A 61,156-nucleotide genomic window follows, 5' to 3' on the forward strand; every position below is an offset into this window, starting at 1 on the left:
TAAGCAGAGGCTTTAATAGTAATCAATCAACTAAGTGTTCTTTTTATTCTTCCAGTATCCTAGACTTTCCTTATCCTCGGTTAATGTTGTACCTGGTGGTCTAAATTGATCATTCTGTGGGGGACACATTTCCTCAGCCTTGAAGGAACTGTGCTCTTGGTACCCTGCCCTCATCCTACTACAGCTGCTGTATTTACTCATTCACTTTTATCAGCAGGTGGAGAAACGTCAAGATGTATCCAAATGATCTTCCCGGGTCCATAGTTGATACTCTATTATATAAAAGCTATCCTGGGTAAACTTTTTAGAGCAGCCTACATTGACCAAGTATGAGTGGCAATTTCAGGTTCCTTTTCTGGAAAAAACAGGATGTCTAATGGAGCAAAAGCTAAAATTGTGAGGACAGAAATCAGGTGTTCTGCAAATGGTTTCCTGGCAATGAAGGCTTAGGGCCAGAGAAGACACCATGGGTGCTCTTCCCTCTGATGGCTCTTTCACTACATTCATAGCTGCCTCAGTGTGCTCTCAGTCCCATGAGACAGCACCCTGTGATTATCAGTGGCTGCTGTATTAGTTTGCTAGGGGTGTCTTTAAGACTGGGTGTCTTAAACAATAAACATTTATTTTCTCAAGGTCCAGAAGCCAGAAATGTAAGATTAAAGCATCAGCAGGTTTGGTTTTTCTGAGAAAACTCTCTCACGTGGTATGGCAAGGAGAGAGGCCATTTCTCTTTAAAGGCCCTATCTCCAAAACAAGTCACATTCTGATGTACTGTGGGTTAGGACCTTAACTTATGAATCTGGGTGAGGGACCTGCAATTCAGGCTGTCACAACCACTTTATCTGCACAAAAGGGAACTAAATATGCCTGGAAATTTACATTCCCTCAGTCATAGCTCTAAATCAATGACTGGTAGGTGCACAGGTAAGACTTTACCTCTATTGACCAATTCAGAGTTGAGATCTATACTGTGCCCAGAAATGCATGGCAGGCTTGAACAAAAGATGTACTTCATTGGAAATTGCTTGATAATGCATCCTTTATTGGTCTTCTTCTGTTATTATTCCCATTTCTCTGTAATTTCTTGGGAATATACTCTAATACATAAGTTACACACAAATTTTCATCATAAGATTTGTCTTTCGAATGCTGTTATGGGTTGAATTGTGTCCTTTAAAAATATATCTTAAGGTCCTAACCTGTAAATATGACCTTATTTGGAAATGCAATCATTGTAGATGTAATTAAGGTAGGGTGAGATAATGACACTATGTTAGAGTGGGCCCTAAATCCAATATGAATGGTGCCATTATAAGAAGAGGGAAACTTGGACACAGAGATAGAGACACTCAGGGAGAATGTTATCTGACCACAAGGACACAAAAAGGAGAGTGCCATGTGAAACCAGATGTAAATATTGGAATGGTGCATCTATAAGCCAAGCAATGGCAAAGATTGCCAGCAAACCACCAGAAGGCAGGAGAGAAGCACAGGACATAATTTCGTTTGGAGCACCCAGAGGAAATCAACCCTACCGAGACCTTAATTTGGAACTTCTATCCTCCAGAAGTGTGAGAGACTAAATTTCTGTTGTTATATGCCAGCAAGTTTGTGGTACTTTCTTATAGCAACCCTAGGAAACTAATGAAGAAACGCAACTTGAAAATAGGTTATTTCAGAAGTGGTCCTAGGAAGCATACACTTAGGAAGGGATTCTGAGTTAGATCACTTGCCATCTGGATAACAACTGGATCACACTGTTGGAGATTAAACTGTTAAAAACTGAAAACTCTAGCACTGTCATTGCATAACTTTTGCCAGTGGTGAGTTGGCATGGGATACAGATGAAAGGAGACTACACATGCATTTCAGAGCTATGGGGGGATTTATTAATTATAAGATTTGGAAATTGGTTGGTTGTTGCTAAGTGTCATTGTGCCGAAGAAGAAAATTGACAAGCTCAGGTTTGTCCGTTACTAACCAGGGGCATGGTATGAAAGATTGGAGGACTCCAGGGCAGCATTTAAAGAAACCCATGCTTTCTATAGCTAGAAGACAGATTGAAAGGAAGACTGGATGATAAACTTTACTATAAAAGTAGTAGAAATACAACAAAAGATGAGTTAATAGCCTTGGCAAGGTTTTATGCTAAGTCAGAACCCTGATAGAGATGGTGCAGAGAATTGTAGGTGGATGTGCTCAAAATTATAGAACTCGCAGATTCCTTTGAACCCCTGGGCATATAAGAGTGGCTTATTTAGTTTTGCTGGAACATAGCAGCTTTCTCTTGCTTGAAGGCCACACCAAAACCTCAACCGAGATGGATGCCTTTGACGATGATATTTGTCCTTATCAAGATCTGACTTCACTTTCTCTCCTGTCTTCTAGTTCTGTATCTAAGTCTCAGCATGGGCCAACCAGGGAAGGGAAAAAATTACTCTCCAAAAGAACATCAAGACGTGATTAATTTGCAGCAAAAGGAATCAGGACAGCATGCCAGGAAGTATATCTTGATAGCGCTGGATTGGGGTGAGAGCTGGGGATAGTGAGAGAGAAGCTTGATAAAGGAACATTTGTCAACAAGGGAACATTCTTCCATGACTGAAAACTCCCTAACAAGAGCACCTGGGAATGGTTCTAATACGCTGCTTGGATGGTTACTAAAAGTTCTGTAGGGGGAAGAAAAAGGCTCACATTAAATTAAGCAGAGATGACAGAACTGCTTTAGCAGAGTTTTGAGGAAGGGCTCAAAAGGCTCAGAGAAGTGAGCATGCTAGAATGATTCTATTGTGTAACACCAGAGAGACTACCAGCTGATTATGTTCATTGAAGGGCCAGAGAACATTCTCATCACAAAGCTGATAAGGAATGTGCTATTGATGGAGGGATTGGCATATTTGAGAAGCTTAGTGATAGCTGGACCGAAGTTGACAGTAGGCAATACTGTTAGAGAACTGGGCTCCCTAGTGTCAATGGAAATGATTATATTCCAGAATATCAGGGGTCAAGTGCAATATAGTCAACCACTAGAGATCTATGGTGATGGCTGATATCCCAAGGTGTTTATCGAGAAAAAATAGATGGATAGACAACAAGAGCGTGGTTGGCTATACATAATCAAGGATGATTAAAACTGGATGAGCAATTGGAAGCCTCATGTCATCAATGCCCACGGAATATTACTTCTTGACCCAGTTTAAAAACCTGCACCAATTCTCAGACCCACAGAAGGAAGCTGCAATGCCACAAGCATACACAGCAGAGATTTCTGTGCATACAGTTGTATACATTTTAAAAATAATCCACTTATAATTTGAATTACAACCAGGGAGTCCACTATGCATATTCTAGTCTCTTTATCTTGGGTAATGATGCTTCTCGTCTCTGGAATACCCTTTGGCACCTTCTCTATGTGAGTGCTATTTCATGTTTTAAGGCTTACAGTAACCTTTCTCGATGACCTCTATCTCTTAGTAGAAATCACGTTCTCCAAACAGCTATCTTGTTCATTTAACATTTACTATATTCAGTTTTGAATGGTTGTTAAAATTTTTATGTAAATAAAAGTTTTTTGGAATTGTCCATTTGATATATTTAATTTATTCCATTTATTAAACTTGAAGTAGACCTTCGAGAATCAATTATTATTGATTCTCAAAATGCAAATATTATTATAGTTATCCCTTTATCCTAGATTGTTAATTGGTTGAATTATTTGAAATCCTTGAGATAAACTAAAATAGACAGGAATACTTAATACAGAATGATTAACTTGGGTAGATAGACAGATTAAACTTAGCTTTTGTTTAAAAGCTGGAATTCTAAGTAGTCAACATCAGATGAGTCAAATGAAAATTGATACCCATTGTAGAACTAATGAATGGTCTTGCAGTTTAAGTCCTTTCTTAACTCTGTCATCTTTTACTTTGTAATGACTAAAAAGCTACAATTACTATCACAGGAGTCTTCAGTATGTTACCATGCCAAAACTGGGAAATGTGGCTGGCTGTTTCCTAATGGAAAATTGTTAGCTTCTTGGCGACATGAAGAAAAGGATGTTGGGATTGCCCTTTCAGACATCAAAATTCATTACAAAACTTTAGAAATTAAGATACTGTGGTACCGGGAACGAGAAAGATCAAAAAATAGACGGAAGAGAACAGAGAAAATTGAAAGACATATCTATATGTCTATATCTGCACATACAAATATGCATATGCAATCACACATAGTTGATAAATCTCACAAGAAATAAAATTTAAAAGAAAGAATCAAAGTGAATATGGTGTTAGTAAAAAAAAAAGGCTATGAATTTTTGAATACTTTTTCCCAAGGTGGTGACATTCCAGCATATACTACAAACAAAAGAGGCCATTCACCGGATGATATCATCCCTTCAAAAATAAACTTATCCTCAATTTCCTGATTAAAATCAGACATTCTTCTGCTTGACAGAGGTCCTTACTTCCTGTTTTCTCTAGCATTTGCCAAGTGGCTCTGAGGACTTCGGTGTAAGAACACTCACTTAACTGTTCTGTAGTGCTGACTTTGAATACTTGAACAATAACCCACATTTCTAAATTTTCAATTTAAATAATGGTGCTTTTTGTTTTTAATTTTGCCTCATTTTCGAATCCTAAGGCTATTAGAACAACACCAAGATGACAGTGTTTCTGCTGTAACTTCCGTCTGCTTCTGCTTCTCAAAGTTGTGTAGTATAATTATTTCTATAGCAACCAGCCGAGGAAATGCCTTGCCAGCACACAGACTCAAAAGAGAAACATGCTGAGACAGGCTCAGCCGTGGGGCTTCGGAGCGCCTGGAGTTTCCAGCATTAAACGCTACAGCTGCAGAAGCCCATGCTGTTACCTTCTCTCCTCATCCGTTTTTAGTATTTGTAATATTTCTGGCCCTCCCACATCTTTGGCAATGTTTTCTAACGTCCCTCTTCTCTTTCTTCAGTGTTTTTCATAAGAACGGTCCTTTCATTTCTGTTTTATGACGTATAGTCTTCTGATAATAACACGATAAGCATTGTGGTGGTTCTGAACATACAACGAAATTAGAAAAAGTGGAATAATAAATAATTCACTTGTTTTCCTTCAGCTTCATAAGGTTTCTACTAATCTGTTTTCCTTATGGGCCAAACTCTTAGAGAAATTTGATCAGGTGCCTTTAAAAATATAGAAACACGTTCAGAGAACTTCAAAGAATACAAAAAATAATGTATTTCTTTTCCAAAATAACTTCACTTTCATCATAAAACATGAAAAATGGTGAAAGAATCATTTCCAAAAGAAAACCTAAACTTGTCTGATTTCAGGACACACTTTTATCTTTAAAAAATTTTTCCTTACTGTTGTGAAAGGAAAAGAAAAGCTCAGGACCCCAAATTCACTATGCCAAAAGGGAAGAGTTAAACTTGGAAGCTGAGTCATAAAAATAAATAAATAAATAAATAAATAAATAAAACAACCCAAATCTGCCTCTCCTTTTGTTCCTAAATTGACAGCTAATGTCTTCAGAGGGGGCATCCCTCACCCTGACAGTGTAAATTAACAGTTTATCTTCACTTCAAGGGTACAGAAGTGTAGGAAAATGACACGGTGAAATAGATGGGTACTCACTGGCAGCAGTTTCATCAATTCTAGCTTCAAATTGTCACCTAATGCCATTGTTTTATTCTGTAACCTATAGATTTACTTTGTAATGATTGATTCTGTAAAATTGAATTATAAGGTTTATTTTTGTTAAAGTTTTTTTTTTGTTTTTTTTTACTACTTTTAGTTTTTTTTGGGTTTTTTTTGGTTTTTTTTTTTTTTTTTTTTTTTTTTTTGTGACAGAGCCTTGTTCTGTCGCCCAGGCTCTGGAGTGCATTGGTGCGGTCTCAACTCATAGCAACCTCCACCTCCTGGGTTCAAGTGATTCTTCTGCCTCAGCCTTCTGAGTAGCTGGTATTACAGGCACCTGCCACCACGCCCAGCTAATTTTTGTACTTTTAGTAGAGACAGGGTTTCACCATGTTGCCAGGCTAGTCTCAAACTTGTGACCTTGGCCTCCCTAAATGCTGGGATTACAGGTGTGAGCCACTGCGCCTGGCCTTAATTTTCATTTTCAATGAAAGTTTTGTTAAGTTTAATTTTAAAAAAACTTGATGATTCAAGGTTTCATTACACAAACTCAGGTAAAGTTACTGGATGAATGAATTCTTTTGTATACCTAATCCTGTAAACAAACCAGTAAAGGAATAGAGTAGCCTCTATATTTAAAATTCTGTCCCCAATATATGAAACTGACATAGTGCCAATGCAAATTAGCTCCCTTGCTGAACATTTTCATTCACACTGTACACACCACAGTGAGCCAGGACATTTCTTTCTCAGTAAGATGTTCAGAACTCTGGCCAACAACTGGCTTGATGTTTGCATTTTCCATGTGACGTAGTGTTTTCCTTGGTTGACTATTATGGCCCCACCCTGATGAGCCAGTTGTAGCAAGCCAAGCCCCAGCTTCTGTACCCAGAAGATATTCCACCTCTTGCTCAACAAAGCAGCCTTGGGTGTTTATGACACCTGAGGTAATGGTTCACAATCGGGATTCTTTCAAAAAGTACTCTCAGATTGATACTCTCTGTGTTTCCACATATGTCCCCTCCATGCTTTCAGAGAGGAGTCATGCATCCTAGAATCAGCCATGTATTGTGTCAAATGGCAAGAGGTATTTCCTGGAACATTTCTTAATTGTGTTGCTCTTTTTATTGAAATTGTGCTAAAATATAAATTCAGCACACAGGAAAAGAAACCTGTCCGTGGCCCATTAGAAGTTTCCAAATCGCCTCTTATTTGAAAGTGATGAACTATTTTTGTTAGATTTGTTGTTTTTTAATTTCTCAAATTTATTTCCTGAAGAAGAAATACAGTGTTTCCTAGGGTTTTGTTGTCGTTGTTATTTTTAAAAATAATTTATTTCATTTTTTAAGTCCAGATCTGTAGAAAATATAAAGTTTCTTTTTTCTCTGGGAGCTCTCATCTTGAAGAATTATTTGAAATGTATGATTATTAGCCTAAGAAAGCTGAAAATCAAATAAATTATGTTTTGATCTTCACAATTAGCAGTGTTTTTACAATATAATTTTTCATATTTTCTCTAAATTGTACATTCATATCATTGATGTAAGCAAAGTATTTTATGTTATAAAATTTTTTAAATTTCTAGAAAGATAAATAAGACGTGAATTTCAACCAATAGTGTCAACAATTATTTAAATACATTTTAGACACAGAATGGCAGAGTATTTAGAAGTGTATTGAATTTGATTACTTTCTAAAACGTGTGAGATCAGAGTAAGTCTTAATATCTATCCAGTTGACTTAATTCATGCTTTAATATTTTTCTGCTTGGTTTGTTTTGAAGATAGAAAAAAGCATTTTGTATTACATTTTCTGTAATCAATATAACTTACATCTGGCAATTTTCTAAGGAGTGTAAATTTGTTTGAAATACAAAATAAGTTGCCTAGAGAATCAGCTTATTTATTTTTCCAAAGTACTTTTAAAAAATTGGAATCTAAGCATTTATTTATAGTCAATGACTTCTAGTGAATAGAGGCTAAGAAATAATGAAAAAAAGGTTTAAACATAAGAACTGAAGGATAAAAGCTAATTCAAGAACTGAAAGAATTTCAGAGACTATATTAAAGAAAATTATGAAAAAGAGTTCAAGAATAATCAACCCTGAGAAAAGATCATAAATGGACAAAAACCAGGCACACACAATGCCTTTGCATTGCATTCATTTCATTATAAAGACAATGAGTAAGTTGAACTGTCTCATTATTTCATCACTTAGCTTTGTCTCAACTGTCAGGTATGAAAAATTACTGAGAAGAATAAAAGTTTTGAAAAGGAAAAAAATTTGAAAAGTATGAACACACTATGAGTGCTAACTCCAGAATAGCTGGTTTTTCAAGAATTATACAGGAAACTGAGTAATGATGTAGTAGTTAGAAGCAAAAGTGTAGTTCTGAGGTTCTCACACACTCCCAAAATGGAGAAACAAAGGGGATACTTGTAGTTCTATGGGATTATACATATAGGAGTTCATGGGTGATTTTTCAGCACTAAAATGTAGCTGTATATGGGTTCATAGACACTGAAGTCCTCATATTTTGGCCTCTATTTGATTTTATTATAAATCCAAAATTTTGCCTTCCAGGTAGAATTTTGGATAATTTTATGCCTCCAAATGTCAAAGGCAAGCTGGGCATCATGATCTGGCATAAAGAACCCTTCACTCAAAGAAGGTAAAAGATCTAGATTCAAGTGGCAACGTCTTTATTTAGCAATCACTGGCTTTAGCTAAATCCAAAATTCACTGGGCTTCAGTTTGAAATATGTACAATGGGCCAAGTGTGGTGGCTCACACTTGGAATCCCAGTACTTTGGGAGGACAAGGGGGAAGGATCATCTGAGCCTAGGAGTTCAAGACCCACGTGAGCCACATAACAAGATCTCTTCTCTATAAAAAACTAAACATATGCCTGGTGTGGGTAACATGTGCTTGTGGTGAACTATGATCACACCACTGCACTACAGCCTGGGCAACAGAGTGAGACACACAGTGTGTGTTTGTGTGTGTGTGTGTGTGTAATGATCATGTCACCTTCCCACAATACAATTATGAAGATGAAATAAATATACATGGAAGAGTTTTATAAGCACTAAAGTGTTAAACCAATGGGAAGTTTCACTCTTGACTGTTGTAGCAGATAGGATTTCACTTCTTTCTCTTTTATTTAAAATACTTTGTAATTACATATTTGAGAGGAAAATGCTAGGCACTTATCAATGTCTTTGGCCTCAGAGTGGTTTTGTACCAGATCAAGAATCAAGCAGTCAGAAGACAAAGTTCCATGTGGTCAGTTACATACTTTAGTGGCACCATGACCTAAATGTCGGCATGAAGACAAATTTATCTATCTATACTCAAAGATAAACACACACCTATAAATACATGTATTTTATTCAACTAAGAAAGTAGGTTGAAACCCTCCATTTGATATGTCTTATATAGTGAATTATTACTAAATTTTTACTAGTTCTAATTAGTACATTTTTGGCACTGCATTTTCAATATAAAATGGCCTTAAATTGAATAGTGATTGTAATTAGATTTATCTTTCTGAATCAAAATTTGCTTTATTATTGTTAGAAAAATCTCTACAGTAATGCTCAGCAAAGTGCCAATGAGGCTTCTATGCAAGAATCAGAGTAGAAGGAACATATTGTCATAACTGTTGTCTCCTTGATTCAGGTCCAGTAGCAGAGTCTATTACTTCCATGTGTTTAAACATTTTTTTCCAAATTTAATACTGCAAATTATCACTTGGCCAAAAATATTGAGAAAACATAATTTACTTCTTCCACGAACCTTGACATTGAATGAATGCTAAATGCACACCATGCATACACATTCACATATATTTGTCTGTACTATAGCAGAACAATACCAATTCAGTTTTGTAATTTAAATGGCCAAACCTTGTTACAGTAGGTAAAACATTTATGCTCCCGAAGAGTGTAAAAATCTTAGACAATGAGAGTTACTTAAATCCTGAAAGTTGCCAGGGATAGTCATAGGGCCGCTGGTCTTTTCAGAGAAGTTCAAGCTTGCCTGAAAGATCTCAGTATGTGGCAGAGTGTACACTAGAGGGTGGGATCTGTTGAGCTTCATTCTTAATCCACAAAGAATCAGCTAGTCAGTCAACCATAAATAAACACAATGACATCATTACCTTGCCTCTTGCCACCTGGGCGTAATGCCCTGCAAAGTTTTATGTTTCAGAGTTTCAGAGTCATGGGCACAAGAACACTGTTGATTGATTAGAAATATTAGCAATAGCCAATGCATTAAAGAAACAAAGAGTGTTAATTCAGTTTTACCAGGATGGATTGAATTCTCTCCTTACTCATTTGACTTCAAGTAGCTCTGCACTGGCCTCTCGTAAAGTATTTACTCAGGAACTTATCCAAGTCAGTGAGGTATTAACAATGCTTTTATCTTTGATTCTCTTACTTAGCTTCATCCTTAATATGTTCTTACCCCCAACAACCCTACCACCTCCAACCGGTTTTTAAAATTATACCCAAGTAATATTTATTGTTCCTTACAATGAGATCATTATAAATTCCATTTTGTTCACTTTGAATTTTGTTTGTTAAGGACATACTCGCAACATGTTATTAAACAAGAAAGCCATTCTTCATTATTGTCATCATATTATCAGCAGTGAAGGATTTCATTTTAAGATGAAGAAAGGGGGAAAAAGAATGTTAGAATGCAGATACTGAAACTAGAATTGATTTCACAGATATTAATCTTCTGTATCTGTTGCTCAATCATGGGACTTGTGTTGAAATATGGAACAGGTCAGTATCGGCTCAGCTTTATTCTGCTCAAGTTCTCCTTGCACATATCCTTTTGGGCTACTGTAAGAGAAATATTACCAACTTTCCAATGCTGAAAAGTAAAAAAGATTGCCCTCTCTATTTATTATTAAAGAACTCCTTGGACACATAAGCTCATTCTAATATAGAGGCACCTCATCACTCATTATTAATTTAACAAGCATTTGTTAAGTGCCTATTATGAGCCAGGCACTGTGCTAGGAAATGGGACCAATAAGAAACAAATGAATTTATAGTCTGTTGGGGATACACACATTAAACTCCTAATTACACGGACTTAATCACACAAATAACTATATATTCACATTAAATTCACTAAGGAAAACTTCAGTGTAATTCCTCTTAAGTCATAGTTATACGTTCATTTTTCCCCCTAATTCTGAATGGGAATGCATGAATAACAATTAATTTAAATACCTATTATATATTGAGCATGGCTCTATGTGGTAGGTAGACATGTCATTTGAAGTCATAAGCAAACTAGCCTTAGTTCAGATATGTCATTTAATTCACTTTGCCTTTAGGGAAGAAAGTCTAAAATTCTGTGAGTTTCAGTTCTTGTTTATCATCAGAAAAATGGAAATGGTAATAATTTCCAACATGATAGTTCTGAGGTTCAAAGAGGCATTAAAAACACGTCAGATGCTCTAATGAAGTTTCTAAGAATATGGAAGCATTAAATATTAATATAAATAAGAATAAGGTTACTCAAAAAACTGAATGAGAAAGTTAAGAAATATATCATGTGAGTTGCAACTGGGCTTTCATAAATGCAAAAATTTATAGAAAAATGAGAGGACCATATTTACTGGGAACAGGATGAGCAATTGTGCATAAATGAGAGTCAAGAGCATTTTGAAAATTGTAGAGAAACTGGTTTCATTAGGCTGAGGATATATGTGAAGCTGAGGGTACAGAATGGGAAGGGAAAAGACAAGTCATCACCATTTTAGCCTTAACTGCAAATTGAAAAGGAAGAAAGAAATTAAATATGCTGTCTTCCCATTTTTAGTTCTGTTTAGATACTAAGACACGTGAAGAAACTTTTATTTGTACTTTATGAATTTTGTGTTCTGTGTTCTTAGAAATGATGGAAATAGTTACTCCCTGTACCTGGAAAACATGATTTCATTTGAAAATAGGTACAGAGCTAGGAAAACAGGCTCCTAAAGAACATGGTGTTTGCTTAAACTGACAAATTAGAAGTAGGAAAGATTTTATTGTTTTGCTATACATATTTTTATGTACATTTTCAGCATTGATAGAATACATGCACACACATACATACATCCAGTTTTAGGTAGAACCATAATTCTGAAATCATAATTCCCTTTATACCAGTGCAATGGATATATGTGAAAGAGAATCATTATTTCAGGCAGCAAAAAAATAATAAGACAAGATCAACTATTAGGAGAGAAAGAAGATTTTAATATTGATTTAAATTGGAGGATATTGATTAATGTTCTCAGTAATATGTGAAAAGAAAGAAAAGCAAGGTGCCAGTCTTCATAGAAAGAATACATTATATTTTAATGGAACAATGTCTTCCTGATTTCTTAAAATGAATGTTTTTGATTTAGATTTTGTTTTTCTCTTGAAGAAAATATAAATGTAATATTGCATACCGATCTGCCAAGGCTTAGGGCAATTTCGTTCTATTGTCTAAAACCTGAATCAAACCTTCTTTTGGAGCCATCAATGACATATATATTGGTTAGAGTTATAACCAAAAAGTGATTTGAATTAATACCTTCGGTAAATACACTATTGACTTAAGTGTAGATTATAAGAACTCCGCTGAACATAAATCTCAGTTTCCAGATGAGAAATGGTCCTTTTCCTAAGCGTAAAAAAATGGACATTCCCAAGTACTCTCTGTCTCTATATACTTTATGTCTCTATGGACCTTCTAGAACTTTGAGGTAGATTGCAACCTTTAATTGGACACTCCTCATCTTCTCTGACTACAAATGGACCTCCAAACTAAGCAGTAAACTGGTAGAGACTGGAGAAATCTTCAAAACCAGTCACGAAATTTCCAACTGAACATAATTTTAATAAGTTCTCCTCTCAAATTTGCTACCTTTGGGGGGCTATCTAGTTGAATGTACATTTTATGGAAGGTCATAAAAATTCAGATCTAATCTTTATTTTGTTTCTGATTCTCAGTAGCCATAGTTATTCAAAGAAGCACACCTTATTCAAAGTCCATCAATCTAGCCCAAATGGTATTTTACATTATGTTATGATTGAGCTGGGCTTTAAAAAGTACCTGGCAGTCAACCATGACAAAATGAGAAATTTATATAATGGGACTTCATAAATAGTGAAGTGCTATACAAATGAAAAGGGCTATGTTCAGCGTTAACAAAAATGAAAGACTCACAAAAAGATCACATTCATGGTTGTACATTGTCATAAAATAAACTATGGTTGCCTAACTTCATGATATTTCATATAGAATAGGTATAAATGAAACAAAATGAGGATTTATGAGCATTATAAAAAGATAGGCCTTATTTATATTTTCAAATTTTGTCATGTTATAGTTGATTATGACAAGTAGTTACATGATTCACCACTTTTGCAAAAACATCACATGCATAAAGAATTAAGCCAATTACTTTTAGTGCTGGAATAGTCGTGAGGTGGTATTTATGCTGATAGTAAGATTTTTTTTTTAGATTAAGTCAGTACCAACAAAAGACTTTATTCTGTGTCTGTTGCTACCCAATGGAAGTAATGTACTTACTTTTTATGTTCTTTCGAAATTCCATTTTAACCATAGTTCACTGCTTAGATTACAGAATAATGTTTTTTAGGAATACCAGGAAGAAAATATAGACAATTTATTTTAGATAAAACTTTACGGATTTGAAATCTTTTCAGATAATAAAACTGGAGATTCCAAGTAAGACAGTGAGTGGATGTCATTTCTGAAAGAATGTTGTCGACTTCCATTATTTTGTCTAAGAAGTATTCCTCCCTGATGTTAAGAACAGCCTTATCTTCTTCTAGGTAAAACAAATCACGTGGTTCTATTGAGGTCTTCCCATCACAATCATCAACTCTATGTCCTCAGTGGATTGTTTTAGGTATAGACCACTGACTCAAGCTAGATCAATCAATACACATGCACAGGATTTTTACTTTAATTTTCTCAAACAGGGGAAGAAACAATGCTTGCCTCATAAAGAAGCTGCGAGATGTAAGGATAAGAATGTTGGCTGTCATGTTGCTACCATGATGAGAAAAACTAGTCTGATAAATGCAGAGATAAGAGAAAGAAAAAGAAACTTCTAGCAAGATTCAAATTCCTGGTTCCAAAAGAGTCTGAGAGCCAAGTCTAAATGTGGAGTTACAAAATATACTCCAGTAATTTTCCAGTACATTTCCCCCTTTCTGACTAAATTTGTTGCAATTCAGCTTCTATGCTAGTAACCCTGACTAATCTGGGGAATTTATATTTAAAAATACAAATCAATAATACTACTGTGAAAGGAAAATCTTGGGGCCCCCAAATTACTAAGCTAAGGGAAAAGTCAAGCTGGGAACTGCTCAGGACAAACCTTCCTCCCATTCTATTCAAGTCATCTGCTCTCTGAGATAGTTGTGTATTCTGATTGCCTCCTTTGGAAAGGCTTATCAGAAACTCGAAGAATGCAACCATTTGTTTTTCACCTACCTGTGACCTGGAAGCCCCCCTCCCTGCTTTGAGTTGTCCCCACCTTTCTGGAAGGACCCAATGCAGTTCTTACATACATTGATTGATGTCTCATGTCTCCCTAAAATGTATAAAACCAAGCTGTGCCCTGACCACCTTGGGCACATGTCATCAGGACCTCCTGAGGCTGTGTCATGGACGCACATCCTTAACTTTGGCAAATAAACCTAAAATGATTGAGACTTGTCTCCTCATTTTTCTCGATTGACACCATAGATCTTATTTATATTAAGGAACGATTAATCAGTAAAATTGAGACATGCTGGTTGTAAAGTTGCCCTTGCTTACAGGGCACTTTTCCCGGGAGAGTTGCTGAGGACCCTGCGTTGCTTACCTTGCCAAGCTCTCCGGAGCCCATTTTGAACCTATTTCTCTACCCTGTCCTTCAGTAAAGCCTACTTGCTATATAGCCCAGCCCATTGTGAGAGCTCAATAAATGTCAGTAATTATCACCATCTGCCCCCTCCCAGCCTTTTACATACATTGTGGAGTCTGGCGCCCTGTCCTCTGCTGTTGACAGCTACTACAGCTGGATTTAGTTGAATTATCTTCTGATGTCCCTGCTCTGTGCCCCTGGTTTCATTGGCCCAGGTAGGATGAGTTATTCCTCCGCAATTTGACTTTCACTCTTAAACACAACACTGATAACGGCGTTTCCAAGGCCCCCTTTTTCACAGGCCTTTGGGGCCCACAATATTAATGGATGCGTGTAATCCCATCACAACATGGCCACGAGGGGCAGATATTAAATTTGGATGCCTTCAAAGGTCTAATCATGACTGCCTTTAATGTTATCAGTCCATTCTGCTTTTTTTTTTCTTTTTTCTTTTTTTTTGAGACGGAGTCTCGCTCTGTCTCCCAGGCTGGAGTGCAGTGGCGGGATCTCAGCTCACTGCAAGCTCCGCCTCCTGGGTTCACGCCATTCTCCTGCCTCAGCCTCCCAAGTAGCTGGGACTACAGGCGCCCGCCACTACGCCCGGCTAATTTTTTGTCTTTTCAGTAGAGACGGGGTTTCACCGTGTTAGCCAGGATGGTCTCCATCTCCCGACCTCGTGATCAGCCCACCTCAGCCTCCCAAAGTGCTGGGATTACAGGCGTGAGCCACTGCGCCTGGCTTTTTTTTTTTTTTTTTTTTTAATTAAAGATATTGGCTATGCTTGTAAGAAGATGAGACACTCTTCTATTTATGATCTGTTGGCTGCAATTACCGCTTAAGGCAAAAGTACTGTTTCAAAATCTGCACTACTTATGAGTAGACTATGGAAATCCTATAAGATGAAGATTAAGCTTTTTTTTTTTTTTTTTTTTTTACATAAGCAACAACAACTTATATCACTAGAATGTAAGTTTTGTGAGGGTAGTAGACTTTTTGTCTTGTTCAGTCACAGAATCCCTAGTGCCTGGAATAGCACTTATTATGTGTGATTGCTAATATTTTTTTTTTTTTGGAGAGCTAACACATAGTTACTGGCTACGGTTGAATCACTTTGCTAAATAATTGAATAAATGTAGAGTATTTTGTGTGTGCACCTACAATGTGCAAAGCCCTGTGAAAAAGATCAGGTATGAATATGAATGAGTAGTAAAGAAACAGTCTAGGAGGGGAGGGATACAATATAAAAACAAGTACACTACAAAGTCAAGTAAAATGACTTAGTATTCAAGATCCAACCAGTGTGCAGTATGCTTTTTAGAGAAGCACCACTCCTTTTTATAAAGATTTGAAATTATACTGTGGAGGACTGGCTTTTGAGATGGGTCTTAAAAATGTGAATAGGATTTCAACAGAGAGAGCTCAAACTCAGAGAAAGCCTTGCCCCAGAAATCAGTTTGAAAGTCTTCTGAGCCTCTGTAAGACCAGTAGAAATAATGTCTCAATAGCTGAAATAACTTTAATTTATTAAGCAACGCAAGATCTTCAAGACAAGTAGTGTAAGCAATTCTAAGTGTCCCCTCCTTTGGGAAAAATGTGGTTTTTCTACCATTTTTTTTTTGAAGTGAAATGAGTAATTTGAAAACACCTCTTTTGTTTTCTTCTTTTTCTAAAGATCTCATATTTCAATTTAAAGCATCTGCCAAGTTAAAGTTGACCTGCCTGTTTAAAAATATACAGGTATTTCAAGAAAAGAAATGGTACTATCTTCCCATTACTTAGCTTCAGGGAGGATTATGCAATCCCCTGACAATCTTTCTCCCCTAATTCCCTACTTCCGGGCAAATTCTAAAGTCATGATTCATCAGACCACAGTTAGATATCCTGAACTCTTGAAACTTCTTCTGCAAAAGCAACTTTGTTTGCAAAATGGGTTCTTCATTAATTTTCCCAGAAACACTTTTTTTCTGTTAGTGACATTCACTATACAATAGTTCTCCTCAATGCAGTACTTATTTTTAACAAAACACTGTCTATAGAGTTTTAAAAACTATCTCATAGTTATATTAAATTTAGTACATTCAAGCTGCATAGAAATGTAACTTAGATGTTTCAGTTTAAAGGAAGTTTAGGAAACACTGTATTTTAAGAAGTCCATGAGGCAGTTCTGATCTGCATTTCATTTCCATATTGCAAATATCAAATACTATGAAAATATTTGCCTAACCCATCATTTCTAATCCCAGTGAGTTTTTGGTGCTCCCCCTTCACCCAACTAAGCCTTATTCTCTTTACATTTAGAACACTTTAAGCAAATTTACCTGTGTCCATAAGCAAATAAGTCTCAGCTCCAGGCAGCTGACTTCTTGTTCACCCAGATGGAAATAAAACTACAATGTGCATATTATAAGCACCTGCCACAGCCTCTTTAAAAATGCCAAACCTTAACCAGGCAACAGGATACAGTTTCAAATAGGAAAAGGAGTTTTTGATGGAGCCTAAGAATCTTTAATTCTCTGGATTGACCACTGTAAACCCATTAGCTGAATTTAAATTTCTTGGAGTTCTTCTGAATCTGGCTATTACATGTGGAATTTAGAATTGTTTCTTTTTCACATTTTGCTTATTTTTAGTCTCTCCAAAGGACTCCTGGTTATGTATCAGATTTAGGGAAAATGTTAGAATTTGCATGTTTGGCTTTGAGCTTAAAGATGATCATAGTTATGTAAAGTGTGCAGGTTATCCCCCTTCTTATGTTATATTTTTACCCTTTTTTATGGCAGTTTTGTGGCCTTCCATAATTGTATAGATATATAAAAAATACAAATACTTGAAAAGTTAAGAGGATGATTTTTGTATACTAACTAGCTACACAAGTGTCACTTCTAATATTTCTGTACAATTACGACATTGCAAGACATTTTATTTTAAATTATTTGGTTATTAAAATTTGTCTTATATCCCTTGCTATCATTATGCATGTAGAAAAAAAAAGATGTGTTGTTGCAAAATTTAAGCATTGTTACCTTTAAACTATGGTTAGTGCAAAATAGGTGTCTTTTCACTTCAACTGTAACCAATTCTGCATGTTCTTGGAGGTGCACATCAAGGGACTTTTTGGTGATCTTTAGATTTGTAGGTGCACTGCTGCTTCATGAAAGAGACATTCTGGCCCATCCATTGCCTCCCTTAAGTCTACACGAGTGTGTAGACCCAACTCTACACAGATCGGGTGGCTTAATTAACAGAAATTTATTTCCTCACAGTTCTGGAAGCTACAAGTCCATTATCAGGGAGTTAGCAGTGTTGGTTCCTTTTGAGGCCATGCGGGAAATATCTGCCCCAGGCCTCTCTCCTTGGCTGTGGATGGCTGTCTTCTCCCTATGTCTTCACATCATCTTCCCTTCGAAAATTCTTGTCAGTGCTGTTTCTTAGTCTCTGCCCCTCAGCATTACTGTATTTGTCCCACTAGAGGACTAGGGGTTCATCTCTTTCTTCCTATTAAATCTTCAACCAGGAAAGGAAGATATGAGGAGATCCTCAGTGCAAGGAATGGCCCTCATCTCAAAGGCTAGTAACTCTTTCCTTGTACTGGTTCACCTGTTCTCCCAAATATTCTGGAAGCTTATTTCATCAACTATGCTGTTTTTTGTTAGTTTGTTTGTTTCCTGTGGCTTCACTCTTCTTCTATAGCTCCTCATGGTCTACCTGAGAACACGTTCAGATTTCCCAATGCTACCTCACAATTAATATCTTGTTACTCTCTTTCGGTTTTCCACCATTTAGTGAAAGCGTGTATGTCTAAGAGTTGCCTACACTTAACTCCATATCCTCAGCTCCTATGGTCTTCTCAAACCAATTTCTCTCCACTGTGTTTCCAAAACCCCTTATCCTTAAGGCCACCACCTCTTTCTTAATTTCCAAGTACAAGAGCCATTTCTAAATGACTTCCTTTTGGAGCCTCTTTCTAAGTGACCATTTTGTATCCTTTTGCAATGTTTTTCACAGCTTTCTTCCTGACACTTTCACCTGCAGTTGCGTCATCAGGATTACATTATCTTGGCTTGCTTTCTGCCCCTCTTAATTATCTTATTCTGTGTGTTTTTTATTTTAATAGTTGCTGCCAAATGACTTTCAAACCAACAAGCAAACAAGCACCAGCAATATATGAGTGTATCCTTTTCTAATACCATTTATTGCTGGTAAAGGTGTTACAGAAAATTTGAGGTCATCACCACCCTGATGGGTATATATCCATATACTGTCATTTCTTTAAACAGTATTTCCCTCACCAGTGTAAATTTGAACAACTTTTACTGTTTGTTTGGCAATTTGGATTTGCATATCTGCTGACTCGGAGGCATTTGACTGTACTCAGGTTTCATCCATTTTTGTTGTTTGGATTGCTTGCTTTACAATTGATAAGAGCTCCTGGTACACTGTAGATAGTAACACTTTGTTAGTGCATGTAAGGAAATATGAAGTTTTTGTAAGAATCTACTGATTTTGCTTATTTTTTCCACTTGAGGATTTTTATTTGCCTATATTAAAAACACCTCTCATTTCTTTTATAATAACAGGTTTTAAGCCACAGATTAGTCTCCCACCACAGAGATTATAAATGTTATTCTCAGAATAGATTATCCTGAATAGTGATCTTTTGCAAGTTACTTTTAACAAAGTATAACCATATTTGACTTGTAAATGAGAAAATGAGATTTAGGATTTATCAAGTTTCTCTTTGAAAGAAAATTTCATTTTTCTATTGGATAATAATCTATTTATGATAAAGTTAACCAAAATCACCCCAACCAATGCAAAGCAAACATTTATTGTGGCTTGGTCTGGAAAACTTTCATTACAAATTTAGCTACAAGATATTTACAGAATATCTTGTAAAGTTTATTGTTTGTTTTATATATTTACTCCCATTTTAATTCCAGATCCATCCAGATCCATGTTTTTTTATTTTTTAAGATAGTATAAAGATCCAGTTTTTGTTTAACTATGCTAGTTTAAAGAATTGTTTTAAATCACTTTTTAAACCTATTGAGTTAAAATAGAAATTGAAAAAAAGTCATTATTAAATTTAAGGATATTAATCTTTGGTTCGTGTCATAAATCCATGGAGTTGGCAATGATTATGTGAAGACTTGCTGTATTTTTTGTGTTCTGATTACATAAGAATTTTTGAATTATTATATTAGAAATTATATGGTCCTGGTATATCTTAGAAAGTATATAATCAAATGAAGTTCCTTTTTTTCATAATAGACTCTAGTTTTTAGAGAAATTTTAGGTTTACAGAAAAATTGAGCAGAAAGTACAGAGAATTCTCATATACTCAATTTCCCGCTGCTCTTAGTTTCCCCTGTTACTAATATTTTGGATTGATGTGGTCCATTTGTTATATTGGTGAACCAATATTGATACATTATTATTAGCTAATTGCCATAGTTTACATTAGGGCCTACTCTTCATGTTATACATTTCTATGTGTTTTGCCAAATCCATAATGTATGCATACACCATTACAGTATCATACAGAATAGTTTCACTTCCCTAAAAATCTCTTTTTTTTTTTTTTTTTTTTGAGACATAGTCTCGCTCTGTTGCCTAGGCTGGAATACAATGGGGCAATCTTGGCTCACTTTAACCTCTGCTTCCCAGGTTCAAGTGATTCTCCTGCCTCAGCCTTCTGAGTAGCTGGGACCACAGGCGTGCACCACCACGCCCAGCTAATTTTTTTTTGTATTTTAGTAGATGGGGTTTCATCATGTTGGTCAGGCTGGTCTTGAACTCCTGACCTGATGATCCGCCGCCTCGGCCTCCCAAAGTGCTGGGATTACAGGTGTGAGCCACCATGCCCAGCCCACTTCCCTAAAAGTCTCTTATTTATTACTCCTCCCTGCCACCAACTCCTGGCAACCATTGATCTTTTTACTTTCTCTATAGTTTGCCTTCTCCAGAATGCATCTCATTGGAATGAAACAGACATAGCCTTTTCATACTGTCTTCCTTTACTTAGCGATACTCATTTATGATTCCTTCATTTCTTTTCCTGGTTTAAAAGCATTTCTTTTTATCATTGAGTAATAGTCCATTACATAAACGTACTATAGTCCATGTATTCACTTACCTCTTGAAAAATATCTCAGCTGCTTCCAATTTCTGGTAATTATGAATAAACTGCTATAAGCATACATGTGCAGGTTTTTGTGTAAACATGTTTCCTAACTCATTTGGGTAAATATCTAGGAGCACAATTGCTGGATTGCATTGTAAGACTCTGTTTATCTTTGTAAGAAACTGCCAGACTATTTTAAAACAGCTGGAACCTAGAAAGCAGAGTTTGACCTTTTGACCTTAACACATATCTTCATTTTCCTTCTGCAAAACTTCTTGAAAATTATTGAAGTAAAATTTGTTATTATAGCGAATGTGACAAGGTCTTATTCTCTTACTTTCGAATAATATAGAGAGGGATATGGATACTATACTCAGGGATTAAACAAAATAACTTGTGCAATACAAAATTACTAATCCTAGCATGATCCTGATGTTGGAAGTATACTAGTTGAATCACCAAGTCATTCGCTGACTTTTCCTAAGTCACACAGTAATAGATACTAAGCCACCACCAAATTTGAGTTTTTATCTTCTCTAAGATTTTCCACCCACAAAAGGAAATATAGAGAGGCAGGGAGGTAAGATCTTTTTCCCTAAGTGAAGTCCAACAAAGGTACCTCCCTTTGGCTCTAGCTACCCACATGACTACTTCATTAACCTGAAAGAGTAAAATTTGAAAAAAAATTCTGTCTTTAATTCATGTGAATAACTGAGGAATAATAATAATAATAATCTCAATAACTCAGTGTGTGTGTGATAATTATTTGCCATGTTTAGAGGCAAAGGGAAAACATTTAGAATGTTAGCCCTCAAAATGCTTTGACCTGGGGACACATGAGAAACACACACTAAAATAATGATTTTTGTTGGCTGTGGATAGGGGGTATGAGGAAGCTGTGGGGAGATTTTGGAATATCTGTGAAATGCTGTTCTTGATCATTCAGAATATACTCTTTCTTCCATATAACAAGTAATGCTTAGATAGAGTTAAATGTAAAGGATGAGGGGACAGCTTACTAAGATCAGATATTTTGCAAGAGTCTTATGCACAATGAGATGTATGTGAGAGACTCCATATTTCCTCTCCTTGTTTTGTTTTGTTTCCTCTTCACTATCAGATTCTAAACCAAATGAGTGAAAATAAACATGCTGTGAAAAACGTAACATATAGAGATTGATTTTAACTGTCTTTTTTCTTTCCTTCTCTTTCTTTATTTTCTCTGTTTGTAAAGTAAGTGGAGCCGATGAATCATCATCTTCTAGAAACAGCAAGAGTGGTGAGTCATTTCTCTGGAGTATGTGGCATTTCACCCACAGAAAGCATTTAACCCATGATTATCCCCTCACTGTTAATGATAACATATTTTACTTGTTCTTTTATTTCCATAAATCTACTCGACATTATTATTATGCGGAGAAAAAGATTCTGACAGATTATTCACAGCAATATACCTACATGATTAGTGGCTTTCTTTTTGTGTTATGTTTGGGAGTTTCACTTGCCTTTAGTGTTACAGCTGGAAGTTAATTTTGGAAAAACATTCTTTTCACTTTTTTTTTCTTAATTCTGCTACAATTATCATATTTATTGTTGCTATTTTAGGTTTGCCTATGTATTACAAATCCAAACATATAAAATAATTCCATTCAGTTTATGGCACTGGTAATAGCAGCAACAAAGCAAAATGAGACTATACATGTTTTCTAGGTTGTTATATTTTATAAAAAGTAAGTGGAATTTTTTCTTCATTTCACAAGAGCATCACTGTGCAGGAATGTTCCAATAGTTCCATTACCAGAGTTAGGAATACAAACGCAAATTAAAGAAAAAAAGAAAACCAGATTTTGTATAATCATCTTATTCCTTCTCACCTGATGACATAAATATGGTATTAGAAAGTTAGTCTACATCTGTCAAGATCAATTTGCAATAATATCAATTAACTTAACTTGTTAGCAGGTAACTAATTAATTTTCAACTTACACATATGATAGTAAAAACATATATTGACATTTTCTTAAATATTTAGATTAGATGATCATCCTACTTCAGGATATGTTGACTTCATTGATATTGGCATCGAGCACTTAGAATGTATTATAAAATACTGCCAATCTTTAGAAAGTATTTTCATTAACTTCCTAAACTTCATGTTTTTTATGTGAAATATCTATGAGGAAAAGAGGAAAAAGAACAAACCACTAAATGCAGCATAAATTGAGCCATAATGCTGTGAGATTTTACACCTGTGCACTTTAATGGAAACATCATATAATACTTTGTAGGGTTTAAAGAAGAATGAAAATGAACCACTATGGAAGTTACCAGAACCAATTTTCCTCCATTGGGTGGGAAATTTCTTATGGAATGTGTTCTGTAATAGTTGCTGCTCCATTAATCCTTTCATTTTATAGGTCTAGTTCCTTGTTTTGGTGTTCAACTAGTCTACAATGTCAAAGATGTGTATCAAAATGTATATATAACTGATCTATATTACAGTTTATATATATAGTTCTATGTAACTGACTCTATTTAAAAGAATTAATGTAGATAGGCCTTCTGATGTCAATGCTTTTATTGAATGTCATAATGATCAAATTTTTGGCATTACCTTTGTTCAAAATTTTGAGCCAATCTGGAACTTTATTACTTCTATATTTCTTATTTATAACAACAAGCTATATCTAGGAACAAAAGTCGTTTATTTTTTAAGGCAAGAAAAATATAAATAGAAAATTATTCGGCACTGTGTAATGTTAAAATTTACAAATATATGTTATTTCTCCATTGTCACAAGAATTCTAGTGGGTAGACAACTTAGATAATGCTCCTATATACAAAAGTAAAAACAGCTAGGCATGGTGGCTCACGCCTGTGATTCCAACTCTTAGGGAGACAGAGGCAGGAGGATAGCCTGAGCCCAGGAGTTTGAGACCTGCCTGGGCAATATAACGAGACCCCATTCTCCACAAAAAGCGGGGGAAAAAGACAACAAAACAAAAGTAAAAACAGGTTCAGAAAAATTAAGTATGTCCCTAAAGTCACAGAATAATAAGTGATGGAGGTGGAATTCAAATGTAATATTTTGTTTGTTGGTTTGTTTAGTTTTGAAGGTAACATACTTTTTAGTCTACAACCTATTTAACTACAAAAGTGTGCCAATCACTGGTATTAGGATTGGGGCAGATGTATACTCTGAAAATAAAAGTGCAAAATAAATATCCCATCTGGAAATAAAAGTGCAAAATAAAGAGGGAGGAAAAATCAGCCCTTCCATTTCTTTTCCTTTGTAATGCCAGTTGAATTGGTTTAGTGAGTAGTTTTGCAAGACTTGTTTCACTTTGTTTTTGGACATAGCTGAGCCATGTACTTCAAACAGAAGGCAGCCAATTACTAACTTCTGGTTGCTAGGTGTGGCTTCCTTTAAAATCCTATAAAATCAGAAGCCCAAGTCTCCACTGCCAGTGTGAAATCTTCAGAGAAGAATTTCTCTTTAGTTCTTTGCAAGAAGGTAGAGATAAAGGTAAGTCTTGGTTTTCCTTTTAGTTAGTTTTGGTTGTTTTGAAAACTTTTCTCATCACTATGTTAAATGTTACTGCTTCTACAGGATTTATGGTTAGTTGCATTTAACATGATAAGTCATTCATAAATCTTTCTGTAGAATTACATTGGATATTTATATTTTAGGAATCACAAATTACAATATTTTTGTTCTACTTAGTTAACAAATACAAGTAAAAATAAGATAAGTTTGCTTAATACTGGCTCATTGTACTCTTGGTAAGTTACCATGAGAAAGAAGGGAAGAATGTGCTTTCCCTCTGGTAGCCTTAAAAGAATGTGTTTTTCCTTTCCTTCCCCTTGAAATATTTCTTCCCAAGAGCTGTGTGTTTTACAGAGAAATCGTGATGGGGGCTGCTTTTTGGGGGCAAGAACAAAAGTGATAGGAGTGGGCTGCAGGGAACTGTTTCAAAATAGTAGGACTTTCATAATTTATTTTCTTCTTTTGTAAGGAAAACAAGATAGATTCAGACCTCAAAGTGCTAATCATGCTCTTTGTAATAAACATTTAAAAATATATGTTATATTTGCTTATGCTATTTAAAATAAGAAGGTCCGCTTATTACTTTTTTCATTTAAAGAGGGTGTGGCCACATTCCTTTTCTTGTAGGCTCTGTGTCATATACAGTCTTTTCAAGTGCTGGCTGGAAAACCTAAAAAGAAGGGAAATACTTTCTGGGTAGTGTCAGATACATTATCCTAGGGGAATGTCAGTGAGGCCCTCCAACAGCTATTCCACTTGATTGTTGCATGAGCTAATGGCCATAAAACTCCTTAGAAAAGCACAAAGCAAAACTAAAGAAGAGTATTTACTAGTGTTGGATATATTTGTAAAAGTGAGATTACAAATCATGTATCTGGCTATTTTTTTCTTAAACATGTTCCTTCAAGAATTTTTCTGTTCGTTCATTTTAAATATTTATTAAATGTTCTGATTTCTTATGTTCACTGCTAGCTAATTAACAAGGATGGAATTTTTCTTGCCTTGGTTATATCTAAAAGATTGTAAAAACTTTGAGAAAGCAATGTTGCCCTCTTTCCACAGGAGTATTTTGGTAGCTGTAAGAGAATGCACATTGCAAATGACTCAAATGTGGTAAAATGTTGGTTTCATAATTCTGAAATGGCCTCTTCCCCAAAAGTGACAGTAACACCCTAGCTCCAGGCTCAACCACATCCAGCACATAGCCAACATTTAACAGATGTTGACAAAATAGTTAATAATAATATTATTAAGGAACCAGCCAGAGTTTCATGCTTATTAAATACTTTTTCAACCAGAAGGTCTGCAAAGGTTGATTTCTGAATATGACGTTAGCTCTCTCTAGACCTATTAATTTACGACATTTCAAATCAGAGGTAAACCAGCAGACCTATTATTTTTCAATGATAAACTATAAACAGTTTTTTGAAGTCAACTATTTCCTTTTCCTTTAAAATTGGACAGAATTTCATCAGGAAGCTCAGAACAATCCAATTTATATAATGCCTTCCTTCATTATGCTAATTTTCTTCATCTTCATCTACTTGAAGTAATATTTAAGATTGGCACTTCAGAGCTGTAAATGGATCTTAGATGATAATTACTTCAACATTCTTATTTTATAAACGAAGACCCTCTGGAGAAGCTAAATGTTTTTCTTGAGGTCAGATCGCCAGATAATCAAGAACCAGTATACTTCAATTTGTATTTTATATCCTATAGTTGTGGGTAGAAAATGTTCATTAAATTAGTGTAGATATGTTTTTTAAAATATTAGCAATGATACATGATATTCATTCAATAATACTTATTAACATCCTAAATTCCAGGCATTTTGCTAGGGATTGGAAGTACATACATAATGAATATTATTATTTGTATGTTAGCACGGGCCTCATGGCCTGCTCCTGGGGAATATAAACAAGCCAATGGAAAGTGATAATACAGAAAGGTGGGGCTGGTGTAGGGGTGAAGTCAGGATGCTTTGGGAGAGCATGGAAGGTCACCGAATCCAGTGCTGAGGAACTAATGAAGGGTTTCTGAAGAACGTGATGAGATCAATGCTGATGAGTCACTTAGAAGTAGCAATTAGTTAGGCAAAGGGAAGTGAATGTGGAGGAGGAACAAGCATTCCAGGCAAGAAGAACACCCTATCGAAAAGCCTGGAAGCAAAACATTAGTGAGGCTACCTTTCATAAATTGCTTTCTGTAAGTCATGCCATTGTGTAGTCTTAATTGCTTTCTCTCACCAGGGAAGGTGTGGGAAGGACTTGTGAAATACATATTCGAGGAAAAACTATGCACAAGGCCGTGCATTTAAAAATAAACTCCCTAAGGCTGGGGTGAAACCTGCTACGGTCTGCGCAAGTTGACTGTTAATGAATTTGATTCTCAGGTGTGAGTGATTAAAAGAACACTGATCATGTCATTTTCTTTTTGGTCACTAATTCCCTCCCTCCCTTCTCTTTCTTTTCTTTTTTCTTTTCTTTTCTTTTTCTTTCTTTCTTCCCGACAGAGTCTTGTTATGTCGCCCAGGATGGAGTGTAGTGGTACAATCTCGGCTCACTGCAGCCTCCGCCTCTTCCTGGGTTCAAGTGATTCTCCTGCCTCAGCCTTCTGAGTAGATGGGACTACAGGTGCACACCACCATGCCTGGCTGATTTTTGTACTTTTGGTAGAGACGGGGTTTCGCCATGCTGGCCAGGCTGGTCTTGAACTCCTGGCCTCAAGTAATCTGCCCACCTTGGCCTCCTAAATTGCTGGGATTGCAGGTGTGAGCCACCATGCACAGCCAAAATATATAACACTTTGGAATCAAAAGGGATGGATTTATGTCTCCATTCTTGCCACTACTAGCAGGAAGACTGCTTGAAAATAGCACTCAGTTTTCCCAGATAGAAACTGAGGATAATGATTAAAGGCTATTATTCCAAGCAAGGGTTAGTCATTGCTGTTACTATCATTGCAAAACTCTGATAGTTCTAGATTGTAACCAGGAAGATACAATCAACCACAAAACTCAGCTTCCTCTGTCACAAATTCTAGATAGAGGTAGCCTTTCATGAGGCTGAGAGATGGAAAAATGAAGCGGGGGGACTCTCTTAGGACACATAAATATGCAAAAAAATTGCTACGCTTTAGAAAGCTATACATTCAAATCATAGATAAGCTGACATTAGTAGGCAGTGCATGTTCACAAAAAGACCATTAATTAGAAGAAATGTGAAATATTGTTAATTTCCTTATAGATTTGCCTATGTATAAATGGCCAATTTCACCGTCAATGAGCTCATGCTAAGTACTGAAATAAACTTAGTTTTAGAGCTTATCTTTGGTTAGTTGAAATCTGTATTGAGTTAGTTGAAATCTATAAGTTGATAGAACAGGCTCTTTAAAATCTATTGCAAGCTTTATACACTACAAACAAAAAGATAGAAAAAAGAAAACCTTTCATGAACTCATTGGCTTAGGCAGGTTTTCATGCAGAGTGTAGGTATTGAAGAGTCAGAACGGCTTAAGGATAGAATTTGGCCAATATATAAAAAAATATATATTTGGTATTTGTTAGTTGTATTATAATTATTCAGAAGTTCAGTTAATACGTGCAGTTGGCTTTGAGCCCTTAACCAGCTGTATGTGATAAAATCTGTTTCCTTTAGAGCAATTTCTTATATCCTGCCTTGATGCTCCTGTCTTTAATCTTTGCTAAGAGCTGGTGGTGAATTTGGCTGAATTCAGATTCCGTTTTTCTCTAATTGATTTCTTGAAGAAAATTCTCTATTGGTTGCTTTTCTTTCCTAGATTATGCTTTTAGTCTATCCAAATACTTCAGGCTAGAATGTAGGAACTTAGAAGATACAAATCACAAAGCTGTCTCCTCTAGGGATGCTCTCTCTTTCAAATAAGTGACTTAAACAACTTATTTTTGTTATCTTGTGTTATGTAATTAATATACCTTTTCCTGGGCTTTCTCTGGCTTTTTTTTTAAATGGACATTATTCAAGTATTTTTTAGAAGTAAAAAAAAAACAGTACAGTAAAGTTTTTATAACGTTTATTTTGAAGTTGTCAGAGACACCTTTAATATTAGACTGGACAATATCTTTAGTCTTTCTTTTGCTTTCTTTTGAAGTTTTTATTTGCTAATTGAAAAGAATGGAATAATAATAATAATAATAATAAATAAATAATAATAATAAATAATATAAATAAATAAATAAATAAATAAAATAAATAAATAATAAAAACATGTTTTTATAAGTGATGGAGTAGTACTTTGCCAAGTGATGAATTTTAACACTCATTTTGATGATTCTTCCTTATCAAAGCCTTGGATGAAATGATGAAAATGGAAATTTTGAGTGCCTGAAGCTGCTAGAATTGCTTTTAAAGTATTGGGTGTGCCAATTAAGAAGGTGGAATATGAAACTCCATGTGGCAACCGCAATTGCATGAAACTAGACTGTAATGGGAACTAAAACCTTGTGCAAAATTGCGGGTTGTTACTTTATCAGGAAGCAATTTTAAGTCTATCAATTATATTTAGGAAACAGGCTGCTTTAAATGAATGGAAAAAGTATTGGTTCTTCTCACAGATGACAGAATAGTAATAAGAGCAATCCCATGCGAATTAAGTGGGGATGATTTCTGCTTTGGATATTATTTTCTTCATGCATTCAGTGTTATTACTTGCAACTCCAGTTACTTTTTAGCAGGTGAAAATGGAAAGAGTTTGTCTGAACATGCTGTTGAGGAATCAGTTTATGGAATCAGTTTATGCCTCATGAGTCATTTATCTTCATATCAAGAATTTAAAACTGCCAAGATTGTCCTCCCAACCTCTCTCACAAACATTCATGAGAGTAGTCTCTAGAGGGGTGAAACAGAATGGTGTAGATAGACAGATCAGTGTAGACCTTGAGCAAGGCCTCTGAAAAACATCCCCAGACTAAAAGGATCTGTGATGGCATTTTGTGTGTGTGTGGCCAAAACAGAGAACACATTAATTTTCAATATACTTAAGATCTTAAAAATATATGTCTCATTAAATAAAAATATTGCCAAGTCATGATAGCAATTCAAGAAATTTCCTTTAAGATAGAGTTTGCCAAAAGAACATGCATGTTACAATTGCACCTCTAGGCTTCCTGCTACAACAAAAAAATCCAGTATAAAATAATTCTTTTCTGGGTTTTTTGTGTTGGGTGGGAAAATATGTAGGACTACTATTTAGACAGCTCAAATAGGAAGAAATGTGAAGATAGCAATTACTTCAATGCTGAGTACTTTTATATCAAGAAATAGAAAAGGAAACTAAATTATTCAGGGAGAAATATCACCTGGATATCTTTTTACAATTAAAATTTTAAATCTGAATTCACTTGTACAGATTGGCACAAGTTATTTTACCTTATAAATGTAATCATTGGCTGGGAGTGGTAGCTCACACCTGTAATTCCAGCACTTTGGGAGGCCGAGGCGGGCAGATCACTTGGGGTCATGAGTTCAAAATCAGCCTAGCCAACATGGTGAAAACCTGTCTCTACTAAAAATACAAAAATTAGCCGGGCGTGGTGGCTGGTGCCTGTAATCCCAGCTACTCAGGAGGCTGAGGCAGGAGAATTGCTTGAACCCAGGAGACGGAGGTTGCAGTGAGTCGAGATTTCACCACTGCACTCCAGCCTGGGCGACAGAGAAAGACTCCATCTCAAAAAAAAAAAAAAAAAAAAAAGCAATCATTAAGCTTTTCATCTAGCCATTACTTTTGTACAGGCTCTCATTAATTCCACATAGATGGTCTAATGGTCTACTAAATAGTATTCTAATCCTCCATCTTGTCTATCTCTTAGCCATTCTCCATGATAAAGGATGAATGGTCTTTCGGAAACATAAATGAAACCATGCTGCTTTAAAAAAACAAACAAACAAAAAGAAACCCATTAATGTTTTCCCAAAGCTTTGTGGACACATTGAAGCTTCTTGTTTCAGCTTCTGCCAACATTTCTCGCTCCAGCAAACTTTCTTCTGCTTCCCAAATATGACAAGCTTCTTCTTTAACTTTTCTGCCAGGTTAATCTTGACTCATTTCAAGAGAGGCTTGGGTCAGCCAGGGCCTACTCTAAGAAGTTTCTTTAGCCCTTATGTTTTCCTATGGAGAGCACACACTAGCTTTAAGTCCTGAGGGTACTTAAGATGATATTTCAATGTTTTTGTACTCTTAGTGCTTGGCATATGGTGGGTGGTCTACAAATTTAGAACAATGTAGTGAACCACAAACTCCTCTCTTCAGCCTGTGTGCTTACTTGTAGTAGTTGTCTGATCTCTAAAATTTAGAACTGAATATGCCAAGAAAGAGTTCAATTTCAGAGAGGAGGGTATGGTTTCATTTTAAGTATAAAAGCTTCCTTTAAAAAAAATTACGTCTTACATTTTGTTATGCTCCTAAGTGTAATTGATCCTGGAAAGTAAGCGCAAGGCTACTCTCTAATGCTAACTCTTATGTATGTAAGAGGTGAGGAAGGAGAGGTTGTGTGTGGTGCATTTGTTTTGTAAAAGCATCTAACTGTTTTCTTTCCAGACACTTTTTCAAAAATGGCAATGGTATCAGAATTCCTCAAGCAGGCCTGGTTTATTGAAAATGAAGAGCAGGAATATGTTGTAAGTAGAGTGATAATAAAATTATGATTACAATATTGAAATAAAAACGAATATAAGTAAATGGCCATTAATTTATTTCTCTCTCATTCTTAGCAAACTGTGAAGTCATCCAAAGGTGGTCCCGGATCAGCGGTGAGCCCCTATCCTACCTTCAATCCATCCTCGGATGTCGCTGCCTTGCATAAGGCCATAATGGTTAAAGGTAACGTGTTTCCTCAAAACAGTTCCCTCCTGGACATTTCAGAATGGCTATTTGAATGACTGTCAAAAAACAGACATGTGCAATGGAAAGAATCTGTTTCATTTTGAAGATAAAAACATTTCTTTGCCAAACGAAGATGTAATTATTTACTTAACACTGAGGAAATTGTGTTCACATCAGTGGAATCTCTATTGTTACAGCAGATATTACTGGCTCATTTCTAGCAGAAATTCCATGCTGAAATTAAAAGCTCTGTTCACATATAGAGTTGCAACTAGTATCAAACACTGCAACACTGAGGGCCAGGAAAAGTTAATTGTCTCTTCCTTTCTCACTCGAATGAAATGTCATTCTCCCAAGTGCTTCCTTGATATGTAGTATAGCATCGATTTTTTAGGCTGATATATAATTTATATTTCTTAATTTGTTAAGAAGTTCTTTTGGAGCATCTCAGTAATGAATTATTTTATGTCAATTGATGATGAAGAAAATTGGTGTTAAAGGCTGTTGGCCCTTTATTTCCAGGTGTGGATGAAGCAACCATCATTGACATTCTAACTAAGCGAAACAATGCACAGCGTCAACAGATCAAAGCAGCATATCTCCAGGAAACAGGAAAGGTAAGTTAGAGTGGTAAATTTAGATATTTAATTTCAGCATAGTTATACTTAACCATGGATTCGGAAGCACAGTTACCTAGTTCTTTAAGGTTCTAACCACTGTTTTCTCATTACATCTATGATTGGGATTGCAGTGTTTATCCACTTTGTTGCAATTTAATCAATTTTATCAAATTTCCTATTTTTATACATTAGTCATCTTGGTGTATATTGTTTGCAGATGTGGTGCTCTGGGGACAAATTTTTAATTTGAACGTAAACATCGAGATTGCTGCTGTCAATAAAGAATATGGTCTGATTGAAATGTACTAATATTTAAACTGAACTGTTTAATGCCTAAATTTTATATATAATTCTACTTTAAAAATAAGCCTTATGTCTTTTATACCAAATATGAGTAGTTTTCTAAAGCAATGAAATTAGAAAACTATATAATTTCAGTATCTGATTATACTGCTTGTTATTTGAGAAGTACAAACCTCAAAGATTGGAAACATGAATATATTATTTTAAAAGTAATTTTACTTCTGTTTTCTGTTAGCACACAGTCCTCTGTGTTTTGATCTTTGTGATTTCTCCCCTGTGTATAAGATTACTAACCCTATGCTTTAAGAAGTTATTGATGAATTCAGTAAATTTTATTTTAATCCCTCTAGATCTGGAAGGGTAAGATAATGTTTCAAAATATTTGGTACACTTTGTATGTGAAGGGAAGAAGCTCTAAAAGATGGTTGGGTTTAGGGATGAGTTGTACGATGACCTAAAGTCAGGTAATATCACATTTTTTAACCTAGCATGTTACTTATTGGAAGTCCTGATTCTAATCTTTTTTTTTGTAGCCCCTGGATGAAACACTGAAGAAAGCCCTTACAGGTCACCTTGAGGAGGTTGTTTTAGCTCTGCTAAAAACTCCAGCGCAATTTGATGCTGATGAACTTCGTGCTGCCATGAAGGTAAATCGCCCAATTTGAGCAAACTCCTTTCCTCAAGAGGATGTATTGGGCAAGTCACTTATGCTTATGTTATTTTCAAAATCTAGTATAGTACCTGTCAATCAGTGGGAGTTTGAAGAATAAATAAATTAATACCTCAATGAAGGAATTAATATATAAATGAAAACAGAAATGTTGGCACTAACACCTTCCATGTCATGTCACTATATGAGTCATATATTTGCATTTTTATTTTTACCCAAAATATTGATGATAAACTTGTTTTGTTTTAGGGCAATGTAATAGAGCTTATTGTAATTATTAAATGTTGTGGGTGAAATTTACTAAATGACAGAGTCAAACAAATTTTGGAACACCAAAAACTCATTGATCCTCTTGCATGAAGATTTTTTTCTACATTTATCCTTTTCTTCTCTTCAAATTTAGGGCCTTGGAACTGATGAAGATACTCTAATTGAGATTTTGGCATCAAGAACTAACAAAGAAATCAGAGACATTAACAGGGTCTACAGAGAGGGTAAGTTGTAATGTCCAACAGTCCAAACGCCTTATTTGAAAAGGAAATCTAATATACTTTCTTAAAATTGACTGTCTATGGTAATTATGGCAGCTTTGGAATCTCCACATATCAAAATGTTTCTTTATTGTTTGGCACATGTCTATTAAATGCTGTTACCAGGCAACGCTTGAGTTGCTAGGTTGCTGACAAGGGAGATGGTGTCCCAATCCGCATCAAGCTTGCGTTTTAATAGAAAATGTTCCTCTAGGATAAATGGCCACATACGATTATAATGGAAACCTCAATTCAGAGCATTGAATTTTTAAAAATTTCTGAAAAACACTTTTCTATTATTCTGGAATGTATTTTATAAAAATGTCCCAAGGTCATTTTTTTTGAAAAGAATATATAATAACAAAAAAATCTCCTAACAAAATGTTTTTCATTTGTCCTTGAAAAAGTAAAGAATTAGGTGCTTATAATTCTCTGTTGGAAACCTTAACTTTATCGTTATGAACATAAGAGACTCACTTTATCTCTAGTTAAATTCACAGAATAAAAGACTAGTCTTAGCTTATTTTATCTCTCCAGTGAAGCATCTCATTTAAATGATGTGCTCAACACTGAAAAGAGGGTAATTGCAAGTCTCTTACCATTTTCCTACTCTCATTTCCCTGAGCTGCTGGCTTTTTGGCTTTCCCAATGCAATATATGGCATATAGAAGATCTTTCTGCTTGATTCTCATACCAAGCATGGAGAATACAATAGCTTTTGCATATCATTTTCAGAGGAATTTAATAAAAGAATAAAAATAAGGAAGCTTTTAAACCTCATTTTCTGCAATTCTTATTTAATTACCAATGTTTATGTTAGATCCATGTGTCAGTGGTAATAATGATGATTATTTTTGTTTGATAAAACATAGTTTATAAAAATAAGTGTTTATATATTTTTCATATGGCCAAGATATAGGCCAGTGATAGTTTATTACATTGCCCAGTTTCAAGTTGTTTTAGTCCGTTTGTGTTGCTATAAAGAAATATCTGAGACCAAGTAATGTAAAAAGAAAGGAAATACTGTACAAGTAGTATGGGACCAGCGTCTGCTTTTGATGAGGGCCTCATACTACTTCTACTCATGGCAGAAAGCAGACAGAAGCAGATGTGTGCAGAGAGGGAGAGAGAGAAAAGGAGGTGCCAGGCTCTTTTCAACAGCCAGTTCTTAAAGAAACTATGAATGAGAACTCACTCCGAGCCATTCATGAGGGATCTGCCCCCATCATCCAAACATCTCCCAACAGGCCCCACCTTCAACAGTGGAGAATAAATTGCAACATGAGACTTGGCAGGGCCAAACAAACAATATGAAAACCATAGCACTAGTCAATTATAAATTCAATTATTTTTTCCTATTACAGTATTATTTTATGTAGTTAAGCAGAAGTGTTTACACACACATAAATCATCAAACTGCATTACTTATAAGACATTTATAGTTTTTAAACTAAATAAATAATTTGCATTCAAGCAAGTACCTCATTTTGTTCTTTTAAACAATTATTTTATTCATTCTATTGCTTAAATTCTGCCATGTTGTATTTCAGAATTAATTACTAATGTATACCTATACAATTTATTCTTAACGAAAGCTTTATGACTGTGAGTTTTCAATCACAGTATTATCTAAATTGCTCCCATTGCTTCATATGAAATAAATTCAATGATCCAAAAATTTACCTGCTTTAATTTTTCTCTTCTTATTTAAAAATGATAATATTTTGCAACATGTTCCATAAGTCATTGAACACTGTGGCACTGTGAATTTTCAACCAACTTAGAGATGTCAGATATTCTTATTATTATTCATCACTGGTTTACTATAAAATCTATTTTTCTTTTTTCTCAGAACTGAAGAGAGATCTGGCCAAAGACATAACCTCAGACACATCTGGAGATTTTCGGAACGCTTTGCTTTCTCTTGCTAAGGTACAACTCAGATACTTTAGGAAATGCCTCTTGTTTTATAAAGACTAATTTCTTAGTCCATTTTGTGTTGCTATAAGGGAATATCTGAGGCTAGGTAATTTTTAAAGATAAAAAGGTTTATTTGGCTCAGGATTCTGATGGCTAACAAATTCAAGTTTGGGTATCTATGTCTGGTGAGAGCCTCAGGCTGCTTCCACTCCTGACAGAAGAGGAAAGGGAGCTGGTGTGTGCAGAGACCACATGGCAAGAAAGGAAGCAAGAGAGAGAATGGGGAGGTGCCAGCCTCGTTAACAACCAGCTCTCGTGGTTCTCATGAGCAAGAACTCATTCCCAGTGACGGCATTAATCTCTTCATGAGAGATCAGCCCCAGGACCCAAATACCTCCCTCTAGGCCCCACCTTTAACACTGGGGATCAAATTTCAACATGAGGTTTGGAGGGGAAGAACATCTAAAACCATCGCAAGTAAAATCTTGTATCTGAGCTCCTTCTAGAAATGAGTAATAGAATACCTTTTTCTCAAAAAATATTATTTATCTGAGTTTAAGATAATTAAGTAAATCATGCAATTACATGCTAGAGAAGAGCTTACAATAGAATGGGATTTCTTTCAGGGTGACCGATCTGAGGACTTTGGTGTGAATGAAGACTTGGCTGATTCAGATGCCAGGGTAAGGAAGTGCTTACAAAATACTGCTGCAGTTCATCTTCCTACCTTAAGTGGGGCTACCACATGATCCCCTGTGAAAGCAAATCTAAGATCTTCTGAGAGACCAATGGCTTCTTAATGTTCATTTCCTGAATGAGGCATGTCTTTCTGTAGCCCCCACACACAAAAAAGTAGTCTTTGTAAGTTTTCAATATCTCTCATTATTCGTAAAACCAGAGAGAACTGAAGAAGGACAATACAAATTTGATTTGTCATTCCCAAGAATTGTTTGTTAAAAAAAACTCTGACCTTTCGTTGTACTAGGTATAAGAAGGGGAAATGTAATTTTTTTATTATGTGCAATGGAAAGAGTAAGCATATTTAACGTTATTTTTAACAGAGAACTTTGGAATGGTTTATAGATGTCAATTTATATTGTCAAAATATTACTGCAATGATATAACAAGAGTATAGGATAAATTATAATAATATATGCTTTCTAACATATTGTTTTATTTAGTTTCAGTGACATTGCTGATTATTTATATGCCAAACCACTGGCAACATAAGAAAAATCATATCATTTTAAAGCCTGGAATTTCCATTTAAAACAAACAAACAACTAATATTTGCATTATGCCTTCTCATGGAACAGTATTCTCTAGAGAATTCATTACAGTGCTTCACTAAGGATAGAGATTTCTTTGTGCACCCCCATCCACTTCTGCTATACCAGTACATTATCATGTACATAATAGGCACTCATGAACTTTTTGTTCAACAAATGCATACATATCAGATCAATTTGCTTGAAAAATGCAAAATAATTTTTACATACATTGAAGGTTTTATCATTTTAATAGAAATTGTTCAAGCATATTAAGGAACAAGAGTTAGCATTTGAATAATTGCCCATAATAAAAAATTCTTATTTGCTTTTGACATTTCTGAATTTGCTTTCCATTTTAAGACTATCAGGGTTCTTAATATATATTTATGGAGGTTACATGGATTAGTGTGACCCAAGAGAATGATGGTAGTCAACATTTCAAAGTTAATAAAGACCGCTTGTGACAATAGGGCAGGGATTATATTTTTCATATATAAAAGAAAAAAATCTGTCATTTAGTAAGGTTGATCTATTTGTCTAAGATTATGCAGCTTTGAAATTGCAGAGTCAGAATTTGAATACAGAAATTCTAACATCAAAATGCAAGGTCCAGGTTACGGTTGAATTATTGATTTATAAGTAACATTTGCTGATAATTACTTTGAACAACACAGAGTAAAAAATCTTTAGAGATCCCCTTGGAGTTGTCTTACTATAGAGCATAATCTTAAAGCAATTTAGTTCAGCAAACATTTATTCTGCAAACATATATTCAGACTCTAGTGTTTACAAGGCACCTTGAGAGAAACTGTGGAAGATATTTGACAAACAAAATAAGGTCCCTATCTTTAAAGAACTTGCAATCTTATTGTTGACTACTCTGATTGTATTGGGCACAAAGCGATTGCCTATATAATCTTTGACAAGGTCTAACATTATTGTGCAGATATCATTTCAGCAGATAGTGAAGTGTTTACTTTTGTGTTTCTTGACAGGCCTTGTATGAAGCAGGAGAAAGGAGAAAGGGGACAGACGTAAACGTGTTCAATACCATCCTTACCACCAGAAGCTATCCACAACTTCGCAGAGGTAACAATAAATTTCTTTTTCTGGAATCTGTTTATGGAAGATGCAATTTTCTTTTTTGATGACAAATAAGAGAAAGTAAAAACAGAACCCTTTTTCAATATCACTCCTGTATCAAACAGATACAGTGTTCCTGACCCATTGTTATTTGTCAATTTGTCCAATTTTGTACAGCCGCTACTTTATCATATTTAATACATTTTGTGACTTGGGCATGTGGAACATAATTTTGTTATTTTCACTGCTTTTACTCCCCTAAAAGATTTGGAATATGTGTGGGAAAAGACATGCATAACAGAACAAATGAAATTAGAATGAAGAAAAACAAAAAAAAAAAAACAAAAAACCCTCAGAGCTAAATGAAGAAAGAAATATGTAGGTGCTTTGGAAAAACAACAACAAGACAAAACTCAGAAAAAGTCCTGGCCTTTGAGTGCAAGATTTAGCTCTGGGCCTCTTGGAAGTGAAGGCGATGGAAAAGTTATGACAATTACCAAAGTTCACCATCTTATAATAGTATACTGATTTCTACTGTTAAATGTAAGAGAAATTTAGTGCACAGGTCTTTATATAAGGGAAGATCCATTTGCTGTGGCTCTTAGAACTGCTGTAGGAAGTGCTATAGTTGTCAATCACATGCCGTTTCTAATAACTGTCAACATTTGCAAACATTTCGCCAAAATATATAGGAATACCAAAATGGCCAGGTAAGTTACATTCCTAGGAGAGGATGAAGTATTCACGTTATGATTAATTGGGTATATTGCTTTAAAAGGTGTAGCCAAAGTTGTTATTCTAAAAAATTCTTTGAGTCAGTTGCCTTGATTTTGCTAAAGCTTTCTAAAGAAAAGGATGTTTTGCATGTATCTTAGTTTGAATTTAATATTCAGTGTTTCAGAAATACACCAAGTACAGTAAGCATGACATGAACAAAGTTCTGGACCTGGAGTTGAAAGGTGACATTGAGAAATGCCTCACAGCTATCGGTATGTAGTCCAGCAGTTGAAAGAGTTTTCTAACTAGAAATTGTATTTTCAAAGCTATCCTATACTTAACAAGAACAACAGCAACAAAACCAATAAAAGAAAACAAAAAACAATCAGAAGTAGTGCATCTGTTTCAATTGAAGCAACGTAAAAGATTGGCAAAGTACTATAACCTTAATAACAATAGATATTATTCCCCTTTTCAAAAATAGAGAGAGATAGACTATACTTATTGAGCACCTACTTATATCAAACAATGTACCAGGCTGGGCACACCACAGAGGCAATTCAGAATGGTCACTGAGAGCATGGGATCTGGAATAAATGTAACATCTGGATAAATGTAACTTCAAGTCCTGGTCTACTGCTTGTTAATTGTACAATCTTGGGCAGGTCCAGGAGAGTCTGATTCAGTGGGTCCGAGTTGGCCTCTAAAAATCGGTACTTTTTAAAGATCTCCCAGGTTATTCAGACAACCATCAGGGTTGGGGAACCTATGTTCTCAAGCAGTGTTTCTCATTCATGACTATGCACTTGAATCCCCTGGAAAGCTTGTTAAAATGCAGATTCTGATTCCCCAGGTCTGGGGTGGAGCTTAGATTCTGCTTTTCTAACAAGCTCCCCATTGATGCCAATGCTGTTGGTCCATAGATCTCGACAAGATGAAGAACACTATGAACTGGAATGTGCTAGTATTATTTGGGTTCTGTTTTATATTTAAGCCCATCCTATCCCAGAGTTTTTTCTTCATTTATTCATTTATTTTTACTTATTTGTTTGTGCAACTCTTACTTTAGACACAGAGGTACATGTGCACGTTTGTTCCATGGGTGTTCTGCACTCAGGCAGTGAGCATAGTACCCAATAAGTAGTTTTTTGACCAATGCCCCTTCTCTCCCTGCCCTCTCTAGTAGTCTGCAGTGTCTGTTGTTCATAGGGTGTTCTTTTTAAATGTTCTTATAGTAACATAAATAAAGTATTTACATAGGCTTGAACACCTAGTGGCTTCTCCACTCCCAAGGAGAATATATGTTGGATAGCGCAAACTACTGAAGTTGCTCTTGAGATGTATTTAAGGTAATAAAAAAATTGATCGTCAGGGAAAAGAATATTCAAAACCACCATCTAGAGAGTCACAAATACCTTCTCAGAAGTTAACTGCCCTATATTGGGAGATGAGAGGTGAAGAATGATGATGAGGGATAGAACACTGTTGGCAAAATTCTATATTTCCTGTTTCTTTCATATGGATATTTCATTTTTTTCATGGTAAATACATCAACTAAAATTTTCTTCTCTAACAGTGAAGTGCGCCACAAGCAAACCAGCTTTCTTTGCAGAGAAGCTTCATCAAGCCATGAAAGTATGTACCATTCTACTTATATGTCCTGCTTAGAGGAAGAATTATTTGTAGAAAGAACAGAAAACCTCATGTTGTTTGAAAATCTCACATTTAATATCTTCCCATTAATGAGAATCATTGTTCTATTTGATGAAAGAGGTAATACACTACCTTCTCAGAATAAACTTCTGTTAGATTCGGTGCTTTTTTTTACAGATGAGATTGTAAAGTGAGCCTGTAAGTGATTTACGGCTCACTTGTGATTTGCTTAAAACATGTGTCACCACGGGAAGGGTGATGTACTTTCTTTTTTAACGTGTAATTTTAGTGGCCTACTTCCTCTAAGGTTGTGAGTTTTATAATCTCCCACTTTATGAGTCTGATTTGTTGTTTTTATTATTCTGTCTTTTATGCCACAGATTAATAGTTGAAACTTTTGAAATGTCATTCTATGATTAAGGATGTAGAATGATGTATTTGAGATCAACTATGTCACTTTAACTTTACTGTCTGACATGCATGGTATTATACAAGGTACCTCTTCTATTCTGACATTTTGAGCCCACAAATGAATAGTTATGAAGTTATCTTCCTTTTTTCTTTGCAGCTCCAAAATAAGGAGGTTTTCAGAGAGAGAGAGAAAGAAAGATCTAACTATTTGAATAATATGAAGGAATATTTTGAATATATATGAATAATTTGAATAATATGAAATGATAGACATGCTAGGTACTGCTCTGTAGTGGTTAGCATAGTTGCTGCCCCCTTTCTGCCATAGTCTAGTGTGATATTTCGTTGGGTAATGATGAATACCTGGTGCCATGGAAGAGAAAAGTGGGACATATACTCCAGACTTTGGAAATCCAGGTAGCATTGCTGTCAGCTAAATTAACACCTGAAGTTTAAATAGAAATGAGCCAGATGAGGGCAAGAGTGGAAGAGATGGGGATAAAGCAAGGGTGGTCCAAGAGGAAGAAGTAACCCACACACAGGCTTGAAGGCAAAAGGTAACATAACCTTCTCAAGACAGTAAGTATAGAGTGATGGTGCACACTGGAAGAGATGGTAGAATTAGGCAGGATATTGTAAGCCTTGAAAAAGAATTAGGCAGGATATCGGAAGCCCTGATTAGATTCTATCCTAAGAGCAACAGAAGATCACTGACAGTGTTTTAAATAGATAGACTAGTTTATTAGATTTGCAGTTTAGAAGTTCCCTTTTTTTGTAATTATTGGACAGTGTAGAGACCGGATGGTGAGAGATGAGTTAGGAAGTTGTGACAGCTCTCTATACCTACCGCTAATGTAGAGGATTATTTATTTTCATTTCATTACCATTCGTGTAAGGTGTGTGTGTGTGTGTGTGTGTGTGTGTGTGTATAGCTAGTTTCTCTATAGAAATTATATGGAAGAGTAAGAAGGCTTCACTTTAAAATTCATGTTTTTAATGAGAGTATTTTCTGAATATGAGACACTTACCCTCATTTATTTTGGCCAGGGTGTTGGAACTCGCCATAAGGCATTGATCAGGATTATGGTTTCCCGTTCTGAAATTGACATGAATGATATCAAAGCATTCTATCAGAAGATGTATGGTATCTCCCTTTGCCAAGCCATCCTGGTATGTTTTGATTCCTCTAATGCCATCCCAACAAATGAAAGTTCTTTTTGCAAGATCTTCAAGGAGAAGAGTTGACTTATTGTATCTATAAATTTAATATGTAAGATTAATTTAATATATTATGGTGTATACTTCATGAGTAAATTGAACTTTCACTGGTAAAATCTACTAGTGAGTTCTCTACTGAAATACTGGGTACATTTTTCAACTAAAGTCATGGAAACATTTAGTTTCCCATGCATAAATTCAGCAAGCAGAATATTCTAGTGTTCCCCCTAGGGTAGATAGACATTGTGGTTTATTTTGCCATTAATATTTGTCAGAGGATTAGAAACTCCTTATTCAAAATATTTATCTTAATTCTATCACATGTAAAATGTTTAAAATTTATGTTCAAATTGTCTCATAAGAATGTTAAAAAATAAGACAAAGAACAGTCAAGGGTTTTGGACTTACTGAAAGGTAGATAACGATTCAAATTTAATTAATTAGTCATATTGGATAACTAAAATCTACCCAGAAAATGTGAGAAAATTACAGGCACTATACATTTCTCTTCTTCTGGTGAGTGAATCAGGTATCTCCTCACATAAGATATGAGATTATATTGTGTTATACTTATTTAATTTTGTGTGATATTTCATTCATAGAAAATAATGGCACTAATATAAAACATAATTAATTCAGAAAAGTTTGTAATCTCAGTCTTGAAGGCTATTGCTTTTTTATGCAATGATAAAAAATCAGTTATCTGTTGTATATATTGTTTAATTAAGTGAATGGTAATGTGTAATCTCATCTACAGCTAAGTCTAAAAATAATTCTTCTATAAGTAAAAAAAAATAGAGAATTATGGTTTCGACTAACATTAAGTATACCTTTTTTTGAATCAACAGGATGAAACCAAAGGAGATTATGAGAAAATCCTGGTGGCTCTTTGTGGAGGAAACTAAACATTCCCTTGATGGTCTCAAGCTATGATCAGAAGACTTTAATTATATATTTTCATCCTATAAGCTTAAATAGGAAAGTTTCTTCAACAGGATTACAGTGTAGCTACCTACATGCTGAAAAATATAGCCTTTAAATCATTTTTATATTATAACTCTGTATAATAGAGATAAGTCCATTTTTTAAAAATGTTTTCCCCAAACCATAAAACCCTATACAAGTTGTTCTAGTAACAATACATGAGAAAGATGTCTATGTAGCTGAAAATAAAATGACGTCACAAGACAATTGGTGTGTCATTGACTCTTCTATTTTGATTTTCTTTTCTGTGTAATTCAGTGGTTTAATTTGACATTAAGGGATACAAGCCTGAATTCTAGATTATAATTATTTAATGAAATAGAGTTCACATTCTGAATTGAAGAAAATACTTATAGCTTTTGAAAAGGGATACTACATTTTATCGTATGTGTACAGACTATTGAGATTGTGTCTCTGTATAATAAATTTATTGCACTAGCATTATAACAATTTGATATATTCTATATTTCATTAACTAGTATAAAGATGAAATGGCAATACTTGTAAAAAGTTCTCATGTTTGTTTCATGGTAATTTTAGGTTTACTTTTTCTAAGAAACTGCCAAATTGTTTTCCAGAGTGGTAATACTATTCCACTTTACCACCATAAATCTAACAGTGGTTCAGTTTCTCCACATCCTTGCCAGCATTTGAAGTTGTCACTATTTTGTATTTTTAGCATTGCTTATTATTTATTTATTTATTTAATTTATTTATTTATTTTGAGACAGAGCCTTGCTTTGTTGCCCAGGCTGGAGTGCATTGGCGTGATCTCGGCTCACTGCAACCTCCACCTCCCAGGTTCAAGTGATTCTCCTGCCTCAGCCTCCCGAGTAGCTGGGATTACAGGCACCCACCACCACACCCAGCTAATTTTTTTTTTTTTGTATTTTTAGTAGAAATGGGGTTTTGCCATGTTGGCCAGGCTGGCCTTAACTCCTGACCTCAGGCGATCCACCCGCCATGGCCTCTCAAAGTGCTGGGATTACAAGCATGAGCCACCGTGCCCAGCCGCTTATTTTTTATTTATTGTTGAATCTTGAAAATTCTTCATACATTCTAGATATTAGTCGTTCATCAGATATGTGGTTTGCAAATATTTTGTGGTAGTCTATAGCTTGTCTTTTCATCATCTTAGCAGGTTCTTTTACAAAGTAAAAATTTTCAATTTTAATGAGATCCAATTTATTATTTATTTTTCTTTTATAGTTGTACTTTTGATGTCATGTCTACAAGCTCTTTATCTAACCCTTGGCCTTAAGAATTGTTCATGTTTTTTGCTAAAAATTTTATGATTTTACATTTTACATGTAAATTTGTGATCCATTTTGAGTTGATTTTTTATAAAAGGAGAGACTTAGGTTGTGGTTCTTTTTCTGTTGGCATCGTTATCAATGTCCAATTGCACCTGCACCATTTGTTGTTGGTTGAAAAGGCTGCCCTTTGTTAACTTGCTTTTGCACTTTTGTCAAAAACAATTGGACATATTTGTGTTGGTCTTTCTTTAATTTTTGATATTTATATTTAATGAAAATATAAAACCTTGCAATTTCTCATTCTCTATGAATAGATGATAGATATCAATTTAGTTAAGCTCTTTATTTCAAGGAGAGCATCAGCCATGGTACGAGCTCTTTTTTCAAAAAGGCAATGGGAAGAGTTACTTTCCCGTGAGCGCCTTCTCACTAGGTAGAGCTGGATAAAGGTGGTAACAATTTATTCACCCTCAAAAGACTTGGGTTGTGGGAGGCAGAGCTTGCAGTGAGCCGAGATCGCGCCACTGCACTCCAGTCTAGGCAACAGAGCAAGACTCCATTTCAAAAGAAAAGAAAAAAAAAGAAGACTTGGGTTGGCCATGGGATATTCTGATCACTCTGAGCTGCATTCAGAGTTAACCCTCCTTCACCTGGTTGTAGCTTGTCTTGATCGCTGACCTTAACTTTCTTCTACACACACCTGTCCCGCGTATCATGTGTTATAGTCACGATTACTTGGTGCACAGCATATTGGCAAATGGGTTGACAGATATGCTGCCCCTTATGGCCTCTGGATTTTATTATATACCATATCGCCTTTGTATGCTTGATTTGGAAGAAGTACCTATGTGGGAAATCAGAGGGAACCTGGAGCTGTTATATCAAGGCAGGATGAAGTTATCAAGATACTTTTGTTAGCACTATTCTAATAATTGGGGCCAGGTGTTTTTTGTTTTTTGTTTTTGAGATGGAGTCTTGCTCTTGTCACCCAGGCTGGAGTGCAATGCTGTGATCTCAGCTCACTGCAACTTCCGCCTCCCAGGCTCAATTGATTCTCTTGCCCCAGCTCCAGGGTAGCTGGGATTACAGGCAAGCACCACCACGCCTGGCTAGTTTTTGTATTTTTAGTAGAGATGAGGTTTCACCATGTTGATCAGGCTGGTCTTGAACTCCTGACCTCAGGTGATCTGTCCGCCTCAGCCTCCCAAAGTGCTGGGATTACAGGCATGAGCCACCTGGCCAAAATTTTTGCCAGTCAGTAAGAGAGCTACCTTGTTCAGATTGCATCCCCACATCTTCCTACTTCCAATTAATTTTAAAGAAACTGCCTGAGCTCTTTACTCTCTCTTTGCCTTCCTTTCCCTCCCTGCCCAACATTTGCTCTTTTCTGTTCTGCTCTGATATGTGACTTCTGAAGACTTTATCATGCAGGTTCTCTTGCCTTCTGATTTCTGCCTGAATTCAGCTTATGGAAGAACCTGGCAGGAGCTGGGAGATGAGGCGGAGGTACTCCTGCTCCCTCCCTGATTCTAGAGACTTATTAACATTTGTGTTCTTCTACAGTCACAACTTCCATCAGGTGTCACCTTGTCTGAGGCTCTAGCTCTCAACTATTTCCTCTCCTTGCCCTTTGGACTTGGGATTCCTGCTGCTGCTGCTCCGTAGATACTGCAATATCTCATGTGGGTTCTCTTAACTTGCCTACACCTCTAAGGAAGTACACCTCAGTATTCCCATAATTAAAACAATCGTCAAATGTCCAGCTTGTTATACTAGCCATTTCCTTCTAGGGCCCTGTCTGACATACCTTCCGAAAGTGCTGAACTTACTTACTTTATCAAAACTACTTGGAAGGCTCCTGAATAAATTCTAGACAAGGTGACAGGTAAGTGGATACACAAATGAATAGGAGAGCCACCTCAGTAAGTAGTAGTAAAAAGCAAAATTTTAGAAAACAAAAATATATAGCTTTCCATAATCCATGGAAAAAATGGTAAGGTGAATTTCACTAAAATTAAAAACTTCTTCTTTGCAAATACACTATTATGAGACTAAAAAGATAAACTACAGACTTGGAGAAAATTTTTGCAAGACAAATATCTGTTAGAGAACTGATAAACAAAAATATAAAAAAACCTCTAAAGTCTGAACAGTAAAAGAAGTTAAAAAATTTTAAAAAATAAGCGAAAGATCTGAACAGGTACCTCACTAAAGAAGATATAAAGATGGTAAATAAGCATATGAAAATATGCTCAACATCATATATCATTAGGGAATTGCAAATTAAAACAATGAGACACCGCTACACTCCTATTAGAATAACTAAAATCCATTCCATGTCAAGCAACAGAAACTCTCTTTCATTCCTGGTGTGAATGCAAAATGGCACAGCCGCTTTGGAAAACAATTTGGCCTTTTTTTTTTTTTTTTTTTTAACAAAGCTAAACACAGTCTTACATCATTCAGCAATCATGCTCCTAGGTATTTATGCAAACAAGTTGAAAATTTATGTCCACAAGCAAGAAACCTGCACACAAATGATTATAGCAGGGTTACTTGTCATTTCCAAAACTTAGAAGCAACCAAGATGCCTTTCAAAAGGTGAGTGAATAAACAAACAGTAGAATACTATTTAATAATAAAAGGAAATGAGCTATCAAGCAAAAGACATGGAAGAATCTTAAACACATACTGCTGAGTGAAAAAAGCCAGTCTGAAAGTCTACATATTACATGATTCCAACTATATAAATACTGAAAATATTGAAAAAGACAAAACTTATGGAGACAGTAAAAAGATCAATGATTTCCAGGGGTTAGGTTGAAGGGGGGAGGGATAAATAGGTGGAGCACAGAACAGTTTTAGGGCAATGAAACTATTCTGTATGATACTATAATGGTAGATACATGGCAGTTACACATTTCCAAGAACCTGTAGAACTGTATAATACAAAGAGTGAATCTTATGTAAACTATGGATATTGGTTAATAATATATCAAGGGAAAAATAAGGGAGAGGTAGAAAGGGTGTATGGAGACTCTAATTTCCGTGCAATTTTTCTGTAAACCTAAAACTGCTCTATAAAAATAAAGTCTATTAAAATAGCTATCTAATTGTAAAGCTCATAATATAGCCAGGGAGAAAAAAGCTATGCAAAATATGATGGTATAATGTATTAAAGGTAATATATAGGCACATAGGAAGCGCTTTGGTAAATCAAGAGAGAGTAATGGATTCAGGAAAGGCTACAAAACAGCAAAAACCTGAATGGCTAGTGGCATTTCATATTCCTGAATGAATTAATTATCTTTTGTATTGAGAATTAAGACCTAACAACTATAATTAGATGCATTTTTACAAAAATATTATTCTGTTTTCAAATAAACCTGGGAGGGAGGTGTTATCTGCTTTCTACAAATGAAGAAATCAAAGTTTCCAGATTTCTCTGGACTTGTCCAAGTTCATACAGTAGGTCAATGAATAAACACAAATTTGAACACAGGCTTTCTGACTATGGATCCATTTCACTAAAGTTACAGGAAGAAAATTATGAGAAGAAAGACCATAGATATGAGGGAAAAATGAAACTAAATGAGAACCTGCTTCAGATGCCAGGTCTTGTTGCAAGATACTATTATAAAATAAGTTGGTTTTGTCATGGAGTAGTGGAAACTCTGTACAATCAGTGAGGAATCTCTTAAACACAATGGTAATAATATTTTCAAATATATAAAAATCTAGGAAGTATATATAATAATAAGTACATTTTTACCCAAAAAGTAAAAAATAGAAATATTGTCTTTTGCTTACAGATATAGTGATTTTTTTTTTTTGGCAAATCTAATAAACAAGGCCATGAAATGCAATTGTATATTTTCTACTTTTTTTGATATCATATTCCCCTTCAATGGTTAGGTTTAAAGAAAAAAATACTTGAGAGTTGTAAATGTCAAATATTAGAAAGAAATATATTTATTATCAAGATTTAGGAGAAAAGGCTGCTCTGCTTATGGAGTAGCCATTCTTTATTTCTTTACTTTCTTAATGAACTTGCTTTCACTTTACTCTATGGACTTGCCCCAGATTCTTTCTTGCGTGAGATCCAAGAACCCTCTCTTGGGGTCTGGATCAGGACCCTTTTCTGGTAACATCTTCCTGGTGACCATGAAGGGACTATACTGAAGAGACCCCTGACCTGAAGGAAATAGATTGCAGCACCAACTTTGAGAAAGTGGTGGGGTACATTTTACCCCAGTAAAGGATGATGTTGGGTTAGAGGCCCAACTTAGGAGAGTCTCTCCTAAGACAAAGAAGGTTAAAATTCCCCCCACCCCACTTTTTTTTTTTGAGACGGAGTTTCGCTCTTGTTGTCCAGGCTGTGCAACCTCTGCTTCCCAGGTTCAAGCCATTCTCATGCTTCCGCCTCCCGAGTAGCTGGGATTACAGGCATGTGCTACCACACCCAGCTAATTTTTGTATTTTTTAGTAGAGACGGGGCTTCACCAGGTTGGTCAGGCTGGTGGAACTCCTGACCTCAGGTGATCCACCCACCTCGGCCTCCAAAAGTGCTGGAATTACAGGCGTGAATAAAAGGCAAGGACGCTTGACCAAACTTGGGTTTGAGGACCAGCATAGGAAGGTTAGAGTGCTTCCTAAAATGTAGGGGGTTAGAGGCCCCTCTCAGTAAAGTCTCTCTTTGTTAAAAATGGATTTGGCACTATGGGATGTTAACCACTATTCTCTGTGGATTAATCTGCCTTGCACTGTTTGCTGATGGCTATGGGTGAAAGGATTAGGCGTGTACAGGATCATGGGACATGGGGAGCTTTTTCCTCCCCAAAGGGGGAAACTTGAGAGCTGATAGGACCCCTGGAAAAGATCCCTTCACAACTGTCAAGCGACCGCCTGAACTTTTGATTCAGTGTTGCTACAATGGGTGGGTCTTTCTCTGGCCTTCCTGAGCTACTTGCCTTCCCTACCTCATCACAGGCTATGCTTTTCTCTCTCTTTCTCTCCTTTCCCTTTCCTATCTTTTCTTTTACTCAGGGCAGCCATCTTTCCCAGAGACCACGTGTTGAAACTTCTTTAATCCACTTTGAATGGATTAAAGATGACAGAGCCTTACCAGGGGCAAGTGTGAGCCTTGCCAGTTCAATACTGGCACTAAGCTGAGTGACTAATGTCTATATTTTGTCACACGTATTTTGCTCTGCCCAGATGGCAAATGTTAATGTGGTTACCCCATGCAACCCCTTGGGTGGCACCTTACAATACTGAGAAGCTTTTGTTTGTGATTCCACAAAATGCCAGTCTCCTTAGTCACTCAGCTTAGTGCCAGTAGGGCGTGGCTTCCCCCCCAGCTCTCCATCTTCTTTGGGCGGCATACTTTTCAGCACTCTCTGTATTCCCCTGCACTGGCCTTCTACAAGCCTTACTCTGTCTATGCTTCCTCCTGTCTCAAGGGCTTTGGACTTCCTCAGCCTAAACACTATATTTTTCTCATTTCATTCTTGTTAACTTTGCTAATTCTTCAAATATCAGCTCAAATATCTCATAGACCCTTTTAACACTACATATCTCTGTACTATATTAAATGCCAGAGTTGTAATTTTATATTTAAGCGATTATTTAGTTAATATTTGTCACTTCTTCTAGAATATGAACAGGTTGTTTGCATAGACTATTTCTTTTCTTTCTTCTTTTTTTTTGCCTTTTATTGTTGTATTGCTATTGTCTGGTACAATAGCTAGCACTTAGTAAAATTATGACAAAAAATGATAGCTTGTGCTATTACAGGTTAGCTCAAAGTGCTTATTCTTTATGCTAAGGCATTTGGTGGACATCAAGAATTATACTCGAATACCAAGGATACAAGACTGGAGCACTGCTGTGTCATACGGTCTCTCTAGCTCTCTTTTCTTGGTTAGTCCAACATGTTGGGGAAAAGATCCATTCTAGAGAAGACACCAGGGCCACAACTGCAGCAGGAAAGTTGCTTTACCTCAAGGACTAGCATGCTTCTGTAAAATCTCTTAGGGATGGAGTGGTTCTACCATTTCAAAATAGCCCTAATTGACAGGGAGCATTTGTTTTCAGCATTTTGCTTTTTTGCTAATCATAAGATGAGCTGAATGAACATCATTGCTAAACTCTATTGAAGGTCTGAGCATAGACAAGATCCAGACTGATGTGAGACAGATTGAGAGCAAAATAGGACCTGAAAGATCGGGAAAGCACCATGGGAGCATCATGGACACAGCTTTCTTCTGGTCCCCTGGAATGTCCCTTTTACATTCACTTGAACACTGGGTTTAAAGAATCACTAATCTAACACTACTATTTCTAAAACTCCTTCAATAATGTATGTGTTACCTATATCTGCTGTTTGGTCTACGTTCCTTCATTCTTCCACATTCACAAACCAAAGATTAGGCTTTCTTGACTTTCTGTAAATTGAAAGTTGTATTGTTATTTATGTATTCATTGTGACACACAAAGAGCTCTGGGAATGAATGTTAACTAAGCAAAGCTGTTTCACCCTCTATTTGTTGAATGAAATTTGTCTTTTGTTTTTTTTAATCTAGTGACACCTAATTGCAACCTGTATTGTCTTTTAATTTATAGAAACATGAATACTTTTATGAAAACATTCAAAATGCTTTCTTATAGGACATCTGATAATTTGAGAAAATAATTTAGGTACTTAGCCAAAAATTTTATACAGTTCTAAAAGTGATGACTAAGTGGCACCTTAAACTAATCCTTTTACTCAGAAACAGAACTAGGTGATTATGTGAGTATGCTGATACGAATCAATAGGCCTCTAAAAGCTTAAATGTGAGGAATAGCAGTTGAGTCCTTGGTTGCAAGCAAGAGAAACTGATGAGCGGACTTATGAAAGAGGAACTTATAGAAGCATCTAAGAGTGTTGGAGTAAAGGACTCAGAGTGGGTGGAGGATTGGAAGCCCAGGTTGAGAACTAGGCAAGAAATTTAGGAGTTACGAAGTACAAGAAGCAGAGGGAAACAAACGTACAGCCATTTTCTCATTGCTCACACATCCTAATCAGGAGACCACCACTCTGCTGTCACCAAGACCTCTGCAGGGAAATATATCCAAATCTATCTCTTCCTGACAGGTGGTTCTGGCTACAGGAATCACTTGCAATTGCAGTCAAATGGTGGCTGAAGCTGAAAATGGAGGATGGAGCAGCTGAGGGCTGGCCAGGCAGCTCTTTCTTTATATAATAATCTCAGGGCCTGTCCAAGGAGACTAGATTCAGCGTTCTCCCTGCATGACAGTCTCAGGGAAGTAAGCCCACTGAGGCAGCAGCCCAGGGCTTCAATACAAGTGTTCCAGCTACCAAGGCAGATGCTACACCATCTTCTGCCACCTAGTCTCACAAATCACAAATGATTTGTGTCACATTCTTTTGGTTACAAGCAAGTTACAGGCTCAGTTTCAAAGCAACAGTAATTAGACTACCTTTCAAAGGGTGAGTAATGAGGTCTTAGATGATTTGGAGAAGAACAGAGAGATCGTTGGAACCATTTAGAGGAAACACTATTATCCCTGTATAAAGGACAATAATATATTTAATCACATTCCTTGTACTTCATTTGCAATATCTTCCATAGAGTGGCTATGAAAATTCGTAGATCATTGTTACTTTAAAAAAGAAAGCCATGGCTCTCACATTCTTATTATTTTAATACAAGAAATAACTGCCTTGGGCAATACTTTTTGGGGGATGTTGACAAGCCATGTTCAATGTATTAGCTACATTGTGCTGAAGATTATACTCAGTAAATGAAGATTGAGATTAATCATGATTATTTTCTTTTGCAAAAGCCATGAAACATTGCTAGCCAATAAGAAGGAAAAAACATTTGTATGTATTTGCTAAGGATTCATTATAGTGTGGGAGCAGAGTGGATAGTGACTTGGGAGCCAGAGAAATCTGAGTTTGAATCAAGCCTCCACCACTTATTGATTAAGTGACCTCAAAGATAGTAATTGCCTCTTTTAAGTGATAGTTTCTTATCAGTGAAATACTACTACTACTGCTACCAACTGCTGTACAGAAGACAGAATGATCTGAGAAGGAATTTTTGGACTGGAGTTTGTGTACCAGCTACAGGCTGTACCAGAAATACAGGAAGAGAAAGGGCTTTTAGTAACTGGAAACCCAAAATGCAGTCATGTGGAAATGATCCTTTTTTCTTAACTTCAATGGTAAAGATGTGGGAGGTTGACTCAATAGTCAAGTGACCCACCTGCTAAATCCTTTGACTTTGATGTGTAAACAACGTGCCTTCTTACAATTATTATCATTGCTTACTTTTTTGACCCTGAAGACTGACTCAGAGGAGTTCAGTGTCCTCACAACCCTAACTCAGAATTAGGCTATGTGATTCAAATCCCAGCCCGACTCCTCACTGGCTGTGGAGCTTGGCCAAGTTATGTAACTCAGGTTGCTCATACGTAAAATCAGGATATTGATGGTCATGATCAAAACTAAATTAGATAGTCCACATCTAGCACACAGAAAGCACTCTGTAAATATTAATACACAGTAGCTGCTGCTACTGTAAGAAGCTTATAATGCATTTCCAACCAAGAAACTTTCCTTTAACAAGATAATGCATTATGAAATATCCTATATTATTTGAAACATTAGATCATTTCCAGCTATTGGAAAGAAAAATGTAATGAGATTTTTCACATGTAGTAAACTAAGTTATGGGTTATATTTATTATATTCTTGTCTCACTGCAGATTAAAGTTTACATATGTAACAAACCTGCACGTTGTGCACATGTACCCTAGAACTTAAAGTATAATAAAAAAGTTAATCTTTTAAGTAGTAGAAAGTTTATTTATAGGCTGTTCTTTTCTGCATAACGGAACTACAAATGACTCCAATGTGGGAGTAAAGAATGTGTCTGTGAAAAAGAGCAGAGTAGAATGCAAAAAATTGATATGAGAGAAAAGAAAGGAAATGAAAATGTCATTCATATATCTGCATATTAATAATTTTACTTTTTTTTTTTAGGACCCAGCTATGGAGTCTATAAAAAACTCAGGTTTATCCCCAAGCTGAGTCATCAACCGAACAGCCCATCTGGAGAGCAGACTGGTTTTGGCTAGACTAATGGAAATACACTTTTAGTCTCTGGGGTCTAACTGGAAATGATTATTGTCATTCCATTTTCATGGAGATTGTGACTGTTGGAAACTCCATGTTGGCAGAATGCAAACCAGCTGTTGATTTCAAATGCCTCAACTTTATACTTTAACTATCTTTATCCTGTTTTATCTATCATCTATGTATCTTTCTTTTAGATTAGTCTTTCTAAATGTATTACTATAGAAGAAAAGTGTCAAAGAAGCACACACAAAATCTGTCTACATAGAGAAAACTAAATTGTATGTTAATTCTCAAGAGAAAAAGAAAGAAGAAAGGGAGGGAGAAATAATACAAGGTTTTGGCTTGTGTTTAGTGGGATAACAAGTTGAACTCACATCATAATTTGAAAAAAGCAAGAAAAATAAACAAGAAAATATAGTCAAGCATGGCTACATAACTTGTGGGGACAATGCAAAATAAAAATAAGGGGGCCCCTATCAAAAAATTACTAATTTCAAGAAGATGAGAGTAGATTATTAAATCAAATATGGGGCTGTTCTGAGCATAGGACCCTGTGAGCTTGTGCAGATTGTACATCCATGAAGATGGCCTTGAATATAGTTTCTTTTTTTGCTTAAAAATAATCTATTCTCCTTAATGAATACTCACACTCAAGGAGGGGAGACATTAACTTTTATTGCCATCTGGTATGACTTTTAGTCTGATCTGATAATGTACTACTTATTTATTTACATATTTAAGATTGGGTCTTGCTCTGTCACCCAGGCTGGACGGCAGTGGCACAATCATAACTCACTGCAGCCTCAAACTCCTGGGCTCAAGCAATCCTTCCACCTTAACCTCCTGAGTATTTGGAACTACAGGCATGCACCACCATGCCCAGCTAATTTCTAATTTTTTTGGTAGAGATGGGGACTCACTATGTTGCCCAGGCTGGTCTCAAACTCCTGGGTCCAAGTGATCTTCCCATCTCAGGCTCCTGAATAGCTGGAGTTACAGGTATGCGCCACCATGTCAGCTCTGTTAATTTACCTTTTATTATTTCTCAATTTGTTTAGTAAAACAAAGCTTAGTTTTCAATTTCATCTGTTTAGAAAAATAAAGCTTAGTTTTCAATTTCTCTTCCACCTCTTCCTTCCCTGGCTGGGAAGTGTGTACAGGGGGACGGATATCATTGTAGAGTTTAAGGGTTGACATCTCTGGCCCAGTGTCTTCTGACTCCACTGTTTGCTTGTTAACATCTCTTCTCCACTTGGGGGATCCTTGATATTGGAGGCCAAAGTCTGTATTTGGTTAACTGGGATGTGAGAGACTGCTATTATTCCAAGAAGGACAGTCATCATCAGATCTTAAATAAGGTAAGACACAAAGTTATTTTTATTTCTAGTGTATGAAAACTAGGGAGATTAGAAAGGTCAGATTAACTGAAGACAAATTAAAAGGATTGTACATTTGCTGTACATATAAGCTGTGATTCATAGTAAATGTATGTCCTAGTCATATGTGATAGTTTTTCTAAAATTATTTTAAATGTACAAAAAAAATCTTTGTTTATGCTTTCAGTGAGTTTTGTAAACGTTTTCGAGACAACAAATAAACAAAAATCTCATTTATTTTTAAAAGTTACAAATTTGACTTCCTATATAAAAGAACACTGCAACAAAACCATGTATTAAGTGAAGATTTTTAAAAAGTGAATACATTTTGCCCATTGTTTCTCTGTGACTTGTTTTGATGAGTTTAGTAGGAAAAGACATTGGTGGGGGCATATTATTGCTCCTTCATACTTTAAATCTTTCTTTACTGGTTCTCTTCAGCCTTCATTTAAAACATTTAAGAATTTTCCATCTGCAAAAAATAAAAACAAAAATAAATAGCATCTGATCTAATATATGTCCATGGCTTCTGCTGCCACCGTAAGCTAAGGACAGCATTACCCTCTTCAGTGAAATAATGGGTAAATCATCATGAGGGCTGTTTAGTGAAAAATAACATCAAAACAGAGCTGAGAGGAGGAATTTCTGATTCACTGGGTTCTTCACCAAACTATCCTACTTCTGTGGTAGGAGGTGAGTATGTCTATGTGGACGTTAAAAGTATCCTTTGAGTTTTGATTAAAGGGCCTAAATGGTGTTGTTCAGAGTGCAAAGCCTTGATAACTAAAATATCCTATCATAACTACTCATATTTGACAGTGAAGAACAGTATAACCTTTCTCCAATAAAATGGTGGCATAAAAATTAAGAACCATGAAATTATTTTAAATAGAAAAACTTGGCTAGTAAATATATTTACTATAGAATGATGACGTACTGTCTTAATAATGTTTGATATTAGCCAATTATTCTAGAAAAATGAGGAAAGTGTTGGAATAAAGAATGCTAGAATACTAAATAAAGAAATTTATCTATTGCACTTTTTGGAGAACATATTTTCTGACAGAAAGAACAGAAATGAACTATAATATTTTCAACATGATTCTCATATCCTGTAGAAAGCTTGTAAGTTTTTCTCTAGGGAGCTGTAAAAGACACAACTGTGATACAAACAGGCATAGCGTTACTAGGCTGAAATTTTTAATCTGTTGGCTTCAGTATTTCCATAGATTTCCCAAGTATGTCAGCATATTTTTTGATATGCATTAGCTATAGTATTTGGCAATATAATTTATAATTATTTTAAATGTACAATTTCAACTCTTGTACACTGTTGATGGAAATTTAAATTAATAAAGGTATTGTAAAAAACTGGTGGAGGTTCCTCAAAAACAAGAATTACCATATCATCCGAAAATTTCACTTTTGGGTATGCACCCCCAAAAATTGAAGTCAGTTTGTTAAAGAGATGTCTACACTCCTATGTTCATTGCAGCACTGTTCACAATAGCCAAGTTTTTTAATCAACCTCAGTGACCAGGCACAGGTGGGTGGATAAAGAAAATGTGGTACATATGCACAATCAAGTGCATATTCAACCTTAAAAAAGAAGGATATTTTCTCATGTGTGGCAACATAGATGAAATTGGAGAACACTATGCTAAGTGAAATAAGCCAGAAACAAAGACAAATACCACATGTTCTAACTTACATGTGGAGTCCAAAACAATTTAACTCACAGAAGCAGAGAGCAGAATGGTGGTTACAGAGACCAGTGAGTGGGAGGAATGGGAAGATGATGGTCAGATGGTACAACATCTCAGAAAAGAGAAAAAATTCTTTTGAGTTTTATGACATAGAATGAGAAATGTAGTTAATAATACAGAATTGTACATTTTAAAATTTAAATTGCAAATGTTCTCACCACAAAAAAATATTGTTTGAGGTAATGGATATATAAATTAGCTTAATTTAACTATACCACATTGTATTCATAAACCATAACATCACTTTGTACTCCATAAATTTATATAATCATAAATTGTCAATTTATAATAAAAGATAAAAATATTTATTTTAAATGATCACTCATGAAAATGTTTGCCTCTGGTTTCATCCAACTTTTGATCTTTTCTGCCATCTAGTGGTAATGTTTTAAAACTTCCTTCTAAGTGTATACAAATAATTAAAAAATGAAAAAGTACTGTATTACAAAATGTAAAAGTAAAATGTAAAAGCATGTTCTGTTGCTTCACAAGGTCTGAAATCTAACCTAGGACCCATAAGCCCTAGGCATGAAAAATATTGGGGAAAAAATTTAAAGAATATAAAATAACTAAAATTGTCAACAATGGGTAAGAAGTATATATTATATATATGTGTATATATATAGTATATATACACACACACACATATATACACTGTGGAAATATAGAATGATTTTATATAATATATTTATAATATTTATTTGAAATAAAGCACCAGAAAGATAATTTGGATTTACCTTGCATAGTATTAATGGATGGGAGGGGCTTCAATATGGCTGAATAAAGGTGCCTGGCACTCGTCCCCTCCACAAAGAACAACCAATGCAGTACATAACTGCACATCCATCGAATAGAACATCTAAAAGAGAAGACTGGAATTCATCTGGAGTCCACACAATGGCATTACTCCAAAGAGGGAATTAATGCTGAGTCACACTCACCCACTGAGACCCAAGAAGTTGGCACCATGGCATCAGTTTGAGAACTCAGATCCCACTAGACTGCATTTCTTCCCTCAGGCCCAACAGTCCCATACATCCCCACATCCCTGGAGAACCATTGACATCCCTCCGCATTCACCTAGAGGGCTGCAGCAGCACAATGCTGGTTAGACCAGGCAGTGAGACAGGGTTTCCAGCATTTTAGCCAACACAGTGTCCTACACCCCAAGGAATGTGTGGTGAGGCACACTAGGGAGGCTGCCCCAGGACAAAGAGATCAGAAGTGTGCACTCCTCAGAGCCTGAGAGATGGCTGCCACTGCCACTGACAGCAACTATCCCCTTCAGTGGCAAGAATACTTTGCAACTGCATATGCCTTCAGAGGACCTAAAGACTGGTTCTGGGGCCTGAGGAAAGACACATGATGCCCACTGCCACCATCAGCACCACCACCAGTGCCAACACACATCATTCTGGGGCCTGGGGACAGATCAACCTGCCCACTTGATATGGTTTGGCTGTGTCCTCACCCAAATCTCATCTTGAATTGTAGCTCCCATAATTCCCATGTGGCATGGGAGGGATCCAGGTGGGAGGTAATTGAGTCATGTGGAAGAGTCTTTCCCATGCTGTTCTCATGACAGTGAGTACGTCTCACAAGATCTGATGGTTTTATAAAGGGAAGTTCCCCACACATGCTCTTTTTGCCTGCTGCCATGTAAGACGTGACTTTGTTCCTCCTTCACCTTCCACCATGATTGTGAGACCTCTCCAGCCACGTGGAATTGTGAGTCAATTAAGCCTCTTTATTATAAATTACCCAGTCTTGGGTATGTCTTTATTAGCAGCATGAGAACAGACTAATACACTGCCATTGCCAGCACCCATGTACACCTTAAGGATCCTGAGGAAAGACCCTTTCTGCCCACTGCCAACCCCACACACACTACCTGAGGACCCAGGGACCTACCCACCTGCCCAGCCCACCGCCACTACTAAGAAAACTGCCTGGAAGCCTGAGGACTGGCCCTCCTCGACCCACTACCACCAACACCCATGTATACTGCCTGAAGTCCCAAGAACCAGCCCCCCCCCCCGCCAGCTGTTGCCACCACTGGTGCCTGAGGACTGCCTCACCTGGTGTCTCCATCCCCAGTAAAGGCTCACCAAAGCATCCACTTGCAGCTGTAGCCTAAGTCACTGAGAAACTCACAGACACCACTAACACTGATTATAGCCAAAGAAATCAGAGACTACACTACTGCATTCACCAGAATCAGAGCCAAAACACCTTACTCAACCAACACTATAGATACTTCTATTTAAAAAAAATAAAAGCCAATCAATAAAGTTGGAAGACGTGACAGTTAGATCAGATACACAGATATCAATGACACAAAGAAGCATGATAAAACAAGGAAACATTACACTCCAATAGGAATACAATAATTCTCTAGTAACAGATACCAACAATTTACACACACACACACACACACACACACATAAAATACCTGAGAAAGAATTCAAAATAATGATATTAAAGAAACTCAAAAACTCAAAGAGATATAAGAGAATACAGATAAACAATACAGAGTGATCAGAAAAATACATATATATTCTGAAAGAGAAATTCAACAAAAAGATAGATATTAAAGAGAAATAAATAGAAATCCTGGAACTGAAGAGTCCAAGCTAAGAAATAAGAAATACAATCAAGAGCCACAACAATAGACTAGATCAAGCAGAAGGAAGAATTTCTGAACGTGAAGACAGGTCATTTGAAATAACCCAGTAAAACCCATAAATAAATAATAAAAAGAATGAAAGCCTATGTCACATATGGGACACCATAAAGTAATCAGATATTTGAAGTTTGGAATTTCTAGAAGAAGAGATAGCCGAGGACATTTAAAAACTATTTAGCAAAAAATAGATGAAAACTTTCCAAGTCTTACAGGATATGTAGATATTCAGGTACAGGATATTCAAAGATAACCAAATAGATTCAACTCAAAAAGATATTCTCCTAGGCATATTATTGTCAAACTCTCAAAAGAAGACAGAAATAGATTCTAAAAACAGAAAAAATACCAAGTTACATGTAAGGGAATTCTCATCAGATTAACAGCAAACTTCTTGCATAAATCTTACAGGCCAGAAGAGAATGGGATGATATATTCAAAGTATTAAAAACCCCAAACCCCAATGACCAAGAATACTACACCCAAAAAAGCTGTCCTTCAAAAATGAAAGACAAATAAAATCTTTTCCAGACAAGCAAACCCTGAGGGAATTCATCACCACTAGACTGACCCTACAAGAAATGCCTAAATGAGTTCTACATTTGAAAATGAAAGGATAATATTTATCATCAACATAACAAAGAAAGTATATAACTAATTTGTAGAGCTGATACACAAATGAGAAGAAGAAAGGAGTCAAATGTTATCACAAAAAAAGCCCAACAACTCATAGGGTAAACAATGGAAGAGACAAAAGGAAACAGAATATACAAAACGATCAGAAAACAATGAACAAAGTGATAGGAACAAGTCCTCACCTATCAATAACAACCTTAAATCACATGTTTTAAATTCCTCAATTAAAAGATATGGACTTGCTGAATGGATAAAAACATAAATAAATAAAACACACAAAAAACCAAGACACATCTATATGCCATCTACAAAAAATTCATTTAAACCTGTAAAGACATACATAGACTGAAAGAAAAGGGATGGAAAAAATATTCCACACAAATGAAAACCAAAAATATGCAGAAGTAACTACACTCTTATCAGAAAAAAATAGTCTTTTAGTCAAACATAAAAATAGACAAAGAAGATTATTATATAAAGATAATTCAGCAAGAAGATATAACAATTGTAAATATATCTGCACCCAACACTGGAGCTCTTAAATATATAAAGCAAGTATTGTGAGAATCAAAGAGAAAGGCACTTAAATACAATAATAGCTGAGAACTTCAACACCCCACTTTCAGCATGGGACACATCATCTAGACAAATATTTATCAATAAACATGGTACTTGGAATGTACGATAGACTAAATGGACCTAACAGACATTTACAGAATATTTCATCACACAACTGCAGAATATATATTCTTCTCATCAGCACATAAAACATTCTCCAGGACAAACCATATGTTAGAACATGAAACAAGTCTCAGCAAATTTTAAAAATCAAAATTGTATCAAGTACTTTTTCAGATCTCAATAAAATAAAGCTAGAAATCAATAACCCGAGAACTTTGGAAGCTGTGCAAATACATGGAAATTAAACAACAGACCCCTGGACAATCATTTGATCAATAAAGAAGTTAAGAAAAAACTTCAAACATTCTTGAAACAAATAAAAATTGGCACACAATATATCAAAACCTATGGAATATAGCAAAAACAGTGCTAAGAGAAGTTTATCACCATAAAAGCCTACATCAAAAAGTAGAAAGATTTCAAATAACCTAATGAAGGTTCTCAAATAACTAGAAAAGCAGGAACAACCCAAAATTAGGAAAGAAATAATAAAGATCAGAGCAGAACTGAACAAAATGGAAACAAACAGTAGAAAAATAAAAAACCCCAAAAATTGGTTTTATGAAGAGATAAACAAATTTGATAAACCACTAGCTATACTGACCAAAAGAAAAGAAGAGAAAGAAGACCCAAACAAATACAATTAGAAACAAATAAGGAGGCGTTACAACTGATACCACAGAAATACAAAGGGTCATTAGAGAGTGTTACGAACCACTATATGATAACAAGTTGGAAAATGTAGAGAAAATGGATAAATTCCTGGATCCAATCTATGAAGACTGAACCAGGAAGACACAGAAAAACAGCACAAATAAGTGACATGTGATGAGACTGAATCAGCAATAAACAGTCTTCCTAAAAAGAAAAACCTAGGATTAAATGACTTTACTGTTAAATTCCACAAAATTATAAAGAAGAGCTAAGACCAATTCTTTTTAAACTATTTCAAAAAATTGAAGAGGTGGAAATTTTTTCTAACGCATTCTACCAGATCAGCATTACCTGATGCCAAAACCAGACAAGAATACAACAACAAAAAAAGAGAACTACATGACAATATCCCTGATGAACATGGATGCATAAATTCTCGACAAAATATTAGCCAACTGAATTAAATAGCACA

At 35.7% G+C, this 61,156-nt stretch overlaps 1 protein-coding gene across 2 annotated transcripts, besides 4 other annotated features; it reads left to right on the forward strand.

The window, feature by feature from the left end:
- Window positions 4,667-5,086: an enhancer, noted in NCBI's record as "active region_28464". NCBI's record gives its function as "activates an Ori minimal core promoter by ATAC-STARR-seq in GM12878 lymphoblastoid cells {active_cell/tissue: GM12878}" and the evidence as "EXISTENCE:reporter gene assay evidence [ECO:0000049][PMID:35858748]".
- Window positions 16,239-16,543: a transcriptional cis regulatory region, noted in NCBI's record as "candidate enhancer chr9.871 targeted for multiplex CRISPR interference". NCBI's record gives its function as "positively regulates ANXA1 gene expression with high confidence in K562 cells {active_cell/tissue: K562}" and the evidence as "EXISTENCE:mutant phenotype evidence [ECO:0000015][PMID:30612741]".
- Window positions 21,868-22,118: a transcriptional cis regulatory region, noted in NCBI's record as "candidate enhancer chr9.872 targeted for multiplex CRISPR interference". NCBI's record gives its function as "positively regulates ANXA1 gene expression in K562 cells {active_cell/tissue: K562}" and the evidence as "EXISTENCE:mutant phenotype evidence [ECO:0000015][PMID:30612741]".
- On the forward strand, window positions 24,160-42,688 carry ANXA1 (annexin A1). Of its 2 annotated transcripts, none has more exons than XM_017014657.2 (13): window positions 24,160-26,637; window positions 30,817-30,896; window positions 30,990-31,098; window positions 31,624-31,718; window positions 32,558-32,671; window positions 33,098-33,188; window positions 35,077-35,156; window positions 35,771-35,827; window positions 37,411-37,504; window positions 38,392-38,487; window positions 39,792-39,850; window positions 41,327-41,449; window positions 42,346-42,688. In XM_017014657.2, exons 1-13 carry the CDS (start codon window positions 26,619-26,621, stop codon window positions 42,400-42,402), a joined length of 1,074 nt encoding a protein of 357 aa, XP_016870146.1. In that variant the 5' UTR covers window positions 24,160-26,618; the 3' UTR covers window positions 42,403-42,688. The 2 variants fall into 2 exon arrangements, with proteins under 2 accessions (XP_016870146.1, NP_000691.1); NM_000700.3 differs by having other exon boundaries at window positions 24,160-24,219.
- Window positions 26,148-26,442: a silencer, noted in NCBI's record as "tiled region #9166; HepG2 Repressive non-DNase unmatched - State 24:Quies, and K562 Repressive DNase unmatched - State 1:Tss". NCBI's record gives its function as "represses a minimal TATA promoter and a strong SV40 promoter by Sharpr-MPRA in HepG2 and K562 cells {active_cell/tissue: HepG2 | K562}" and the evidence as "EXISTENCE:reporter gene assay evidence [ECO:0000049][PMID:27701403]".
- Window positions 42,689-61,156: the final 18,468 nt, after the last annotated feature.

This window comes from Homo sapiens, chromosome 9 (assembly GCF_000001405.40).
Source record: "Homo sapiens chromosome 9, GRCh38.p14 Primary Assembly".
In the NCBI taxonomy this organism is placed as follows: domain Eukaryota; kingdom Metazoa; phylum Chordata; class Mammalia; order Primates; family Hominidae; genus Homo; species Homo sapiens.

What these genes read in the sequence shown, in the direction of transcription:
- ANXA1 (XM_017014657.2), top strand. An exon ending in AACTTCGTGCTGCCATGAAG is followed by an intron (nt 32,672 to 33,097) that starts GTAAATCGCCCA and finishes CTTCAAATTTAG; the next exon opens with GGCCTTGGAACTGATGAAGA. An exon ending in CCCTTTGCCAAGCCATCCTG is followed by an intron (nt 41,450 to 42,345) that starts GTATGTTTTGAT and finishes TTGAATCAACAG; the next exon opens with GATGAAACCAAAGGAGATTA.